At 42.4% G+C, this 72089-nt stretch overlaps 1 protein-coding gene across 1 annotated transcript; it reads right to left on the minus strand.

Moving 5' to 3' along the window:
* Positions 1 to 16304: 16304 nt before the first annotated feature.
* LOC147447976 (DNA-directed RNA polymerases II, IV and V subunit 8B-like) lies at positions 16305 to 47115 on the minus strand. The gene is made up of 4 exons (XM_086524465.1): positions 46917 to 47115; positions 46657 to 46814; positions 16762 to 16856; positions 16305 to 16663 (listed from the first exon to the last, which is right to left on the minus strand). The coding sequence occupies exons 1-4, from the start codon at positions 46987 to 46989 to the stop codon at positions 16549 to 16551; spliced, it is 441 nt and encodes a 146-aa protein (XP_086380591.1). The 5' UTR covers positions 46990 to 47115; the 3' UTR covers positions 16305 to 16548.
* Positions 47116 to 72089: the final 24974 nt, after the last annotated feature.

Here is a 72089-nt window from a genome sequence, read left to right on the forward strand (position 1 = left end):
TAATCGCTCAATTTATTACATCAAAGAATGTTTCCTTCTTGAGGCCGTTGTAAAGTCTTCACCTTGTTTTTGCTTACATCCTATTTTCTTTTCCTATTCTTCTATATAATTTACGCAACTTCTCTTACATTCTTTTATTTTATTCTACTTGCACAGTACCCTTGTCCTAACTATGCATATATTTCCACTTACACTAGATACTTTCTTTTCTTTCCCTAAAGACTCTCAAGCCTAAAAAAACAATAGGTGTGAATACACACTTACACACACAAATCCTTTGTCTATGCTCACCATATTGAATGAGATGCATACACACTCACATGGCTTTATGTACAAAAATATATATACATATTTCATATGCACCAAAGAAAAAAAAACCAAAATATATGCCAAGTTTTTATTTCCCTCTCAAAGATAATGCATACTCTTGACTCTTTCACCTTAATCCTAGGCTGAATTTTTTATTTTGCCTAACTCTACCCTGGATTTGTTGTATAAACAATCTTCTTCTTCTTCTTCTTCTTCTTCTTCTTCTACTTCTTCAGAAAGGAACTTATCTTCACTCACCAAGCTCTTGAATCTAAAAGTAAGTATTAGATTCTCTGACATTGGTATCAAAGCTGAGGTTTCTCTTTTCTTACGTAAGAAGAGAGGTCCTTGAGTAAGGTTGGAGTTTTTCATTGCAATAGGATAAGTAGAACTAGGATTTATTAACTTGGTATGCATGTTTACAGGGTACACAGGACATCGTCGAGATCTATGGTCTTAATTATGGAGTCTTTCAAGACTTGCCTACGGCTTTAACCATTATTGACCTATTAGTTTCCGATGCCAACCTCACACTATTAAACCCACTCCACTACTCTTTGCAATTAACAATATTCCAAACCACAGATATAGTTACTCGAGTGCTTATTTTCAAGGGATAAGAGGACTGGTAGCCAAAATTTTGACAGTGCCAAGGAAAGAGTTAGCATACACATATAAGGAAATTTAATCATGGCTCAATGTAATCAAGAGAATGTAATTAATATTGAAAACTTAGATTTAGCTCATGGTATAGTGTTTGATGATGGTTGCAGATTTGTCAACTACCTTGTTGACAAGTTACAAGAAGCAATGGGAAACACTATTTTGCAAGCGGAGGTTCAAAGCCAAATTCAATCCCCTTAAGCTCAAATTTCCTCAAGTGCCCAAGAAGAGAGAATTCTTGTGAGACCTTCTAGTGAGACCCCCAAAACAAGAATCTCTTTAAGTAATGAAGTGGAGATACTGGAAGGACCTCCAATACAAACTGTTCTAGAAGCAGAAGTGTGCCTTGAAATTCAAGGGAGAGGTATGAAAGTGAAACTCAACCTACCTCTAAAAGTGATGTTGTCCTAAGAAGATGGTGGGCATGGCGGTCACCTACTCCTCTTAAAAAGAAGAGGAAGTCATCAAGTACTCCCTCCCATGCTATTCCAAAGAAGGGAGAAAGAAATCCAAGCAAGAGGAAACAAAGAAAGCAGTCACCATTCTTCTTCTTCTTCCTTCTCTTCCTCTTCAACATCATCACCATCTTCTGACACGGAAGACGGTGACTTTCTAGCCAAGAGAGCGAGGAGAAGGGGTAAATTAAGGAGTTATGTGGCATGGAAGAGGTCACATAAGTTGAAAATTTTCAAAGAGGGAGGAAAGAACATCATCTTTTCTACCTATGATGGAACCTTTGGAGCAACTGATAAATTATTGGCCTTTATCCAAATATTTGATGTGGCTTTTGGAGATGAAGATTTTTGGGATCTTCAAAGCTTTGAAATGTTTCTATGTATCTTTACAAGTCAGCCCATCAATGGTGGACAAGGCTACGTAGTCAAGGTGAAGCCCCAAAGACCTGGAAAGCTTTGAGGATTGCTATTACAAAGCAATTCCTTGCAAGTGATGCCAAAGACAAAGTCCCCATGAAATGGAAAAGCTTGAAGATGGCACTATACGAGTCTATCCAAAAGTATGTGGATAAGTTTTGGGAGTTACAGCTCAAAGCCACTCTCTACAAAAAGATAGACTTTGCCAAACAAAACCAACAATTTTGTGATGGCCTATCTGACGAGATGAGTGAGGATGTCAACTCACAAAGACCTAAAACTATTATGGAGGTCATACATAACACTATGGTCACTTCAAGGATTCATTTCCAATAAGGGACCAAGAAGGCTCAAAGACAACGGAAGCCAAGGAATGAATTGAGCCAAAGGAGAAAAACAATCCAACTCAAAATTCTCCCAAGTCTAGCAAAAACAACAACAAAGGGAAGGCAAAAGAAAAGGTCTACAAAGGTAAAAATAAACTCTCTTGAAGATATTGGACATTATCATAATGATAACAAGTGTTTCAAGTGTAGGGAGCAAGGTCATGTTTCTTGTGCATGTCAAAACAAATATAAACATAATGACCCTCCTAGAGCCACCATGGTGGAAGCTCTAAAAGAGGAAGTCCATTGCAAAGAAGTACTACTCTCTTATGCTTGGGAAAAATCAAGAGAGAATGATACTTTCATATTGTTTGACCCTCACTCTACCCACAATTTTATTTCCATTGAGCTAGCTATCAAGCTAGGAATTCATGACTTTGAGATGGGAGATGTGGTACAAGCAGATGGAGATTTTAAAGGGCACAAGGTCTCGGTCACTCCTCAGCTGATTGCAAATCTAAGGCTCCATGTGCAAAGCTATGTTGATAAAGAAGATTTCTTCATCTCTCCACTCAAGCATGAAGACGTTATCCTAGGGACACCATGGTTTGATCGCATGGCTACCACTATGAAGTTTTCTAAGAGAAAAGTCATCTTTCCCTATCGAGGCAAGGACATTGTACTTGATTTTAATAATGCGGACAACACCATGCCTCTTGTACAAACTCAAACTTTAGACAAAGTAATGAGAGACTCTCTTTCTTGCTACATAGTTTTTGTCAAGGAGTCTAAGAAAAATGCATGTATCCCTAATGAAATTAAACACAAACTAAAGAGGAGTTAGAATTGTTTAGTTTCCTTAATGAGTTTCAAGATGTGCTTATGGATGACATTCTCATGGAGCTGTAAAGTGTGAGCTTTGTCCTAAGGTGTGAGTCAAGGAGAGGAGAGTGGATTTATCCCACATACTGTGGAGCAAGGCTGTAGAGCTACTTAAAGCTCATTTCATGAATGAATAAACAACAACTTCATTTTGCACTACATGCTTGTCCATGGTGAGCTTGTGCTAAGCTAAGTCAATACTCAAGATTGTGTTTATGAGTCCAAGCTAATTCTATCTTGGAACCTAATTCACTTGAGTGATAACCTTGCTTACACACACACTCACACATTGAAGCTATGTTTCTCTTTCATCCACCATAGCTAGCACGATCCAATTCCTAACATTTGGTATCAGAGCCATGGTGTGCTAGCTAGGATTTTCATCATGCATTAGTGTGTGTTAATCATTAGCATCTCCATTAAATCCATTAGCATTTCATTGTTGCGGCCCATTGACATTTTCATAACTAGTTGCATCTCACGAATTAAGCACTAATCTAGTTATGTGTGGGCATGTCCTTGGCACACCCAAGAGGCCACTACCCTCCATGGCTAGATAGGCTTGATAAGGGAGAAGATTAGTATCCAATTTTTGCATGTTTTAGTCCTTTTTTGTGTCCTAGTTTGCACCTCCAATTAATCTCTCCACCTTTGCAATCGCCTAACAACATTGACCTCATCTCGAAGTGCTCGACGGAATCTCTCTGTAGAGCCTTCAAGCTCTGCAATCCGAGCTCAAAAACATCTCAAACTCCATCCTCAAAATTGCCTATATTTAGGTGTGCGTGTGTGTGTGTGTGTGTGGAAAGCCTGCTGAGCTTTGCTTAAGAATCTAATTTTCGGAGGATCCTACACAAGGAAGCCCGTGGGCTTGTTGGCTAGCCCAAATTAGATAGCCTATTATTGGCTTGAGGTTTCGATGTCAATTCCTTGCCTACTGTGGGGGGAGAGTGGGCGGACCCGAAATGGCATTGCAAAACAGTTTTTTCAACCTAGCGCGTCCGCTGGGCTAGATTCCCACAGGCGCCGCGCGCCTTGCCCGAAGGATTTTTTGGCGCTGTCCGCTGCCCAGAGTTTGCCGTCTGCCCGCGCTCCTGCTCGCCTGCACGCCTTGACCTTTTCTGCCCGGATTGCCCGAAAAATTGCTCGGCTTACCCGGGCCCCCCTTCCCGCGCTGACTCAAGAGCCCCACTCATCGCCCTTCTTGGGCCCCGCTTCCCGCGCTGCTCTCGGCCTCAAAGCTCCAAGCAGGTAAATTTTCAAGGCCTTTTAAGCCCCTGTTTCCACGAAGTAGCACCTCCAAGAGGCCCAAAGCCCAAAGATCATTACAAGGTATTGTTCCCACTGAGTGGCCAGCTGCCTCAAACCTCCGAAGACCCCTTTAAAGGTTTGCTCCCACCAAAGTGCAGGAAGGCACCTAAAAGCTTTCAAAGCCTCAAAGGCATCAAAGAACTCCGAGAGGAAGAGATAAAGCAACCAAAGGCTTTGATATCAACAATTCTTGTCCGAAGAACTTCAAAAGGCTTCATCAAGATTCTCCAAAGCACTCAAAGAAAATCTTCAAAGCATCACCAAGAATCCAAAGGAGCATTTCTTCATTGTGAAGAGGGGCTTCACCGCCGACAGTGAAGAGGAGCTTCACATTGAAGGGAAAATCCAAATTACAAATTGAAATCTTGCAGCCAAGCACAACAACTTCTCGCAATGTATGTAATTGTATTTGTCTACATGGATGACATTATGTGCTTTTGTAATGGGATGGAAATTGGCATTGGAGAGTCTCCAAATTGCTAAAACCTCTATATGTGTGAATATTTTGTGACAAAGTGTATGAGAAACACCGCATGCTTGGGCTCTTGGAGTATGATCAAGATGGAAGAGAGCATTAATTCTTGCATAAACCTTTTCATAGGATATTTTAGCATATTGTTGCATGTCATTATGATGCATGGAATAAAGCCTGATTGCACAACAAAAAGGGGGACAGAAGCACTCGTTCTAGGGGAGGATACGAGGTCAAACCATGAATCAGTTGAAAGCAATAATAGAAGCAAGGAAGACAAGAGACCTGACAGAGGATCAGCTCACATAGTAGAAGACAGAAAGGATGAAGACAAGAGCAACATTGTCTTTTATGAAGACCCATTTTGAAGATGCAGACTCTCTACTTGTAGGGGAGGACTTTTTCCTGTGTGGATCTTATCATCCTGTGTGGACATCACCATCCTTTGTGGATTTTTCTTGTGTGGATTTTACCATCCTGTGTGGATATCACCATCCTATGTGGATTTTGTTAGCCTATGTGGATCCTACATCTTCAGTATCTTGTCTTAGTCCAAACCTCAAGGGGAGGATTGTAAAGTGTGAGCTTTGTCCTAAGGTGTGAGTCAAGGAGAGGAGAGTGGATTTATCCCACATACTGTGGACCAAGGCTGTTGAGCTACTTAAAGCTCATTTCATGAATGAATAAACAACAACTTCATTTTGCACTACATGATTGTCCATGGTGAGCTTGTGCTAAGCTAAGTCAATACTCAAGATTGTGTTTATGAGTTCAAGCTAATTCTATCTTGGAACCTAATTCACTTGAGTGATAACCTTGCTTACACACACACTCACACATTGAAGCTATGTTTCTCTTTCATCCACCATAGCTAGCACGATCCAATTCTTAACAGGAGCTACCTCCCAAAAGGGGACAAGATGATCATTCCATACAAATTCTACGTGGTAGCTCACCTCCTGATAAGCCTCCTTATTGAGTCTCACCGGCTCAGCAAGAGGACATTAACGAGCTTCTGGAAAAAGGGATGGTCGGGCCTAGTTCATGTCCATTTTGTTCACCCATTCTACTAGTATAAAAGAAATATGGTACCTATATAATGTGTGTGGACTATTGGATGCTTAATCGGATAACCATAAAGAATAGATTTTTTGTTTCTAAGATACAACATCTATTCAATAAGCTACAAGGGTCTACCTACTTTAGTGGCTATCACCAAATAAGGGTAGTGCTTGAAGACATTCATAAGATAAAATTTTGGACCCCTTTGGTCTATATGAAATCTTGGTACTCCCTTTTGGACTTTCCAATGTGCCGGATACCTTTAATTGAATGATGGACATTCGAAAGGCTCTTCATCAAAGCTTCACAAGAATGTTCTTTGACGACATTATCATGTACTTGAAGACTATTGAGGAACATAAGCAACATCTTCATGTAATATTTCAAGTTTTTCTCAAGAGATAATAGGCTTTAAATTAATCAAAAGAAAAAATAGTTTTTCTTAAAAGAGATTCAGTATTTAGGTCATATTATCTCTCAAGTAGGGATCCGAATGGATCCTACAAAGTTGGAGGCAATAAAATAATGGCCTATACCAACGGAAGTACACAAATTGAGAAGCTTTATGGGAATGTGTGCATATTATAGACGCTTCATAGAGAAACTCTCATTTATAACATGCCCATTATATGATTTATTTAAGAAGAATGTTAAATGTGTATGATATGCAAAAGAGAATTAAGCTTTTGAAATTTTAAAGGCAAATCTTATCTCTCAACCTGTTCTAATATTACCATACCTTTCAAAGCCTTTTGAGGTGTAATGTGATGCTTGTGGACAATGCCTTGGAGTTGTTTTGGTTCAAGAAGGGCATGCCATAGCATATGAAAGTAGGAGATTAGATGACCAAGGAAAGAATCTAGGAATATTAAAAAAAGAGCTTTAGCTATCTTACATGCCCTAGATACTTGCAAGCATTATCTCCTAGAACTCCCTTTATTTTGCGCAAACTAAACTAAGTGATAAGAAAATGAGGTGGACAAATACTCACACTTTTTATTTTTCATATTTCTTACATAGCTGGTAAGCACTCCAGCACTCGGTAAGCATAATTCAGTGGTCAATTCACTTTCATGAAGGTTAAAAGTGAATGTTGTATCAATAGCTACTCACAATTATCTATCTTCTATGATAGATGAATATGCGACGGATCCAAACTTCAAAGATGTAATGTTAGCTTTTGTACTAAGGAAGAAAGAGAACCATACAATGTGCAAGATGGTTATCTTCTCTATGGTAATAGGCTATGCATTATACATAATTTATGTGAAAAGGTTATGTATGAATCTCTTGTTCCACCCTATGCAGGACATAGAGGGATTTAAGCTACTCTCAAGGGAGTAGAGATGTACTTTTATTGGGCAATGAAGGCAAACTTACCGGACTATATTTCTAAATGCATTGTATGATAAATGACAAAGTATGATAGAGGGAAGCAACCTGGCTTGCTTCATCCATTGCCTATACTTGATTCCCCATGGAAAAGTATATCCATGGATTTTATCTTTGGATTACCGAAGTCTATACATGGGAATACAGAAATATGGACAATAGTGGACTGGTGTAGCAAGCAAGAATATTTCATACTGGTCAAAAATACTATTAAAGCACACCATATCAACGCTCTTTATCTCATAGGTCCTTAAGTATCATGGATTACCAACATCTATAGTATCCAATAGAGATCCAAGAATGACCAGCAACTTTTGGAAGGGTCTCTTTGAGAATTTGGGTACTAAGTTGAATTTCTCTCGTGCGTGTCACTAAAGTTGATCTGAGCGAGCCAGTGGGTGTAGGTTGAGAGAGTCTCTCACCTGTTTTCTTGTACATGCTAGTAGTTTAGCTAGTAGCACCCACTTATTGGCACATTCGTCTTAAAGTGGAGGTTGTTAGGGTAAAGGCATTGTGCCTTTGCTTGGGGTTGGACATCCGGTGTCTAGCCGGCCACCGCCCACTGACCATACCTTTTACCTATTCATGTATATACATAATGAATAAGGGGCTCCTCATTCTTAAGGCCTTCTCCACCCACACAATAGTGCATTCTTCTCTTCTCTCTCCTACACCGCATCCTGCACACACACATCCGTGCCCTGCACTCTTTCACCCAGGGCTCTTCTTACCACAAACATCATGCTTGGAGGTGAAGGGTAAATTTAGATCATGTAGAACTAATCTATAGTGGCTAATTTTTCTTTTAGATAGGTTTATGTCAAAATCCTCTTGTTATACTCTCTCTCTCTCTCTCTCTCTCTCTCTCTCTCTCTCTCTCTCTATCTATATATATATATATATATATATATATATATATATATATATATATATATACACACACACACACACACACACACACACACCTTTTATTTCCTAATCAAGAAACTCAAAAATAATTATGCTATCAAATTTTGAAGTTATCAATCCCCTTGAATCTGAAATGTTATGGCAAGTTTTAGTGCTATGAAACCTTTTCTCTACTAAGTTCCCTAGTCTAACCTAATCCATGAAGTCATTGTCAATACACACACACACACACACACACACACACACACACACACCTATTATTGCCTAATCAAGAAACCCAAAAATAATTATGTTTTCAAATTTTGAAGTTATCAATCTCGTTGAATCTAAAATGTTATGGCAAGGTTTAGTTCTATGAAACCTTTTCTGTACTAAGTTCCCTAGTCTAACCTAATCCATGAGGTCATTGTCAAACTGCACATCACATTATCTTTATAACCCTTCTCATTTACATCCTGTAGGTTTTTTCCTCGGGGGGTTCACTGTTCAGTACCCCCTATATAACGTGCGTTTGTGGGGTATTTAAAAAACCCCCTCTTTTAACAATTTTGAATGAATAAAATGACCCCTTATTTTAGGAAGTTTTCCAAAAATGAATATCAAAACCCTTTATTTTAATGTATCTCTATTAAATTGCCTAAATTTTTTGCATTTTAAAACCCCTCCTTTTGAACTCACATTATACATTAACATGATTGCATAGTGTACCCCCCAAGGTTTGGTCATTCATTTATTGCAGTTGATCTAGTCTTTTACACTTGTGTAGTCTCTTCTCTTCTCTCTCTCTCTCTCTCTCTCTCTCTCTCTCTCTCTCATCAACATGGTATCAAAGCAGGATCCCTAGAGATCCTTACCCTGAGATTTTTATTTTAAATTTACTTATGCTTCCATAAGCCTATTGGGATTTGAGGGTACTTTACTTATCATTTGAACCAAATTTAGTGGGTTTCTTTCGGGTAGGATGGATTATGGATAGATTAAGCAATGAGGTCACTCATAAGTCAAAGATGCCATTTTTTTAATCTACTGCGGGGGGGGGGGGGGGGGGGGGGGGGGGGGGGGGGGGGGTTCCTCCTCATCATAAACCACAATGTCCTCTTCTCTTTTGCACCACCAAACCAGCAGGTTGTTGTTGTCTATCATGTGCCACTATTAGTTGCTCTCAGGCACCTCATAACATAACATAAAGGGTGTTATTTGCTTGTGCCATCACTCGGCATACATCAAGGAAGCTCTTGGACCCACTCCCTATGCCACAAGCTAATCTATACACACCATAGGTGTCCCATGTGTACCTTAATCTTTGGCTTTTTTAAGAGACCTCAAATTTCCAAATAACTTTCTTAAAAGTTGTTTTCTACAAGAGCTGGTCACATAGTCATTGAAGAAGTTCATTTCATCATCTCTATTGGTTCAAACGATATTCTCTACTATATTGACAACTCAATTCAAAACAAAATGTCAAAACTATAAGGATCATCATGCTAAGAAGCTCAAGCCCTTAGAACATACACAAGAATGCATGAAGTTATGGACGAGAAAAAATGACAAGGGATCAAGAGTGAGCATACCATGGCATTTAAAGCCATGGTACTATGATTCTACTATTTCCACCTAGCTAGAAAAACTTCTAGCCAACAACATGGAGTTTTTAGCATCGAGGTCAAAGATATGGAGCACACACTTTCATTAAGAGAAAATGCTTCTTGTTTTCTCAAGGCTTTGGAAGCCATTAAGAAAGATCATCCTCATATTCAACTAGAGTGCAATGGTCTTGACTGAGAGCCACTCTGCTTCTCCAAATATTTGAATAAAATCATATGAGAAATTTCATTTATGTTTTCCCTATGCATTTATGACTTAGAGGTTTTTTCTTATGGGTTTTACTTTGACCTTGTAAAAATCATGTAGTTGGGTTCAGATACTATTTGTGTTGATTTTTAGTACTGGCACAAAATAAGACCACCCATGTGTTGTTCTCCCCAAGCATTTACAATGAACTTAATCTATGAGGACACTTTCCCTCTAGCTCGCTTCCCTACAAGACTTCTATCTTGGTGGATGATTACTAGCCTCTAAGTGTGCCAATGTTATGTGTCGCCCAACCATTGAACACCAAAACACATGCCTCTAAGCCATGAATGGTTAGTTTATCTAGTATTATGTTGTTCCCTCATCCCCTCTGAGCCTTAGGAGTCCATGGTAGCTTTCTCACCTTTTTTCCCCAATACAATCACCTTTTTAGAGCTTGTGTTATCTCATAGGTTAGTTCACCTATGCGTTGAAGGGAGAATGTTCTCTCTATGGAAACCTCTATTATACTATCTTCCGTAGTCTTACCTAATCCATGAGGTCATTGTTAGCTATAGTCTTTGACTCTTTGATACTCTCTCTCTCTCTCTCTCTCTCTCTCTCTCTCTCTCTCTCTCTCTCTCTCTCTCTCTCTCTCTCTCACACACACACACACACACACACACACACACACACACACACAAATGTGTATTGGTTTAAAGTCTCTCTTGGAGAGAGGATATCTCAATACCAAATTCCTTTTTGAAGGTGGGTCAAACTCATAAAGTTGGCCCTCACTTGGTATCAATCTCTCCCTCTCTTTCTTTTCATAGAAGTACATGTGTGTATGAAAGCTTGATCTAGCAACTATTATGTAAAGTTTCCAAAGTCTCACATAAACTAATCTCTTCAATCAATCATAGTTATGTTGTCTAAATTAAATTCTCTAACACTCTTTATATTAGGGAAAAGCGTGATACTGAGAGAGGCGAGATGTGGAGCAAGGTGGGGCTAATTGAGATGAAGGTGGAGACTTGAAGGTTTTGGAGGGTGGGAAGATTACACAAGTCAAGTGTGTTTGGAATAATGGAAAGATTGGGTCTCACAAGAATCAAAACCATGGGGTAGGACAGAGAACAACACCATTAGTTGAACATTGTTTTTGGCAAGAAATTGGCAGTATCATGCACCCGAACACTCCATACCTTTTCCTCATTTGTCACAACCGCTTCCACTTATAGAATCTTAATAAGAATTGGAGAATGTAGCTAGATCTTCTATCTAAACCATAAGCATCATGGATCAACAATTTGCCTTCGGACAGCGGGGGGGGGGGGAGTTTGACCTTGGGTCATTTTCTTGGCTTTTCTTCAACATTCTCTTGCCCTCTCATCAAAATTTGGTTTTGAAGTTATGGATTGGGACTTTGACTAGTTGACACTTGGCCCAATTCTATTTTATTGCTTTTATACTCCTCGTTGGAAACATTGGGTCCTTTCCAACTTGATTTCAACATGTCCTTTAAACTTTGAGCCTGCTCTTTTAAGGTAGCAATCTTATGGCTAACAATCCCCCTTCTCCTAGCCATTAAGATGAGACAAAATTTTGGAAGGAATCCATCAAGTGATACTTGTGGAGTTCTGTTATGCTATGATGGACCCACCTAAAATGTGAGACGTGGGTACTTGATTTAAATTTATAGTTTTACCATAAAACTTCAATTAACAAGAAGGGCTAATAAAATCTTCAAAAATCTGCTAATAAGCAAATCAATTCATGATTGTGAGCATGCATATAATGATTGCAGTGTAATGATGGAAAACTTCTAATCTTCACTTTGATCTCATTTTTGTTTATCCTTAACATTTTGCTTGAACATGTATGTTTAATTCCATTGCAAAACAAGATTTAGCTCCTCAAAAAAACAAAAAAACAAAATCTTGCCAAAATTCATTGCAAACACCCAATAATACCTTACATATGCTTAGATATCTTACATATAAGTCTTAGAAGAATTGGTCATCAATGATTCATCTTTGCTTATAGGATTCTCAACAACTTTGGAACATCTCCCTCACACTTAAATACCTTTGAGCTACTTTCCATCAAATATATTAAATACTTATGGAACAACGTTATTGTCAGAGCTTGCTAGCCTTTCCCTTGGCTATTAGATAAATTGGACCAATGCAATTAGTATTTATACAAGGTATGCAATGTTCTCCCAAAAAAGAATGACAAGTAGGCTTAGAGTCAAGAGCACATTGTACCTTGGGAAATTATTGTAGATTCTAGCATGGTTTTATGGGACAAACACAACAAACCAAGGGGTCTCGGTGGATGCCCCCGAGAGTGTGCTAAAAGGTCAATTCACATATCAATCCAAGAGGAGACGCCTTGTCTGAGTGTAGGGCATGCAACCTCTATTCTCTCTCTTCAACACCCTTACACCCATAAAGTAAGGCTCTTCTCACTAGGAACATCATGCTCATAACTAAGGGGACAATTTGGATCATGCATAATAGATCTCTAATGGCCAAATTTTTCTACAGGTAGGCTTTTGTCAGAGTCCTCTTCTCATACTCTCTCTTCTAACAAGACTCCATAATCACGACAATGTATTATGCTAAACTTTGTATGAAGCACCTTAATATATACTACCCGGTATACAATACTTCTTCTTTTGGTTCCTAATGAAGGTCTTCAACAACAAGTATGCTATTGATATTGGAGTGATCAATCTCATTGATTTGAAATGTTATGGCAAGCAAGCAAGATGTGTATTGGTTCCTCAAAGTCTCTCCTATAGAGAGGATGTCTTCACATGGGTGTATGTGAGATTGATCTAGCAACAATTATGTGAAGATTGCAAAGTCTAACACATAGAAAATACTCTTTTTAATTAATCACAATTATGTTGTCTAACTCCAGTTCTCTACCACCATTTATACTAGGGCAAGTCGTGGTATTGGAGGGGGAGAGGAGGTGTAGGGCTAGGGGCGGCTAATGGAGATGAAGGTGGGGACAAAGGATTTGAAGAGTGGGAAGATTAGGCAAGTCAAGTGTTTTGGCACAATGTGGAGATTAGTTGGGAGCACCAATGATATCAAAGGTAAGAGTGGTTGAATGATTTCAACGAGGGACCATTAAATACATTGGTCTCTAGAGTACTAAATCTCACAATAGCTCCAAGAATCAAAACCATGGTGTAGGAGAGTCCATTAGTCAATAATGTTGTGAAGGTTTTTGAACATTGTTTTTGGCAAGAAATTTGAAGTAGCATGCACCCTAACACTCCATATCTTGTCCTCTTTCTACACAATCTCTTCCACTTAGCCAAGAGCACCATGTACCTTGGGAATTCATTCTAGATTTCCACATGTATTTAGGGGACAAACACAACAAACCAATGGGTCTCGACAGATGCCCCTAAGAGTAAGCTATAAGGTTTACTCGAATAGGGAAATCGGACATCAAGGCTAAACTTGGTGGTCAAGGCAACAATGGGTGGCCAAGAGGTGTGAGAGGGGTCCAAGAAGGGGCGCCCTAGATGAATGTGGCGCAAGCAACTTCTATCCTCTCTCTTCAACACCCTTACACAATAAAGCAAGGCTCTTCTCACCAATAACACCGTGCTCAGAGGTAAGGGGTCATTTGGATCATGCAGAACTTATCTAGAGTGGCCAATTTTTTTGCAACTAGGCTTATGTCAAAGTCTTCTTCTCATACACTTTCTCCTCACAAGACTCCATAGCCATGACTCTATTATGCTGAATAATGTATGAAGCAACTTAGTATGTACTACCCACTATACAATACTTCTTCACTTGCTTCCTAATTAAGAGTCAACAACAATTATTCGATCAAATTTTTGAGTTATTAATCTCATTGAATATGAAATCTTATGGCAAGCAATCAATATGTGTATTGGTTCAAAGTCTCTCTTGTACCAAGTATATTGTTATACAAATTCCGTTCTGAGGGTGGGCCCAATTCATAAATCTGGCTCTCAATCAGTGTCAACTAACTCTCTCTCTCTCTCTCTCTCTCTCTCTCTCTCTCTCTCTCTCTCTCTCTCTCTCTCTCTTCATGAGTGCATGTGTGTATGCGAGGTTGATATTGCAACTAGTATATGAAGTTTGCAAAGTCTTACACACGTAAAATAATCTCTTTAATTTATCACAATTATGCCATCTAAATCCAATTCCCTAACACCATCTATGCTAGGGCAAGCGGTGGTGTTGGGGGAGAGGTGTAGGGCTAATGGAGAGATTTGAAGGATTTGAAGTGTGGGAAGATTAGGTGGCTAGGTTTCACAATAACTCAAGACTTAGAACCATGGGGTAGGAGAGGCCATACACAATAATGTTGTGAAGATTTGTGTGGCATAATGGGGAGATTAGGTGGCTAGGTTTCACAATAGTTTCAAGACTTATTATAACCATGGGGTACAACACGCCATACGCAATAATGTTGTGAAGATTTGTGAACTTTTTTTGGCAAGAAATTGACAATAGTATGCACCCTAACACTCCAAACCTTGTCCTTTTTCAACATAACCTCTTCTGCTTATAGAAGCTTCCTTGGAATATAAAAATTTTGCTAGAGCTTCCTTAGAATAGAAAAACTCTACTAGAGCTTCTATGTAAGCCATTAGCATCCCGGAGCATCAATTTGCTAGGGATAAAAAGTTTGACCTTGGGTCAATTTCTTGGGTTTTCTTCAACGTTGTCTCTTAATCTCTCTCTCCCTATTGGATTTTGGCAATTTCTGACGAGGTTTTAAGTTACGGATTGGAACATTGGCTAGCTTATACTTGGCCCAATACTATTTGATTGCCTTTATACACCTCTTTGTAAACATTTGATCCTTTCCAGCTTGGTTCACTTTGGCTTACAATCTCCCTTCTCCTGGCCATTAAGATGAGACAAAATTTTGGGATGAATCCATCGAGTGATACTTGTGGAGTTTTGCTATTCTATGTTGGCCCACCCAAAAATGTGAGGACGTGGGTACTTGATCTAAATTCGAAGTTTTACCGTAAAACTTCATCTAACAAGAAGCCCCTTCAAATTCTGTTAATGAGCAAATCATTTAACTATTGTGAGCATGCGTGTATCTTCCAATGTGCATCTTTGATCTCATTCACTTTTTTTCTTCCAACATTTTGACTGAATCTACATGTATGTTCCTCCACTTGCACAACAAGATTGAGCCTCCATATCTTATAAACGTTCAAAAACTCTCAAGCAAAAGCTTCTCCCTTCTTTAAATAAAATATGCGCTAGATCACATTTCAAACATTCCTTTCAGAAAAAAAAAACCTTATATTTGTAGCTCTGTAGAAAACTCTGATAGAAGAATCTCATTTTATGATAAAGAGATACAAATGTTGATACGAAGGTAGATTCAATCTTGTGACTAATAGCAGATTTGATAACTATTCCTGATGTCTGCAAAGAGGAATGTTGAAACTTCCTCTAAGAGGTTTCATAAGCTTACTACACAATCCGCCATGATTGGATATGTAGACCATAGCAGACAAATGCAAGATATTATACGTTTCAAAGCAAGGACGCAAGTTCTGTGACGTAGAGATGAAATGTCAAAGCAGCAACAATAATACCCACTTGAAGCTTGCCTTGTGACCCTAGAATCTGCAAAAAAGAAAGGGATAACTGCTTCATCTTTAACAAAATTTCTTATCTGGGGTCCATGAAAATGTAGAAAGTCTCCCCAAAGGCATTCTTGTGAAGAGAGCGATGCAGTAATTGTTGTCTGTTTTGTCAATAGATCCAACATCATCTCAATAGAAGACATTCTAACTGTTGAATGAGGTCCTTGCTTGGCCTTCAGGGGAAAGTGTGGTAGAACAATAAGTATTGAAGAGTCCCACCTCAATTGTTCAGGAGTATACTCTTCAAAAGGTGATAATTTATATTGCTCATTGAAAAAGTTCCCTGTCCTTCCAATGTTAAGACAGTTGTAAAACTTTTTTTCACTGTAGTAGGCTAGCTGCAAGGGCAATGAATAGACATGTTTGGACAATATACACATTCATGGGATCTCTACCTTTTGGAACTAATGGCATTCCCATACACAAGCTCAGTAAGATGTGCAACAAAAGAAAATTTGATGGAAGAGAAATCAAGAAAAGAACGAAAAAAGCAACCGCAGGCATGGCTTCTGTATATTTCGAGTCCTTTGTCTCATCCAAGCGTACGTCAGCTCATAACAAATTAACGGACATGCTGCATAGTAAAGGAAAACCAAGCATTTGACAGGCATGTATGTAGAAATGAGCTGAACTGACAATGCAAATCAAAACAGAGTGGGCTTGATTCAAACTAAAAGGGAATGATTTGTTCCACTATAATGTACCATTCGCTTTGTTTGGGTAGAGGTGGCCCACAGTTAAAGAGAAGGGTACTTCGATAGTACGTTCATTTGTACTACTACTCTAAAAGTACAACTCTGCCTAACAATGTTTCCCTGTAGATGATGATTTATAGTGATCGTTTGTCGTCGTTCGTGAATATCCTTAAGTACGTACCATAGCTTAGCCAACCTTTCTCATGAGAAGATACAGCCTTTGATCCATCATCAGGTTTCCAAGATTACTGGGGTCTCCTTTCAGCAACATCAGAAGGCCACCAAAGGATACGTAAACTTCTCTGCATATGCAATTCATACTTGTAAGTACATCTAGTTATATTTCAACATTGTTCAGGTCTAATAGCAAAAACCAAAATTGTTAAAATAGCCTTCATACATCTTCACACTGCCGCCACTCTCTTGATCTGAGAACTTGTAGAGCTTTCCATACATGACATATTCATACTTGTCAGCAAGAGACTTTCTCCCACTCTGCAAAAACCCACACTTTACATTGAGGTATACCAAGACAACTTGTAAAAACAGCCCCTTGTAGCAAGTAATAGAAGTAGAACTTGAGCGTTATACGCACACATGCACACACACACTTCGTTTTTACTATTTTCAACTCCAGCAGAGGTAGAGACCTACAAAGAATGCAGTGTACAAGAAAACTAACCCTACATTCTTCTTTTGAATGTGCTTTTTGGGCCAGTTTTTGGCTACTTTGGTCATCTTTTGCCAGTGGGCCCCTAATGTCTCCTTTCTTACACCTGGTATAATATGCTTGGGTTGTGTGGGCCTTTTGATGGAGCACTCATCTAGCGGATGTGTTGGTGGCCAATCAAGCACAATTGGCTTTTCCGAAAGGAGGGTCTGCACAGTTGTTGTCAGCCATCCCCATGCATCTGCAGCTGCCAATCCTGACAGCATCCCCTCTTGCTTGAAGTGCCAGTAGACCAAACTGCTACCCCTCTTCACTTGCGGGCACTATGTCGTCTTGTTCCATAAACTTGGGATTTAACCGTCGTACTTCCACAACAATGCTTCTAAGGTCCTTTGTCTTCGTGGTTGTCTACAAATCTTGTTGGATCTTCCTTCGTCCTTGACTCCTTTGAGCCTCTCCTCCTAGCTTTCAAACCAGTGAATTTGGGATCATGGTCACTGACAATTTCCTCGGGCAAACCATAGAGCTTATATAAGTGCTCCCACAAAGGGCTGAGCTAACTCATGGCTCTTTACGGTGGTGCGAGTAGGAATGAAACACGTCATCTTTGTGAGTCAATCAAACACCACCCAAATGACATCATGACCACGGTTGCTCCGTATTCAGCCTAGGTACCCTATTTATGGGATTCCTTAACCACCCTAACCATAGGCCCGTGTTCACACATGGCCAGACACAGCTCAAGCGCCCATCTCGATGTAGGGGGCGTAACACTGCAGCCAAAAAAGGGGGGGGGGGGGGGTGAAACCGGCCCGTAGGGCGGTAGACGTTAGCTTTCACCTGATTCTTTAACACTTGACTATACGACACAAAGCAATGACTTAAAAGGAACCTGTAACTGAGACTGGAATTACACTTCAAAACAAAAGCACGGCCAGGAAGCTAGAATGCTCCCAAGCAGACAGCGACACCTGTAGGTTCCAGAGGTTGGCGCCCCTTTCGGTATTTCTTTATTCTTTAACAGAGGGAATAAAACCTGTGATTTCCTACAAGCTGCCCCGCACAATCTGAGCTGAATTTTATCTGTTCTGGCCTGATTTCATCAGCATAATTGTACTAGGTCACTTCACAATCAGTATCCCCACACAATAGATGACTTTCCCGATGCATACGATCACTCTGCAAAACCTGGCGAGAATCTACAGCACGATGAATTCTCTGTTTTCTGCCCCGAAAATGCGCCAGATCACCTCTACAGCGGTCCCTTCGCGTCCCCTAACCTCCTAGGGATTTTAGAGACCGTTTAGGGCCGAAACCCTAAACCTGCAAAAATACACAGCAGGCTGTAATTCCCTGTTTTGGGCTCTGTTTCACGTGCCGGTCGCATCCGTAGCAAGTCCTCGAGCTCTCGCATCTGTAGGGCTACTTGCCCTTTGAATCGGATGAGATTTCGCACGTGAAACCTCTCCGAATTCACCTGTACCTACGGGGATTAGCCACTAGCTAATCCAGTACCTGTGCAAGAGGCTCTTGCCTCGGCAATCGCGCATGAACCCACACAACTGTACATTGGTTAAATGAGAAGCCCACTTGAGGGGCATAACATAACTGCTTGTAGGGGAGAGAGAGAGAGAGAGCAATGCGTAGCGTGCAGGGCATCACTCCTGGCACCGCACTGTACATAAGAGGGAAAAGAAGCACTCCATAGCTCTTGCACCTGTTGCAATCTGCCTGCAGCTGAAAATGGCGCCCCCTTTCTCTTGTAGACTCGCCCAGAGTGGTAGAAGTGCTCACAGAGTGACACCTCGCCCAGTTTCCGACTTTGGCCAACTTGGCTAAAAATATCTCAATTGGTGCGTCAATTGACTCGGCAGCAGAGTAATAAAATGTTCCCCTTGCCATTCCAGAGCTAATGATGTGAACATATTTTCAGGTCCAAAATAGCAGTTTCCTAAATTTTAGGAGATGCTTCCACGGCACTCACACTAGTTATAACCGGCCTGTACAACGTAGAGGGCGGTACAATTTTAATTACCTGTTAACTTTACACAGAGCACTGAGAAGGGAAGAGAACACAGTTGCGTCCAGCGACTAGAATGTCACTGTGCACACGAGACCGACACCCTGTAGGCCCCAAAGACTGGCGCCCCTTTCGGTATTTCTTTATTCAAATTAAGGTAGACGATCCGACCACTTAGCACAAGCTTTCACAAAGCTGTCCAAACCTGGCGAGGGCTGAAAACGCAGGTTTTCGACCTGATTTTGGCAACATAACGACGCAAAAACCCCTGTAGGTCAAAAGCACCTGTCTAGGACGGATTCCCTTGCTATCTGGAAGCTTTCTGGTGAGCTGTCACAGAAATTCAGCGGGCTGTAATTCCCTGTTTTTCACTGCCGGGTGCCCAAAAGCCTGTACACGCATCCCAAGGCTCTCACGAGGCTCCCCCGGGGTTCCCTTGCAGTTTAGGTGCGAAACCCTAAACCTGCAGAAAAACACAGCAGGCTGTAATTCGCTGTTTCGGATCGTTTTTAGCGGAGCAAACACGCCTACGCGTGTCCCAAGGGCTCCCGCACGCAATGGGACAGTTCCCCTGTGAATTGGACGAGTTTTCACGCGAGAAAACTCTCTAAACTCGCAATCTTTCGCGATGGAACTGTGCATACCTGTGGGGGATTAGCAATTAGCTAATCCGGTTCCTGTTCAGAAGGCTCTTGCCTTGGCAAACGCGCATAAACCCCCAGAACTGTACATGTTCATCTGAGTAGCCCAACTAGTGGGGCATTACCATATGTGCCAAAGGGGAGAGAGAGATGCACGAGAGCAAGTCATCGCACTACATGAGACACAGGAGAAGGCAAGCTTTCCATTAAAGCTGTAGACCTGCACCCACTACTCACACACACACACACACACACACTGTAGGTCACTTGTGTTCAAAAATCAGCCTCCTCTCTCAAATTGGGCGCCCCCTCTTCATGCTGGAAGTGGCAAAACTGCCTAGAGCCGCCATGTGTCCAGTTTGCCCCTTTTGAGTAAATTCTCTAGTTCCCAATGACTTATAAAGTTATAAGTGACTTTTCGAGTGGCCCAGACTTCATTTGGCGCACACAGGCTTCCATACTCATCAGAATTCAGTGCTAACTGGCCCGACCAGTCCCAGATTGACCGACCCAGACTCCCGCTGTGAGAAACCTATTCGGCCGCCGCAGCCGTTTCACACTGGCCATGCAATGTCCACTTGCACCTTTTCAAGGGTTCCGGGGAAAACAAGTAAAAATAAAAGTAAATAAAAATATCTAGTACTTATTTACGAAAGGCAACAGGAAAAATACACCTCCTGGTGACACACCCGACCCTTGAAATACTGCAAGCGACCTCGCTTGCATGCCAATAATACATGTGGTATCTGTTGATATCACACATATTCTATGATGGAAATCCAAGATATACATGCTTCCGGAAATGTAGCGTTGGACAATTAAACAATCCCACCAACCTGGCTACGACACATATATCAAGCATAGAAGCCTTCTAGTGTACTCTGAAGCACAAACTTCTCTAGCTAAATTCTGTATGGAAAGAGTAGATACAATTGCTTAACTACTCTCTTGAGCATCATGAACCATGCTCTTGCCTTGCTCCAAAAAGGCTACATCAAGTCATTGTGGGTTCCATCTGAAAGGCTTCAAGATACAATTGCAATAGCTGAGGTGAATCAACCAATTCAGACTCTTCCATCCATTTGGCATCCAACGATGGATAGTTCTTGAACTTCACCAAATAGCGTCTTGCAACTTTTCCTCTAACCTTCTTTCCTTATGTGCCAATATCTGTTCAGGAACAAGGATCTCATCCAATTCTTCCACTTCGGGTTGTTCCTCATCAAGCATATTCTTTGGCACATTACCAACAAAGGGTCTTAGAAGGCTGACATGAAAAGCATTATGTACTTTCCAGCCTTTTGGTAGCTTTAACCTGTAAGCTACATCGCTAATCTTTTCTGAAATCTGAAAAGGACCATAATATCGCATACTGAGCTTAGGAAACAAGCGTTCCTTGCCTTTCCTTTTCCTTAACCTGGCCTTTTCAAAGCGCAAAAGCACCCAATCACCAAGTGAAAATACAAGTTCACGACGGTGACGATAAGCAGCTTTCTTTTGCTTAGCCTGAGTCTTCTCAAGAGCAATCTTTATCTTCCTGTATGTTTCATCCATATCTTGCACATACTAGTCTGCCTCAAAAATCTTGTCCTTAGTCTGCAAAATGGGCAGGACTTTCTTCCCTCCTTCCACTATCTCAAATGGTGCCTTACCTGTTGACGTATGCACAATGTTATTGTAAGCATATTCAACCAATGGGAGATGGTGTTCCCAAGTTGCCTTGTGCTCTGACACATAACATTTGAGCAGGTCCAAGACAGTAGAATTTGCCTCTTCTGACTGTCCATCAGTTTGCGGATGAAACAAAGAAGAGAACTTTAGCGTAGTACCCATGTTCTCAAACAATGCCTTCCAGAAAAGACTCGTCATACGGGGATCCCTGTCACTGACAATTGACTGAGGCATCCCGTGATATTTAAAGATATTGCTCATGAATATCTTACCATGTGTTCTGGCTTTATCTTCTTCCTCACAGGAATGAAATGGACCTGCTTACTGAACCTACAAATGATAGTCCAAATCCCATCATTGCCTGTTTGCGTTCTTGGAAGATCAAAGATAAAGTCCATTGCTATGCTTTCCCATGGCCTATCAGGGATCGGCAATGGCTACAACAATCCCGGTTGCTTTTGCCTATCAAATTTGACTTTTTGGCAAACTAAGCATGATCTTACAAATGTGTCAACATCTTGACGCAAAGCTGGCCAATAGAAGAATGTCTCAACCCCTTTCACTGTCGCATCAATTCCACGATGTCCAGCATAGGGTGGAGCGTGACTTTCCATCAAAATCTTTGGCCGTAACTGTTTAGTAACGCATAACTTTCCATGCATCATGAGAAAGTCATTCTTAAGCATATAGTGCTCATGATGTTGCCCATCAACAAGCTGGTCATAGATCCTTGCAAAATCTGAATCTTCAGCATATTGTGTCTTCATTTCGTCCAGTTCACAATGGTACGGAATTGACACTGCTGAAATTTTGGGCTTTCGTGACAACGCATCAGCCACCACGTTCTTTTTCCCTTGCACATGCACAATCTGAAAATGGAACATTAACAAGATGTTTGTCCATCGCATGTGCTTCTCAGACAACTTCGTTTCTGTGATGAGAGAAAATATCGAAAGGTTTGATGATCCGTTTGGACAACAAAATCAGCCCCTAGCAGATAGTGTTTCCAACTAGTGAGAGCATGAATTACTGCCACAATTCTTTCTCATAGACTTGCAAGTTCCTTTCAGTCTTCAAAAGAATTCTGCTCTCATATGCGACTACTCAACCATTCTGCATTAGAACTTCACCAAGACTATGGCCACACGCATCACATTGAACCACAAAAGGTTTCGAAAGATCTGGCAAAATGATTACCGGATCTGAAGTCAGCTTCTCTTTCAAGTGTTTGAACGCTAAAATTTCCTTGGCTGTCCACTTGAAAGTAACTCCTTTTCCTTGTAGTGCATGGAGTGGAGAAGCAATCTCAGCAAAATTTCGGATGAACCTCCTGTAGTAGGAACATAAGCCTAGAAAGCTTCGAATGTCATGTACGGACTTCAAGTCTGGCCATGACCTAATTGCTTCCACTTTGGCAGGATCCATGCGTACCCCATCCTTTGAAACAATGTGTCCAAGGAAGTGAATCTCTTGCAAAAAGAACTCACTCTTCTTCGCATTAATGAGTAGCCTATTCTAACTTCTTATGTAACTCATTGAAAACTGCAGTCAAGTGATCCCTATGATCCTCTTCGGATTTTGAGTAGACAATCATGTCATCAAAGAAGGTACCCACGAAGTTTCTATGTGGTCTAAAAATTATGTCCATCATTCTATTAAACATGGCAGGAGCATTTGTGAGACCAAATGGCATAACAAGAAACTCATAGAGACCAAATGTTGTCCTGAACGCAGTCTTATGGACATCTTCTGGCCTAATGCGTATCTGATGATACCCACTCTTTAGGTCTATTCTTGTAAACAATGACGCCCCCTCAAGCCGATCAAGAATGTCATCTATCCTCGCTATGGGGAACCTGTTCTTGATGGTATTCTTATTCAAGGCGCGATAGTCAATGCACATGCGCCATGAACCATCCTTCTTCTGCACTAAGAGTACAGGTAAACAAAAAGGGGATGAACTGGTCTGAATCAGCCCCTTCTCTAAAAGCTCGTTGACTTGACTCATAATCTCTTTCTGTTGGGCTGCACTAACCCTGTATGGTGGTCTATTCGGTGGACTAGAACCTGGCACAAGATCTATAGTATGATCCTCAGGTCTCTTAGGAGGTAACTCCCCTGGCAAAGAGTCCGAAAAACAATCACTGAAACCACTCAAAAAAGTTGACCTGTCTTTATCTAAGGTAGACAAATTAGATACAACTTGAGGTACTTCTTTTGCAAAGATCAAGTACGCAGAAAGATGATTCTTTATTACAGATGAAATAGCAGAAGCAAAAACAACTGGAACAGACTCGCCTTTAAGCTTTACATCGAGGACATGAGTCTTTCCTCTATGTACAAGGGTAATCTTTTTGTTGTAAGTATCCACCATAGCATGCAACCTGTAACACCATGGATACCCACTAACACATCACAGCCCTCAAGTGGCATAATATGAAATTCTTCCGCATCCACATAGCTCTGAATGTGCAGACGAAGCTTTCCCAAAATGGGAGTAACAAGTTGAATGACCTGGGCATGCCAAACCTGCTTCCCCTATCATACCCATCTCCTCTGCACGAATGCCCAACTTTGATGCCAATTCTGGTGATATGAAATTTGCACGGGCTCCTGGATCAAAGATACCAGCATTGTCTGTCACCAACGTGTGACTACTATCTATCCTTTTTGTTGATTTCTTTCTTCTTATTTATTTACTTTCACTTTTTGGAAACACCCCTCGGGAAATCTAACTGCCCTGCATTGCATAGCTAGTGTGGAATTGTCCAGAGGGAGTCCAAGCCTGAGGGCAAGAGAGCACTAAGGTTGGACAAGGACTATGGTTAGCCAAAGTGGGGTCATTGACTAGCCAAAGTGGAATCCTTTGCTACAGAGCTGGGTGTGGCTGCAGTGTACAAAGGGGGTCAGATGACCTAGAAAGATACAATGGCAGCATCTCCTAAAATTTAGGGAACTGCTATTTTGGGACCTGAAAATGTGTTTGTGTCATTATCTTCGGAATGACAAGGGGAACATTTTCTTACTCTGCCGTGAAGTCAACTGGGCAACCGGTTGGGAGATTTTTAGGCGGCAACCCCGATACGGGAAATGACTTGTAAATGTGCCAAGTGGCACATTTCTGTGCACTTTCCTCATGCAAGAGAAGGTGGCGCTGAATTTGAAGGGAAAAGAGGCTCATTTGCAGATTTTGTCACAAGTTAAGAGCTATGGAGTGCTTCCTTTCCCTCCTATGTACAGTGCGGTGCCAGGAGTGATGCCCTGCACGCTACGCACTGCCCTCTCTCTCCCCTATGGCAGTATGTTATGCCCCTCTAGTGGGCTTTTCAATTGACCAATGTACAGTTGTGTGGGTTCATGCGCGATTGCCGAGGAAAGAGCCTCTTGAACAGGTATTGGATTAGCTAGCGGCTAATCCCCTGCAGATACAGGTGAATTCGGAGAGGTTTCACACCAAAAATCTCGTCCGATTCAAAGGGCAAGTAGCCCTACAGGTGCGGGAGCTCGAGGACTTGCTACGGATGCAACCAGCACGCGAAACGGAGCCCGAAACAGTAAATTACAGCCTGCTGTGTATTTTTGCAGGTTTAGGGTTTTGGCCCTAAACGGTCCCTAATACCCCCAGGACGTTCGGGGACGCGAGGGGACCGTAGTACAGGTGATCTGACACATTTTCGGGGCTGAAAACAGAGAATTCAGCGTGCTGCAGATTCTCGCCAGGTTTTGCAAAGTGCCCGTATGCGTCGGGAAAGTCATTCAATGCGTGGGAATACTAGTTGTGAAGGGTCCTAGTACAGTTATGCTGCCGAAATCGGGCCTGAACAGTTGAAATTCAGCCAAGCTTGTGCGGGGCAGCTTGTAGGGAGCCACAGCGTTTATTCCCTCTTTTAAACAATAAAGAAATACCGAAAGGGGCGCCTAAGTTAGGGGCCAATCTGGTGTCGGTCTACTCATACAGGTGCAATCTAGCAGCCTGTATCCCTCTCCCCTTTGTTGTGTCTTGAAAGTACAGGTAAAGTGGGCGACAAATTAAATGGGTGAAAGCAAATAAGGTTTAAGTCTAAGGTCTACCGCCCTTTTTGAAAGTACAGGCCGGTTTAACCGTCTGGTCTCTAACTTTGCCCCAGGCTATGCACAGCTCCGTGGCATCTGTGTTTGGCTGGTCTCCAACCAAACCTGGAACAAGTCCTGCACTTGGCTTTGGCTTCTTCCCTTTATGGTCCGACTTGTCATCCTTATCTTGTGACTTCTTCTGTGGGCATTCATTTGCAAAATGTCCTTCCTGTTCACAAATATAGCATTTCTTGGCCTCCCTAAGAGCTTTCCTTTCTTCAAAAGTTTTGCCAGAAAAATGCCTATTTTGCCCTTGTCCTCGTCTCGAAGAAGATTTAGACTGCTTCTTGAACGTATCACCTTCTTCAATGGAGGGCTTCTTTGCGGGAGGCTCAGAAGGCTTTGCTGCAACATTGCCCTTGGCTGAAAACTGTTTGCCCTGGGACCCTTTCTTGTGGCTATTAAATCCATCGGAATCTCCCTTCGACAGATTGCTGGAGCCTGGCCACTCTTGCATTCTCTATCACTGAAACATATTCATGACAGTAGTCTTTGTGCAATAGTCCCTTATTTTCTTGGGCAATCCGCAACAGTACTTCTCAACCTGTTCTGACAATGGCACAAACCTGTAAGAGGTGACTGGCAATAGTGCGGCCCAAAACTGTTTATTGTACTCTTCCACATTCGCACACTGTTTAGCATTCAACTCATGCCATTCTGTCATCACATCCACTTCAAAAGTGTTTGTCAACCATGCAAGCGCAAAAAGCTGTTTGAATTGGACCCGCGTTGTTGGAGCTCGACCCTAGTTCAACAATGCTGTCCACCATTGAAGCGCATTCCCTTTCAAGAAAGTGGCAGCCTTGCATATCTTTGAAGATTCCGTGAAGTTTCCTCCAGCATAAGCTGCATCGAACTGTTGAATGAAGGTTAAAGCCTTCAATTGGTCCTCAATTCCTCTGAAAGTTTCAAACTTCACTCCTTGCCCACCTTCCTTGTAATCCTTGGGCTGACTCAAAGGAGCCACATTATCATAAACAGGTGTCTGTAACAGTGGTGCTCCATGATTGTTCATTCCAACACTCGCATCAATTGTTTTACCTGTCGTATTTGCATTTTGTACGTATGGCTGCGAAAAACCAGCCATACAAATTGTGTTCCAGGCACTCGAAACTGGCCGTAGGCACCCTGAAAACCTGGTTGGACACCCATGTTCGCGTACATAGGGTTTACCATGCCTGTTTGCATTGTCCCGAACACATTCCCTGGCATATAACCTGTGGAAGGTCCAGCCATAGCTTGAAACACTGAACCACCTCCAAAATAACCAGGATAAGTATTAGGTAATGGAAGGGTCTGACGCATAGCGTGTTCATTACTCCCTTGACCATTCACAAACGGTTCCTGTCCAGCTAAAGCAAGTTGCTTTGGATCATTGGACACCGCTAGTTGCTCAATCACATGGGCTTTCCCTCGAGCATCATGAGTCCTCTGCGCATTGGAAATCTCCTTTTCCTGCAACGGCTTAGTCATGCCCTGTGTAGGAGGCTGAAAACCCTGTGTCGGAGCCTGTAAGAACTCCTGCATCCTTGGGTTGTTAGCCAACTGCTGAAACATGTCCATGCAGCAACGCAATTGAGTTCTAAACAACCTGTCCTCTTCTTGAAGAGTTGAACGAACTTTCTCCGTGCCATGTGAGGAAGATCCCTCTTCAAGTACTTGGTCTCTCTTCTCTGCCATAACGACAAGCTCTGTGTTGCTTTCACCCACAACAATCCACGCTGCACTTTTTGAAGAAAAAGTGATTATCCCGTCGATGGAACCATATAACCGGCCTATACAACGTAGAGGGCGGTACTATTTTAATTACCTGTTAACTTTACACAGAGCACTGAGAAGGGAAGAGAACACAGTTGCGTCCAGTGACTAGAATGTCACTGCGCACACGAGACTGACACCCTGTAAAAACCCCTGTAGGTCAAAAGCACCTGTCTAGGACGGATTCCCTCACTATCTGGAAGCTTTCTGGTGAGCTGTCACAAAAACTCAACAGGCTGTAATTCCCTGTTTTTCACTGCCGGGTGCCCAAAAGCCTGTACACGCATCCCAAGGCTCTCACGAGGCTCCCCCGAGGTTCCCTTGCAGTTTAGGTGCGAAACCCTAAACCTGCAGAAAAACACAGCAGGCTGTAATTCGCTGTTTCGGATCGTTTTTAGCGGAGCAAACACGCCTACGCGTGTCCCAAGGGCTCCCGCACGCAATGGGACAGTTCCCCTGTGAATTGGACGAGTTTTCACGCGAGAAAACTCTCTAAACTCGCAATCTTTCGCGATGGAACTGTGCATACCTGTGGGGGATTAGCAATTAGCTAATCCGGTTCCTGTTCAGAAGGCTCTTGCCTTGGCAAACGCGCATAAACCCCCAGAACTGTACATGTTCATCTGAGTAGCCCAACTAGTGGGGCATTACCATATGTGCCAAAGGGGAGAGAGAGATGCACGAGAGCAAGTCATCGCACTACATGAGACACAGGAGAAGGCAAGCTTTCCATTAAAGCTGTAGACCTGCACCCACTACTCACACACACACACACACACACTGTAGGTCACTTGTGTTCAAAAATCAGCCTCCTCTCTCAAATTGGGCGCCCCCTCTTCATGCTGGAAGTGGCAAAACTGCCTAGAGCCGCCATGTGTCCAGTTTGCCCCTTTTGAGTAAATTCTCTAGTTCCCAATGACTTATAAAGTTATAAGTGACTTTTCGAGTGGCCCAGACTTCATTTGGCGCACACAGGCTTCCATACTCATCAGAATTCAGTGCTAACTGGCCCGACCAGTCCCAGATTGACCGACCCAGACTCCCGCTGTGAGAAACCTATTTGGCCGCCGCAGCCGTTTCACACTGGCCATGCAATGTCCACTTGCACCTTTTCAAGGGTTCCGGGGAAAACAAGTAAAAATAAAAGTAAATAAAAATATCTAGTACTTATTTAGTATTTACAGAAGGGAACAGGAAAAATACACCTCCTAGTGACACTAGTCGTCTGACCATCAATCACCTCTGGAACCACATCGGAAAATACAATGTCGACCGCTATCAGGTGATTTACACTCGTAGCCCCACCGTGGCAGTGCTCACTGGTCGTCCGGCCTAGACTCTCATTGTCCGCCTCACACCATGTAACTCGGGCATTGGCATTTCCAGAGGGGTGCTTTAAAACAAGTCAAATAAAATTTCCCCAAAAAGAAATCAACAAGTAAAGACTCGTGACATACCCCCCTCTTGAAATCGCGAACGTCCTCATTTGCATGAATATCAATCCATTAGTATGTACAACACTTCGTGGGCACCGTATCACGGTTGTCAACCTTTTCATGTGTACACACCTGGTCGACATGGTACGAGACATACATGCTCGTAGTTAACACTCTTGTGTAATCAACAGTTGTTAACTCATGTATGGTCTACCTGTGGGACTGTTCCATTGACACAGTGGATGGCTTCACACTGTGCCACTGGCTTTAATAGAGTCCATAACTTTAAGTACACTTCGAATTCTTTCAAGCATAATAAACCAACAGTTTAAAAATGCGTCAACATGTACTCATTAGAAGCAATTACTGTACTCTTGACGACTGACAAGACATACTTACTTCTAAAGCACTGTACAGACTTTGGACAAAACTTTCATTCCTCAAGGGCAATTGCCAAGCAGGGTACACTTCTATTGCACTAAATCCATAGATACATGAGAAGTGCTAGCGCCTGGATCACCCCCCTCCACCGCAGGTTTCTTTCCTTTTGACCTTTGCTCTTCTTGAGTTGGAGAATATGTAGGTGGTAAACCAAAGGCTTCAAGGTAGAGCTGCAATTCATTTGGTGACTCTAACGGTTCACTCTCTTCCATCCACTTTGCATCCATAGGTGGATAGTTCTTGAACTTCACCAAATATCGCCTTGTAACCTTGCCTTTGACTTTTCTTTCCTTGTGTGCCATGATCTGTTCTGGGACCAAAATTTCATCAAGCTCTTCCACTTCTGGCTGCTCTTCAACTGGCATATCCTCTGGCACATCACCAATAAATGGTCTGAGAAGACTCACGTGAAAAGCATTGTGAATCTTCCAGTTCTCAAGCAATTTCAGCCTATAACTGACGTCGTTGATCTTCTCTATTACTTGAAAAGGCCTATAATAGTGCATACTAAGCTTTGTAAAGAGACTTTCTTTACCTTTTCGCTTCTTTAAGCGTGCCTTTTCAAACCGCAACAGTACCCAATCACCAAGTGAAAACAGCAGTTCACGATGGTGGAGATCAGCAGCTTTCTTTTGCTTTGCCTGTGTCCTTTCAAGGGCATGCTTTATCTTCTTGTACATTTCCATCCATATTCTGTACATATTGATATGCCTAAAAGATCTTTTCCTTGATATGCAAAATGGGAGAAACTTTCACATGACCTTCGACAATTTCAGAAGGTGCTTTGCCTGTTGAAGAATACACTGTGTTATTGTACGCATACTCAACCAACGGCAAATACTGCTCCCACTTACTCTTGTGCTCTGACACATAGCACTTAAGCAGATCCAAGACACTAGAATTTGCATCTTCTGACTGCCCATCTGTCTGTGGATGAAACGACGATGAGAACTTAAGCGTAGTGCCCATATTCTCGAATATGCCTTTCCAAAATAGACTTGTCATCCGTGGGTCACGGTCACTGACAATTGATTGTGGCATACCATGGTACTTAAAGATATTGTACATAAAGAGACGTGCCATCTGATCTGGTTTTATCTTCTTCCTAAGAAGAATGAAATGAGCTTGCTTGTTGAATCTGCAAATAATGGTCAAGATTCCATCATTTCCTGTCTGTGTTCTGGGAAGATCAAAGATAAAATCCATAGTTATGCTTTCCCATGGTTTATCTGGGATCGGCAATGGCTGTAACAGCCCTGGTGCCTTCTGCCTGTCAAACTTGACCTTTTGGCAAATCACACATGCTCGCACAAAGGCATCCACATCTCTCCTCAACGTAGGCCAATAAAAGAATGTCTCAACCGCTTTCACTGTAGCATCTATGCCACGATGCCCTGCATACGGTGGGACATGACTCTCTACCATGACCTTATGTCGCAATGGCCTAGTGACACAGAGTCTGCCATCATCATCATAAAACCATCTCTGAGGAGGTAGTGCTCATGACGTTGTCCTTCCTGTAACTATTCGAAGATACTTGCAAAATCTTCGTCATTCGCATATTTTTCCTTCATGTCATCAAGCTCATGATGATAAGGAATTGACACAGCTGAAATTTGTGGCTTTCTTGATAACGCATCAGCCACAACATTCTTCTTGCCTTCCACATGCACAATTTGGAAGTGAAACATGGAGAGAATGTTTGCCCATCGCATATGCTTTTCCGATAGCTTTGACTGTGTCAAAAAGTATCGCAAGGTCTGATGATCCGTTTGGACAACAAAATCAGCTCCTGACAGGTAGTGTTTCCAACTTAAGAGGGCATGAATTACAGCCAGTAACTCTTTTTCATAGACCTGCATGGTCATCTCTGGCCCTTGCAAGATTCTGCTCTCATAGGCTACTACCCTGCCATCTTGCATTAGCACTGCACCAATGCTACTGCCACAAGCGTCACACTGAACCACAAATGACTTCCTGAGATCTGGCAAAACAATGACGGGATCTGAAGTCATCTTTTCCTTTAAGAGATTAAAGGCTGAAATCTCTTTCTGGGTCCATCTGAAAGTGACCTCTTTCTTTAGCAAAGCATGTAAAGGTGAAGCAATCTCTGCAAAGTTGCAAATGAATCTTCTGTAGTAAGAACATAGCCCTAAGAAGCTACGGACAAGTGCACAGTCCTTAAAGCTGGCCATGTCTTGATTGCTTCCACCTTCGCAGGATCCATTCGGGCACCATCCTTTGACACAACGTGTCTGAGGAAGTGGATCTCTTCCAAAAAGAACTCGCTTTTCTTGCCATTGATGAGCAATTTGTTCCTGCGTAACTCTTCGAACACAATGGTCAGGTGATGCCTATACTCCTCTTCATTCTTCGAGTAGACTATCATGTCATCAAAGAATGTGCCAACAAAGTTCTGATATGGATAGAAGATCCTATCCATCATCCTATTGAACGTAGCAGGAGCATTCGTAAGACCAAATGGCATCACTAAGAACTCATAGAGACCAAATGTCGTTCTAAACGCAGTCTTATGCACATCCTCAAGCCTAATTCGAATCTGATGGTACCCGCTTTTAAGGTCGATCCTGCTGAAAATCGCCGCACCCTCTAGGAGGTCAAGAATATCATCAATCCTTGGAATAGGAAACCTATTCTTGATGGTATTCTTATTTAATACACTGTAGTCAATACACATACGCCACAAGCCATCCTTTTTCTGTACTAAGAGCACTGGAGAGCAATAGGGTGACGAGCTAGGTTGAATCAACCCTTTCTCTAAGAGCTCCTACACTTGGCTCATAATCTCTTTCCGCTGCGCCTCACTAACCCTATACAGTGGCCTATTTGGTGGGCTACAACCTGGCACCAAATCAATCGCATGATCCTCGGGCCTCTCCGGCGGTAGTTGAGGCAGTAATGAATCAGAAAAACAGCCATTAAACTTTTGCAAAAATGCTAACCTGTCTTTATCTAGCACAGATAAATTTGACTGGCAACTATCTGAAACATCACGTGCAAAAACCAAGTACGCAGAAAGATGATTCTTTATTACAAAAATGATAGCAGAAGTAGATACAATAGGGACTGACTCTCCTCTTAGCTTTACATCCAAGATGTGAGTTTTGCCCCTGTGTTGTACAGTGATCCTTTTGTTGTAGGCATCCAAGACTACATGCACTCGGAACATCCACGGGGTCCCCAACAAGACATCACATCCTTCTAGCGGCATGATGTAGAACTCTTCTGTGTCCACATACGACTGAATATGCAGACGCAGCTTTCCAATGATGGGAGTAACGCACTCTGAGTGGCCAGGACATGCCAATCCTGCCTCTGCGGCCCGTCTCTTCAGCTCTGATGCCCAGCTTCATAGCTAATTCTAGCATGATAAAGTTCGCTTTGGCACCTAGATCAAAGAAGATAAGTGCCATTTGGTCTCTAACTTTACCCAACGCTCTACATAACTCACTGGCATCTGTACTAGGCCAGTCGCCCAACATGTCTGACACTAAACCTGCCAAGGGCATAGGCTTCTTTCCTTTCCTGTCCTCTTTGTCATCTAAGTCAGCTGGCCTTTTCTTTTGTAAGGTGCAGCGGAATAAATGTTTGAACTTTGCTCAAGATGAGTGCTCCGAACTGTGCTCAAGGTTCCTTTTGTTCTTATGGAAGGAAGAGCCTTCCGTTCTTAGTGAGAGAGTGCAATGATCATAACAAAGTGAATGTGTCACAAAGTAATGACATGGCGGACAACAAAAACCCTAATTTCTGCCAAAAACCCTAAAATTCCTGCAAACCCTAATTTCCGGAAATCGCGGAGGCTTTAAAAAATTAAAAATTTAAAAAAAAAAAAGGAAAATGATGAGCGACGCGAATTTTGCTTTTGCTTTTTTTTTTATAAAAAAAAAAGAGAAAAGACTCTCTAAGAGAGAGAGAGAACTGATGCTTTTGATTTTAAAAGCTTTTGGGGCTCTGCTTTTGGGCATCCCTTGTAATCTTTAAATTAGTGGTGAGGGCCTCATTTCTCAGAGCATCTGGACGCAGAGTCTGAGAGTGAAACCCTAACCGCTCTCTTGTACTTTGATGATTGATTAATATAAAAAGAAATACCGAAAGGGACGCCAGGCTTTGGGGCCAATATCTCTAGGCACGGAACTCCGCCGGGCCAGTGAAAATCTATTGTGATCTGTGAATTGTTTTGAAGTGGTTATTTGGTGTTGTCGCGGTTGATTCTTGACTTGGAGTGTCCAAGTCTTACAGTGGTATCAGAGCACGGCCGATTTCTCTTCTACGGGAAATCCGATCTCCGAATTTTTTTTCCGCGGCACCTATGGCTTCAGGCAATGATCAATTGACTCCTTCTGCATCTGGAGATGCGGGCTGGGATCACAACGAAGATTCAGGCAGAGAGTATGGCCCGCCTTGGCCTACTTAGGCGGAGCGGCGAGAGATAGAGCGTCGCCAGTTGATCGGCGATGCAACAAAAATGATGCTCAATTTTGCCAAGGATCCGAAGATGGCAAAATATATGAACCAGACCTCTTTGGAAGAGGTACAGATGGAGTGGCAGAGAACCACAACACCACTCCCGAAACCCGCTCTCAAGAAACCTTCTGCCTCCAAGAAATATACGGAGAAGGAACTGGAGAACGTGGTTGATGCACGGATTGCTCAGCTTTTTGACGTGCAAAAGAAAGCCAAAAAGCACCGCAAAAAAAAAAAGCAGAAGAAAAGCGCTAACTTCCCGAGATATTTGGGTCGTCAATCGACTTTTGACAAGGCAAAGAAACAGAAGAAGCGTGTTCGATTTGAAGGAGTACCCAGTTCTTCTTCTTCTTCTTCTTCTTCTTCTTCTTCTTCTTCTTCTTCTGACAGTTCTTCTAGCTCTTCAGATTCGAGCGAAGAAGACAGAAAGGGTAAAAAGCGAAGCAAGAAACAAAGCTTCGGAAAGGGCAAGAAAAAGGCAAAGAAGGCTACATCTCGCCCAGAGACTGACAGTTCTACTGAGGACTTGTCTACAGACAGCTCAGATTCCGATGATGGAAACTTTTATGCGAGCAAGAAGATTTTTTTTCCAAAGCCAACCAGTATGACTTTCTCGAAGATGAAAGCAAGAAAGTCCGAGAGTTTAAGGAAGGTGGCCACTTGATCAAGTGTGATACTTGTCAGGATACTCAGATGCTTCGAAGGCTTTGTCTTTTATATAGCAGTTTGACATCGCTTTCGCGGGAGGACACTATTCAGAGCACTCCAAGATTCGAAGAGCTACCTCTTACCTTAAGGGGAATGCTCGTACTTGGTGGTCCACGCTTCTTTTAAACAAGAGTGCGCCAGTTAAATGGCTGAAATTTAAGAAGCTTTTTATTTCTTCTTGGTTGACGCAAGAATATGAACTAGATGTACGAGCTGCTTGGAACCATCTTCGAATGACCAAGAAAGATACAATCAATTCTTATTGTGAAAGATTCTGGAGCTCTTTTCTACCCGCCTCTTCATTCAAGAAGATCTCGTTCAGAGAACAGATTGAGCGGTTTACCTTGGGTCTACCTACAGAGATCCGAAATCACTGCTTGGAACAGATGTCAGCTTCTGTTCAGGAGTTGATGAGTCATGCGAAGCGGGGCTTTGCCATTCACTCTGGCAGTCTGACCTACCCCACAGATGAGGCCATGACACAACGAGCCGAACAGACTTCTGGGAATGAAAGTAGAATGAAAAAGAGCAACCCAGAGAAAAAAAAGGATGCACGACCCAAGCTTACTCCTGAGGAGAGAGCTCGCTTCATCAGAGAGGGGAAGTGCTTTGGATGCGGGGAACATGGATATATTTCCGCAAAGTGCCCTGATAAGGCACAGAAAGAACAGAATGATAAAGACGACGACAGGTCTGAGAGTTCGAGAGCAGCTGAGGAATGTGGCAGAAAAGGCAGATAGAAAAGCAGAACTGGTACCACATGGCGTGGGACCTGCACCGAATCTAATGAATGAAAGTACAAACTTTGCCGCTTTCGGGGCAAAGTGAAGGATCAGGAAGCTCTTTTGAAGGAGCCAAGGCCAACTTCTTTTCACTTGGAATTGGCGGCTCGATTTGGAACTACGCCCGACAGACTGACGCCACGAGCCAAGGCCAACTTCTTTTCACTTGGAATTGGCGGCTCGATTTGGAACTACGCCCGACAGACTGACGCCACAGGCGGAGGTAGTTCAACTGGCACCCGGATGGGATGTTGCCATTACACCGAGCATTGGCAAACTTCGTTTGCAATGATAGGGGTGTTCAGGGCACGCGAGTGACGTTCTACTCGGGATCCCTTGGTACCACAAGAACTACGCCGTGGTTGACTACCGGGCCGAGAAAGCCACTTTGATAAATGAAGGGCTTAGAGATTGTACTTGATGAACTTCAATTTTCTTACTCATTCTTTTGGGAGAACTGAACGCTGGATAAAGGTTGCATATCTTTTGACCTGATCAAAAGAACGCCAAGATTTTTTTCTCCACGCTCATGCCGATTGCTTTTGAGAGGGCCTGAAGATCATACCATTGATCTGATATCTGGAAGCACGCCACCGAATCGGCCACCTTATCGTGTGAGCCGAGTACAGAATGAAAAGATTATGAACTCAGTGAAAGACCTCTTGGAAAAGGGTCTTATCCAGCCTAGTACTTCACCGTATTGCTCTCCAGTGTTGTTGGTTTTGAAGAAAGACAGATCTTGGAGAATGTGCATCGATTATAGCACTCTCAACGAAATCACCATCAAGAACAGATTTCCGATTCCTAGGATCGATGATATACTCGACAGGTTACAGGGATCCTCGTGCTTTAGCAGGATTGACTTGAAGAGTGGATATCATCAGATCAGGATAGCGCCAGGAGATGTCTACAAGACAGCTTTTCGAACGACTTTTGGGTTATTTGAGCTTTTGGTGATGCCTTTTGACTTAACCAATGCTCCTGCGACATTTAACCGGATAATGGACAGGATTTTTCGAGAGTACAGGCTATTTGTTAGCACTTTCTTTGACGACATCATTGTTTTCTCCAAGAATGAGGCAGAACACAGAGATCATCTGCTTCAAGTCTTTCAGGCATTACGAGATCACACGCTAGTGATTAATGCAAAGAAAAGTGAATTTTTCCTACCAGAGATACACTTTTTGGGACACATTGTGTCAGCAGCAGGAGTGCAAATAGACCCGGCCAAGATAGAGACTATCCGTGATTGGCCCGATTTGAGGAATGTCCATGAAGTTAGAAGCTTCTTGGGACTGTGTTCGTACTACAGGGGGTTCATACGAAAGTTTGCAGAGGTTGCTTCCCCTTTGCATACCTTGACACAGAAAGGAGTACCTTTTTCGTGGGGACCCACAGAGGTGACTGCCTTTCGGACATTGAAAGAGAAATTGACTACGGGACCTATTTTGACTTTGCCGGACTTGCAGAAGTCATTTGAAGTATATTGTGATGCTTGTGGTCGTAGTCTGGGTGGGGTCTTGATGCAAGAAGGCCATGTCATAGCTTACGAGAGCCGTTTGTTCTCTAGGCCGGAGATGACAGCACAGATCTATGAGAAAGAGCTTTTGGCGGTTATCCATGCTTTTACTCAGTGGTGGCATTACCTACTCGGAGCGGATTTTACTGTCTTTACAGACCATTAGAGTTTGCGCTACTTCTTGTCACAAAAGCAGCTTTCGGAAAAGCAGATGCGGTGGGTGAACATCTTGTCACAGTTCCACTTCGAGATTGTCCATGTGCAGGGACAGAAGAATGTGGTGGCAGCTGCTTTGTCTCGGAAACCGTTGGTTCTGGCTATTTCCGCGATACATCATAGGAGCTTCGAGGATATGGTCGATCAGTGTGCCACAGATACAAATTTGCACATATTTTCACACGGATACGGAATGGGGAGACAGTAGCTGAATACTCCCTTCGAGAAGGCTACTTGATGAAAAAGACTATGTTGTGCATTACACAGCCGTTGAGGGAAAAGGTTATGAGTGAATGCCACTGTCCACCTTTTACGGGTCACCGCGGCATTGCTACCACCATGAAAGGGGTAGAGAGATATTTCTTTTGGCGGAGACTCAAGAAGGATGTGGAAGAGTTTGTGCGCAGTTGCTTGGTATGCCAGAAGGTCAAGTTTGACAGGCATAAGGCACAGGGATTGTTACAGCCTTTACCCATACCCACCCGCCCCTGGGAAAATATTGAAATGGATTTCATTTTTTTGATCTCCCGAGAATACAGAAAAATCACGATGATTTTCCAATTACATGGCACGCCTGAGACGATTGTCTCCAACAGAGACCCCAGATTTATGAGTTTGTTTTGAAAGGCAATTTGGGAGAACATTGGCACGCAGTTGCAGTTCTCGTCATCGTTCCACTTGCAGACTGACGGGCAATTTGAGATTGCCAATTCAGTGATTTTAGATTTATTGAAGTCTTGTATCTCGGATCAGAAGACTCAATGGGAAAAGAACTTACCTTTGGTGGAATTTGCCTACAATAACACGATACACTCTTCGACGGGGAAGACGCCATGTGAGATTGTTGAAAGTGCTGCGAAGGTTCCATCCTTCCTGAGCACGAAAGATTAGAAATTTGAAGCGGATGAATATTCGCGAGATTTGGATACGGCTTTTGCCAAGGTTCGCGAGACTTTGCAGGAGTCTCAAGAACGACAGAAAAAGGCAGCGGATCGCCATCGTCGCGACTTGAAACTGAAGGAGGATGATTGGGTGCTCTTACTTTTGAGAAGGCACGCCTAAGAAAGAAAAAGGGAAAGGAGAGGCTTTTTCCAAAGCTTAGTATCCGATACTACGGACCTTTCCAGATCACTGACAAGATAAATGATGTCTCCTTCCGATTGAAACTGCCAGATACTTAGAGGATTCACAATGCATTGCATGTGAGTCTCTTGAAACCTGTTAAGGGTGATGTGCCTGATGATGGGGAGCCTGATGAGCAACCCAAAGTGGAAGAAAACGAGGAGATCCTTGTTCCTGAACAGATTTTGGCACATAATGATACGAAGAAAGGTAAAGTCCGATGGCGGTTCTTGGTTTAGTTCAAGAACTTTCCTGCATTTGATGCGAAGTGGATGGAGGAGGAGGACCTAGCAGATACTCCTCGGATTGTGAAACTTTACCTCGATGCTTTGGTTTAGCATAGTCTACTCCAAACGGAACCCAGAATTCAGCTTGGCCGAAGATCTGGTACAATGGGATGCACAAGAGGGGAGTTACTCCACTCCTTTGTCAACAGATGCCTCGATTTTGATACTAAAGTCACTGATGTCTCTTTGAGCTTCAGGGATACTGAGAGCTGACAGTATTCTGCTGGATGACTTTATGAAATGGAATTCCTGATAATGATACTGATTTGTTCTTGACTTCTTGTGAGTGCAGGAACTGATAGACGAAATGACTGCAGCGTTTTGGTCTGATTGATCTCGAATAGACATGGTTGCAATAGGGGTTAGTCAATCGGACATCGTTGAGGTCCCGATTGGACCTAGATGTGATTGCTAGCTACATTGCCGATAAATCATGGTCTAAGATCCGAATGAATGTTGAATGTCATGTGATGTCCTGTGATGTCTGGTGATGTCCTGTGATGTGACTGTCGATTTTGTACATGTGCTAGATGTGTGTTCCTAGTACGTAGGTACTAACAGTCAGTGTCTGCTAAGACGGTTTATGGCTTTTGTCGGTTTTGCAGGCGTAATCGTGGTCGATTACAATGCTTTCAAGAAGGGGGTATGTCACAAAGTGATGACGTGGCGAACAGCAAAAACCCTTATTTCTGCCAGAAACCCTAAAATTCCTGCAAACCCTAATTTTTGCCAAAAACCCTAATTTTTGAAAATCGCGAAGGCTAAAAAAATAATAATTTTATTATTTATTATTTTTTTTGGAAAATGATGAGCGACGCGAATTTTGCTTTTGCTTTTTTTTTATAAAAAAAAAGAGAAAAGACTCTCTAAGAGAGAGAGAGAACTGATGCTTTTGATTTTAAAAGCTTTTGGGGCTCTGCTTTTGGGCATCCCTTGTAATCTTTAAATTAGTGGTGAGGGCCTCATTTCTCAGAGCATCTGGACGCAGAGTCTGAGAGTGAAACCCTAACCGCTCTCTTGTACTTTGATGATTGATTAATATAAAAAGAAATACCGAAAGGGACGCCAGTCTTTGGGGCCAATATCTCTAGGCACGGAACTCCGCCGGGCCATTGAAAATCTATTGTGATCTGTGAATTGTTTTGAAGTGGTTATTTGGTGCTGTCGCGGTTGATTCTTGACTTGGAGTGTCCAAGTCTGTTACAGAATGGACACTGTGCGTGCAAGTGTATGAGACTGAGAGATAGAGAGAGAAGAGAATACGACAACAGAGACGTTGAAAACCCCTCCTCCGAAGGCCCCACTCTCTATGGCGAGAGCGGTCTACTTATGATTGCACAAATCTCTACAATGCTTGGACTTGCCGACGACGTCAACGACGATGAGGACGACGACGAGACGCGCTGAAATCTGGAACTGCTAATGGCTGAAATCTGCAAATCTTTATCTGCTGAATTTTGACTCTATGTCGATGATGATGTCGACGGCGACAATGCGACAACAACGCGCTGAAAACGTAGATGCTGAAATCTGCGTTTTCCGGGCTGAAATTGTAAACCTTGCGGAAACTGACCGTGCAGCGAGAAACTGCTGAGGAAAGGTGAGGTCTGCAAGGTTCGGGACTTGATCTGCGGTGTCTAAGGGCTGAAAACTGAAAACGCTGATGGTTCTTGATGTTCCGTCGCGGTGAATCTGCAAAACGCTGGGGCTGATCTGCAAATCAAAAACGCTAGGGCTGAAAATCTGCTCTGCTGCAAAAACGCTAGGCTTCTGCTGTGTCTTGCTGTCGCGGGGTTGGTCTGCAATGCAAAACGCTGGGGCTGATCTGCAATGGAGAAAAACGCTGGCTGTCCTTAGCTGAAAATGCTAAGTCTCTTGCCAAGGAGGGAGTCTTACTGAGAAGTTGCCTGTTGAGCAAGGTGCTCCTGCTGCCTCTTCTGCCAATTAGTGCTAGTCTAGGTTTGCTTATATATAAACTTACTCAATTTGCCCTACCTACTTTCCAGCAAAAGTCACTTAAAATTAATAGGTGAAAAATGTCAAAAATAGGAAAAATAGGCTAAATGCACTGGAAAATTTCCCATATGCATCTACACTAAGTGACTGGGCATGCACGGTCTGCGAACAGACTCACAAAAGTGCCAGATCACTTCTAAATCTAGACTGACTGAACCTTTGTCGTGTTGTAGCTTGTCCACGGACACATAGGGTTGGATGTGTCACGTGACATCCCCTCCTTTTCAAAGTGAGGTACTGGTACCGAACTATATGGCGTCGAGGCAGATCGCCAATAGCATCTAGAATCCTGGAGGGGACTCTTCGCCGGCCCACTCTGATGTGTGGGTTGTGCGGTACTTGAACTTCATAAAAGTCTGCAACGCTTGCTTCTTTGGGCCGCGCCGAAAGCGACACAAAGTCATCTTCAATGCTTTAACTTCGTCGAGAGTCATGCTTCTTTCTTCTTCAAGAATCTCCATGGCTGAAAATTCTTGAAACCATTTCCAACACAAAACCATGAATATACCTATTCCATGTAAAGTGAGTGGAAAAAATCTTGTCTTCCTCAAAGACTGTGCATGCAATGTAGATGAACAAAGAGACGGAGTGCCAAACCATTCACCACACACACGCAAACAATGAGATCGAATCTTTCTCTTATGATCTAGAGCAATCAACTTTGGCAATTCACAACGGAAATGCCCATGCTTGGTGCTCATACTTTCATGTGCTCTTTCCACAACTGTGTCATGTCAAGGAAGAGACATGGAATGTGACTTCCTTGAATGCATACTTTTCAGCTTTTCATGAACAATCCGCATACATTCGTGCTCATTCATAAGTGAAACGTGCTCAACGTACAATATGTCATGCCTAGTAAAAGAGATCACATAAGACGCTGACTAAAATAAAGGAAACGATCACGAATGAAACACTCGAACAATGCGTGCGTACTAATCACGTGAACACATAATACTTCCTGTGAAGGTTCTTTGGACCTAGGCTCGAGAGCCAAGATCGATCCTTCGTGATTGATTGAATTTGCAACGAGGTTAGCTTCGCTAGAGAAAGCATCAACTAACTCACCATCCTTGTGAACAATCACGTCTTCTTCATGCAAATCATCATGCTTGTGAGAAATCGCATCTTGATCATACAAATCATCATGCTTGTCTGTGTCATCCAAATCATCATGCTTATCATCATCATTCAAATCATCATGTAAATCATTGTCATTCAAATCATCATGCAAATCATGTGTGTCTTGCTTTGGAGAAGAAGAGACTGAGAGAGTCTCCTTTTCCCGAATTTCTTGCATCTGTGCCTGAACTTGAGAAAAGAGTTGCAAGAATTCTTTCATGTGATAATCGCTCTTCTCTTGTCGTGCTTTGGTCTCGCAGTCATATTCTGCTTGTCCTCGCGATCCAATTTGGCTTGTCTTTCTTTGTTCTCGCGATGTATGGCTACCACTCTTTCAGTGTATTGACGCTCTATGGCTGCTATCTGTTCTTCGTGTTCACGCTCTATTTCTGCTTTTCGGTCTAACTTCTTGTCCATAAACAATTGCGACAACTCCTTCGTAGGAGTTAGTGCAATCCTTGACGTAGATGGGGAAGGGGGAGGGTCGGAAAAACCTCCTGGTGGGGAAAATTCTTCTTCGCCTCTCTCATGCTCATCACCTCTAAGCGAAGTATCCATTCCGCTTCAAGTGATGACCATTCTGAAGTCGTGGCCCGTGGGTTCTTGTGTTCTTGGGTTCTTAAGTTCACGAGGAACTTGGGTTCTTGTGGGTACTTGAGGTTCTTGAGGTTCTTCTTTCGCTTGCAATCTGTGTTTGAGAAGGATCTTCTCTTCACCCCGGTTCTCCTCTTTTCCGCAGGCGCACCCCTTGGCAGCCTTGCGCTCACACCAAGGTTGCTTTTTCCCACCTCACATCGATTGGCCGACCACTAAGTGCACGATTCGCTCTCAATGAGTGAAAAGAGGCACAATGGGAGGCTGGACAAGCCCTTCTTTCCTGGGATTCCTGTCACTCTTCAAAAACACGATTAGGAATCGACACGCCCAAGCGAACTTGGGTTCGTACGACCTCAACAAGCAAAAAAATTTCTTGTGATTCTTGTGGTTCTTTCCTTGAGTGATACAAAACACTGCCAAAGCTCTAATACCAATGTTAGGTGCAACGGAATGAATGTTTGAACTTTGCTAAGGTTGAGTGCTCCGAACTGTGCTCAAGGTTCCTTTTGTTCTTATGGAAGGAAGAGCCTTCCGTTCTTAGTGAGAGAGTGCAATGATCATAACAAAGTGAATGGACACTGTGTGTGCAAGTGTATGAGACTGAGAGATAGAGAGAGAAGAGAATACGACACTAGAGACGTTGAAAAACCCTCCTCCGAAGGCCCCACCCACTCTCTATGGCGAGAGCGGTTTACTTATGATTGCACAAATCTCTACAATGCTTGGACTTGCCAACAATGTCGACGACGATGAGGACGACGATGAGACGGGCTGAAATCTGGAACTGCTAATGGTTGAAATCTGCAAATCTTTATCTGCTGAATTTTGACTCTATGTCGATGACGATGTCGACGGTGACAATGCGACGACGACGCGCTGAAAACGCAGATGCTGAAATCTGCGTTTTCCGGGCTGAAACTGTAAACCTTGCGGAAACTGACCGTGCGGCGAGAAACTGCGGCGGGAAGGTGAGGTCTGCGAGGTTCGAGACTTGATCTGCGGTGTCTAAGGGGCTGAAAACTGAAAGCGCTGATGGTTCTTGATGTTCCGTCGCGGTGAATCTGCAAAACGCTGGGGCTGATCTGCAAATCAAAAACACGAGGGCTGAAAATCTGCTCTACTGCAAAAACGCTAGGCTTCTGCTGTGTCTTGTTGTTGCCGGGTTGGTCTGCAATGCAAAACGCTGGGACTGATCTACAATGGAGAAAAACGTTGGCTGTCCTTGGCTGAAAACGCTAAGTCTCCTACCGGCGGGGGGTCTTGCTGAGAAGTTGCCTGTTGAGCAAGGTGCTCCTGCTGCCTCTTCTGCCAATTAGTGCTAGTCTAGGTTTGCTTATATATAAACTTACTCAATTTGCCCTACCTACTTTCCAGCAAAAGTCACTTAAAAATAATAAGTGAAAAATGTCAAAAATAGGGAAAATAGGCTAAATGCACTGGAAAATTTCCCTGAAGGATTCTGATGGGAATGCTTATGATCATGCTGTGTACAACCAGAGGATATGCATCTACACTAAGTGACTGGGCATGCACGATCTGCGAACAGACTCACAAAAGTGCCAGATCACTTCCAAATCTAGACTGACTGGACTGACTGAACCTTTGTCGTGTTGTAGCTTGTCACATGACACATAGGGTTGGATGTGTCACGTGACATCTTTTGTGGATAGTTGGTTGCAAAATGACCAATCTGCTCACATATAAAGCACTTGTTTTCAGCCATCAAGACCTTCTTTTCCTCGGGCGACTTATGCATGAAAGGCTTCCTTTTCTGCTTCCTTGCCTGCGCTCTAGAAGTCTCAGCTGAACCTTTGCCTTTATTGAACCTAGCTGGCCCCTGGGACGCTTCAGGAGCCGCTCTTAGAAAGGGCTGCTTTGCTGAATTTTTCTTTTGCTGGCCTCCTTTCTCGTTGCTCGGAAACCCACTGTCTTCTCCTTTCAACAAGGCAAGATCAGTGTTAGCAACTTCCATAAGCTGAGTGAGGGTAGCCACTCTTTTCTTTGGTACAGTTATCACGAAGCCCTTTAGGCAACCCACAACAGTACTTCTCTATCTGCTCTATCAATGGCACAAATCTGTAGGAGGTCACTGAGAGTAACGCTTTACAGAACCTCCTATTGTACTCCAACAAGCTCTTGCATGTAGCCGAAGTAAGTTGGTGCCAATCTGTCATGACATCGGCTTCATATTCATCTGACAGCCAAGCAGATGCAAACATTTGCTTGAAGTAAACTCAAGTGGCGGGTGCCTGTCCTTGCATTAACAATGTCGTCCACCATGTGAGCGCATTGTCTTTTAAGAAAGTGGCAGCTTTTCTGACTTTAGAGGCTTTTTTAAAATTCCCTCTTGCATAAGCTGTATCAAACTGCTGGAGGAAAGTAAGAGCCTTTGCTTTATCCTCGAAGCCACTAAAGGTGCTGAACTTCATAGCTGCACCTCCTTCTTTGTATGGTTTTGGCTTCTCTATTGACCCCAAATTGTCATAGGGAAGCGTTTGCAGCATGGACACTGTAGTAGGGACCATCTGTGCCCCTTGGTCATTGAGATTTTGCATCAAAGGTGCCATATCTGGCTGCTGTCCAGAAAAACCAGCCATGCCAAAATTGACCTGTGGCACCCCAAATTGGCCCTGATTGCTCTGAAAGCCTTGCTGCATCCCAATGTTACCATACATGGGGTTTGGCGTCATGCCATGCATACCCCCAAACACTGTTCCAGGCATGTACTACTGGTTTCAGGCGCATAACCAGCCATACTTTGGAACACGGATCCACCCCCGAAACACCCAAGATGTACCGTGGGTGGTGGGAAAACCTGACGCATTGCCTGGAGACTGGTTCCAGATCCATTCAATGCAACATTTTGACCCTGAAAAGTGGCGGGCTGAACTGGCAAAACCTGTGGAGTAGGGATCCTCGCCACTTGTTCATGGACAGGAGGGACCTGTCTAGGAGTCTGACGTGACTCCGCAACATGTGAATGCTCCCTATCCTGCTCAGTCGCATAGGGGACCTGGGCTTGAGCCTCAACGGGCTCTGTACGCTGGGGGCATTCCCTTGCCTGCTGTGACTTTAATGGTGCTTACAGATAATCCATAAACTTGGGATTCTGCACCAACTGAGTGAAGACATTCACAGCAGCAACTAATTGTGTCCTGAACGCATCCTCTTCAAAGTGCCCAGTCATGAACCCTTGAACCTGCTCTCGCTGTGCATTCACACGAACAAAAGACGTAGACAATGGCGGTCGTGAACTCTCGCCAACTTCATGCTGTAAAGGAATAGCCTGTCTACCCTGAGAAGAGGAACCCTCTTCTCTAGCATCATCTGTCTGTCAGCCATAGTGTAACTCCAAGTTCCTATGCTTTGTGTCTTGTCGCAAACCAACCAAGGCTCACTTCTTGAGGAAAAAGAGATTTGGTCCCGGCAACGGAACCATGAAACCGGCCCGTAGAGCGGTAGACGTTAGCTTTCACCCGATTCTTAACACTTGACTATACGACACAAAGCAAATGACTTAAAAGGAACCTGTAACTGAGACTGGAATTACACTTCAAAACAAAAGCACGGCTAGGAAGCTAGAATGCTCCCAAGCAGACAACGACACCTGTAGGCCCCAAAGGTTGGCGCCCCTTTCAGTATTTCTTTATTCTTTAACAGAGGGAATAAAACCTGTGATTTCCTACAAGCTGCCCCGCACAATCTGGGCTGAATTTCATCTGTTCTGGCCCGATTTTGGCAACATAATTGTACTAGTCACTTCACAGTCGGTATCCCCACGCAATAGATGACTTTCCCGACGCATACAGTCACTCTGCAAAACCTGGCGAGAATCTCAATGCACCAAAGCGCAAATTGCGTTGCAATTCACGGGTGATGTCGTGGCAATCTCTAGGGACAAGAATAACATGGCATGTGGATGCACGTCCTGCCTTTTGGGCACCAGCTACGAGAGTGTTAACTTTTTGTACTAGAGAGCATCACTTTTTATGAGTAGTTGACTTTTGGGGCTTCTACACTCATAAAAATTAGGGAGAATTACCAAATATCCATAAAATTTGTGGAAATTCTCAAAATACCCCTCAATATTTAAAAATACCCAATATACCCCTCATATTTTGTCAAAAAACCCTCATTAACTTCCAAATGCCAAGAGTAAGCACGGGTCAATCATCAATTCCTTTAAGCACAAGGGCAAGTTGATAAAAGGATCAAAGGAGGGCAGTGCCCTCCACTATGGTGCTCAAGTTCGAACATACCTTGGGTGTGTGTGTGTGTGTGTGTGTGTGTGTTTTTGTGGAATCTATCACAGCTTTTAAGCTTCTCTACGGCAGTCTTATGGTTTTTGAGCAAAGTGTTACATCTTGGAGTACACTTCAACTGTTTCTAGCCGTTTGAATCTCCTCTCATCTCCCTGGTGAGAGAAGAGAGTTGCTCCTCTTAATTTCTACTCTTTGTGGGTTACCCTCACTCTAAGGTTTCCCACTCGCAATATAAGAAATGGCTTACAAATGTGTGTGTGTGTGTGTGTGTGTGTGTGTGTGTGTGTGTGTGTGTTGTTGTGAACGTGCACAGATGAGTGCAAAAGCCGACATGCATGCAAGTGTATGAACGAGTGTGCTGCTTCTGTGCTAAAACAATTGTCCTAATGCTGCACACAATGAACCAAAAAAAGCCTGACAGTGGCTTACTTGGTCGAATGTAGCATCATCAGGAGTGCCATCAAGGCTCAGAGTACTGGACAACGCCATGGTGAACTTGTCATCAACTTGCAGAGGATAGATTTCTGTATTCACGTCTAGAAGCATGTGCATGTCAAACTGTTCACTCCGAGCCTCAATTCGGGAGACTGCAAGAACCCAAAGACGGGCGTAGCCTTGGTTAAGAACAACCAACAGACAACACCATCAAGCATTGATATGTAGCTCGTAATAAAAGTGACTGCTCATACCTTTGTCGAACTTCTTGCCATCTGGGTCCATCGCAACAATGGTGAAAATATCCTCGAAAAGCAGCTCTACCATGATTCCTGGTATGCTAGAGCAGGTTGAGCTTGTGTGTGTGTGTGTGTGTGTGTGTGTGTGTGTGTGTGTGTGTGAGAGAGAGAGAGAGAGAGAGAGAGAGTGAGAGAGAGGGTTATTCAAAGCTGACGCCCAAATAGGCGCCACAAGCAGGATCCTCACCGTCCGATAGTGGACATCGGATCCCCACAACAATGTGACTACTATCTCACACGGCCCGGCGCATTCGTAAAGTCGGGGCAAAAAGGATTTATGTAAAGTCGGGGCAAATTTGTGAAGTTGGGCAATGGGATGCCTTCGTGCCGTCAGATCTGATGGCCCACGATTGACGCGCCCTCGGTTTTCCACGACACTAAGTAACACATGACATTAAAGAGAGGGGGGTGATGGGATCGACGGCCCGGAAATGGACGAAGGAAGCCCGAGGCAGATTAAACCCGGACGCGCGGGAAGCCCGAGGCAGATTAAACTCGGACGCGCGACAAGTCAACGCGAAAATGGGGACGGGCGTCGACTCGATCTGAACCCAAGGCCTCGTCGCCCAGATTGAGACACATGGGGTAACCATCCCACCCGCGCGCACATGCTGTTACCATGGCTTGTTTTTTTGGGTTTTATTATTAAAACATAGGCGCTGCCGGGGTTTAGTCTGTGGTCGGGTTTAGTTTTTAAGTGTCCATCTACGGCTGCAATCTCCCCGATTTTTGTGCGCGCACTTCTCTATCCTCGATCCCCTTACCCCCCCCTCTTTAATGCTATGTGTTATTTAGTCCTGAGGCCCTGTTTTTCTCTCGATCCCATTTGAAGCTGCCTGTATGATAGTGTAATAGTACGCTTTCAAGATTCCTATTGGTCCAGGCAATGGTTCACGCCCACATTTTGTGTGTCCTCCTACTCCCACTAACCCACTACAAGCACGCAATTTTGTTGAACGTGATTTCAAAAATGGTAGTCGCGAGCATGAATCTGAAGTGGATTCACTTATTTTGTAGATAATAGACGATCTCAGCTCCAATATGCGCCACTCTAGGCTTTCACCATCATACCATAGCCTGAGATCAAGTCCCAACTATTTGGATGTCCTTAATATGGTACCTTTACCCTACGCCCTACATTTACAGATGCTAGCGAGAAAGACTACGGCATTTCCCACTACCTTCTCGCCAAGGAATGCTTCAACCGCCCCCCCCCCCCCCGCCCCCCCACATCGCCTAAATCCCAAGCTTATCATAATCTCCACACATCACTTAATCTAATTCTACAGAATAGATCGACCCACTGCATCCAAGAGCTCGTTGGTTTGCTTCTTCAACATTAGGAAGGGAATGGGGTCTAAGGGGGCCTCTTTATTTGCCATGGGATTAAAAAGGAGATTATGAAAGGGGCAAATGGGTGGATGCCATGTGGGCTGAAAAATGGTGGGTATACACGGCTTAAAAGTAAGTGGTCAAACTTGTACTCTTTTATAAAATATAAAGAGAAAATCTCTTATATAAATTCAAAAAACTGAACTTTTCTTTAAAATAGTTGAGTAAAACCAATCCTTTCTCTCTCTAATGTTGTCAGTTTCTCCCCCCCTCTCTCCTAAAAGGGAGTCCCTCCAAAAACGTGTAGTCATTCCCTCCCTCTCTCTCTACCATACCATCTCTCACTTCTCTTCACTTCACCTTGCAAGAGTTGTTTCTCTTTCCTTCCTTTCAATTTTCCCTCCCAAAAGCTCTGCAATAGAAGTTTGAACCTCCTTTCCCTCCTCAAGCTTACTGCATTCTCCTCAAGCTTGTTGGATTCTCCTCAACCTGAAGTTCTCCATGAGCCTCACTAAACATCTCTACCTAAAGCTGAAGATGTCCTTCTGCTAGATCATCCCTCTTTCTTTCCTCAGCAGGTTTCCTGCTCCTTCTCCATTGTGCTCTCCAGAGAGGATCTACTTTCCTCTCAAGCTTTGCAACATTATCTTCTCTATTAAGCCAACAAGCAGGTGGAGCAATATAGCAGTAAGTGGCATCCTTCGTCTTTGTGTACCATCAAGAATCTTGCTCTATACATCTGAGAACATGGATGTGCAATGTCTAATCATAAGTGTTTGTCTGTAGGTTGTGCCACTATTTCCCATGGCATCATCAGGTACTCGACGACCTAGGAGTGTCATTGACTCCATTTCATGCAGCAATGTACAAGACGACAGTGGATGTTGGGTGACAATGGAGTTCAAACGATTGATGTGGGTGAAAATGCAGCCCAGCTCAAGAGGTGCACACAAAGTCTCAAGGAGACGCGTGGATTCTCCAGCACACCATTGGAAGGGAAGGATCATAGAGTTCAAGCAAACCCATGACGGCAAGCCTCTTGCAAAGGCGCAACATGTGTATGTTGCTTCACAACTGAAGCTAGAGACAGCAGTGGCTCCATTGAGGTTTCCTGCAGACTGTAATTTCACTCCTCTGTCAAGTTTTAGATTGTATATTTTGTATTTATGTTGTATATATTTCTTTGATGTCTATAAGTTTTTCATTTCTTGTTCATGTTTGCAGATGTATTCCCATCCGATTTTGTAGAGTTGGAGCCAATAGAGTTCTTCACAGGAACTTTTGAGGCCATCCATGTTGACATTGGCAAGCTGCTGTATGTTGGTTGTCCATCCGCGGAGCTTGTCTCACTGGACTTTCTTTTTTATAACCGTACTTATGTAGCACCTAGGCAAACTAGGTATAATAATCTTTCTCCGGTTCATCCACCAACCTTGCAGAGTATAGAATGGCCTAAGCCACATAGTGCCTTGATCACAGCAACCAAAAGGAGAATCGAGGTGGATGTGAATCCAGCAATGAAGTGCACCTATGGTTCCCACAAAACTTCCCTAACTTGGTTTATATCCCTTCATGTGTTTGTGTTTATCTTGCGACTGCATAGTGTTCACAAGACTAAGGTGGTCAACCACCAAGGAGATACAATCAAGTGTTCTGTAGTTGCTGAGAATGTGGCGTGCAGATACCATATTGCGAAGCAAAGCTTGTCAATTTTCTTTCCCTACAGAAGATGGAAGCTGACGAAGGGAGAATGGGAGGCACTAGACTCTAATGTTGCTGCTAGAGAATCAATTGATCTTCAAATATGCCTCCACGACAATGCAGTGCACGACATCTCAGTGAATAACGAATGGAATCTCAGTCACCTTCGCGAGTATCTTAATCTTAGATATACATTGCCCAATCAATATGTTTTTATAATCAATGAAAAGGTTGTTCGTTCCAGAAAAGAGAAGAGCTTTCTTTGTGAAAACATTGGTTCTCCGCGATGTAATATGTAAAAGCTTGTAACTCAAGCAATTTCGCTCTCATCAATACATATGGCGTTTTGAATCTCTTTTTCATTTTTAATTTGTTCATGATTTCGATTGAAAGTGTGCAAGTTTTTTAATTTGGAGCGTGAATACTTTCAATGTTGGTGTCTTTCAATGGCTTGTCACGTGATTTTGTTTATAATTATAGATTTAAGTTAATTTGATGTTAATTTTAAGTGCTTTTAAAAAGTGACATTGAGTATGAAAGTGGCTTTCTAGGGTTTAAACATCATTTCTCACATTCACAAAACACTAGCTTTCAGCTCTCTTCCCATCTTCTTCGCGAACAGACCTATGGCAACATCTTCTGATGCACTTCTCACACAACTACAGAAGATAGGACTTGCAGATCGTGCACATGAACTAGTCAATGTGTTTGAGGGGACGATCGAAATGCATGCCACTGCTAACCTTCATGTAGAGGGATTCCAAAGCTTTCTTGACTACATGATGGAGCACATGGAAGAATATGCACTAGTCTTCGAGGGATCCGACATGGCGTGGTTGCCAATGGATTTTCTCAAACACCTCTATGCGGCCAACAAAAACTTTCACTATCGATTGTTGAGGTTTATAAAAGGGCTTATTGAGCAGGAATGCAAGACAAAGGATGAGGATGACCTCATAGACTTGGGCATAGGCACCCAATTCATCTGTTGGGACATGGTTCTGGTCTTGCTTGTGCTTGAGGGCATGGAGAAGGGAAAATCAAAGGAAAAGGCCAATCAAAAACCTCATGTAACCATTGTGGAGGAATAAAATGAATTTATTGAAGAGGTTGATGAGCATGCTGAAGCATCTATGGCACTCGTCCTCCTGCAAGATCCCAGGTCCACTAGGGAGGAAGATCGGATGATGGAGGGAGACGAGGTGTTCGAGGAAGTTCCTGACCTCCAAATTCTCACTTTGCATGCAATGGTGGTGGATGGTCGTCACTTTTTGTTCCTCGATGACATTGCAAAGACACTAGGACTCAGAGAAGATGAGTCGTTCTCAGTGCTCGCTATCTATGAGGGCATGAAAGATCCCAGTGGAAAGCAAGAGAAGGTCAACTTTCAAATTGACTTTGAAGACCAAGGTCTCCCACCAAGCCTCTCTTTCCTCCCTATTAAAAACAAAGAGAATTTGGTACAAACCGTGGCAAATACACTTATGGAAATCAAATCATGTGCCTCATTTTATGAAAGTATCCCAAAAAGCGCTTTTCATCCATAAAAACCATTGTTCATTATGGGTGGAGAAGATCACTCTAGCATCCACCTTACAAGGAAAATTATTAAAGAGATGGATGAAGAAACTTAGGTAACCACTTTTTAACCTTATCGATAGTCTATTGTACCCTATAGAAAGTCTTGAAGTTGTTTAAAATGTTTTGCAAACAGCATACCATGTTGATAAGTTTGCAATGCGTACTGGAGGTTCGCGCAACGTTCCTATGTGTAGAGATAGCTCCTTGTGGCACTACCTTGGCCATCTAGGGCCATCCGTTCTTCAAGTTGATCACACAGAGTTCTCCAAGTATGGTTCTATGAAGCTGCTCATGCGCAAAGCATTAAGTGCCATCCTTGCTGAAGATTCCCTTACCCTTAATGCTCACAAGTGTATCTTGGTGGACCGAGAGGCGCGCGGCATTGTATGCCTTTATAGGAAAGCACCCTGGGTCAGTCCTCTCCCATTGTGCCTTAAGCATAGGTCAAGGGGTGACAAACCGAGAGGATATGTAAAAGCCTTTAGTGTCAAGTCTGCCATTCGCCCTATACCTATAGATGTAATTTACAAGAAAACCAACCAGCCATGATGTAATATCCAAAGCAATATACAATAATTTCGTCCTTTGTACATTTTTTGTCACTTCCTGTACTTTTCTTTTCTATTGCACATATTGGCCAATAATTTTTTTCTTTTCAACGCATTCACACCTCCTCGACCATCTAAGCACCCACCGAACGTGGGATGCCTATTGGTGAACATTTTGCAAAACGGAGCCATTTCGGGTGCGTACGGAGGCCGTGGGAACGCCAAAATGCACGATGATGCTTAGCGGTGCCTCACGGGTTAAAAAAAGGCCATGTGCACCACGACGCGCATGGGCCAGTTTGTCGTGGTGCATAGGGCCTTTTTTTGGCCCGTGCGGCGTCGTTGGGCATTGTCGTGCATTTTGGCGGTCCCACGACTTTCGTACACACCCGAAATGGCTCCGTTTTGCAAAATGTTCAGCGATAGGCGTCCCATGTCTGGCGGATGCTTGGATGGTCGAGGAGGTGAAATCTAACAACTTGATTAATTGAAATACTTCAACAACAGAAAGTACACAATTAACTATTACAGTTACATCGAATGGTAGAAAATCGACTCATTCATATTCTATGGAAAGATTACAAATCTCATAAACAGAGGTTACATGGGGAAACTAATTCTTATGGAGGCACCCTTCATTCCTCAGATTGATCGTGTTACCATATACATGTGGTAGTGATGTGTGTGAACACACTAGGACCGTCGGGGCATTTTTTCCCTCTTTAGGAGGTTTTTTCCCCCGTGCATTGTATATACGCCCATCACTGTAGGGCTATCTATCTTTCCATTGCACACTAAGTAACACACTCTCTATTGTGTGCCTTGAGCTTCCTTTGTCTTCTCCAAGCTGTGTGTGTTTCTCCGCAACCCTAATTCCAACAATTGGTATCAGAGCAGGTCACATCCTCCTGAGCTTAGTCGCCAGCTGCTCCAGCACACGCCTGCTCACTTTCTCCGATTTTAGTGAGCTTTGGCAAGCGTTCGCAGGTCGACAAATACTTTGGGTAAGCTCGTAGAGCTTGGTCTGGTCAAAATTTTGATTTGGGCTCATTTCGGCCTCCGTTTCCACTACAGGCAGTACTGCACAGGCTCTTTCGTCATTTTGTGCAAAATTTTTATCAGTGCCGTTTTCTGCATAACAGGTGCCTTATAGTCTTCTACGTTTTGTGCTATATAGCACAGGTTTTTCCCGCTCCATTTCTCCTATTTTCGGGCAGTTTTCACATCAGGTGCAGTATTTACCATGATTGACAACAACAACACAGATGTGTTCAAGATGTTTGCTGCTGAGGACAGGCTGGATGGGGACAACTACCCTATATGGGCTTATATGATGCAACATGTTCTTGTGTCAAAGGGTGTCTGGAACATTGTGCAGGGCATTGATGTCTGTCCTGGTTCTGAGGATGTAGGCGATGTTGAGGATGTTGCAGGTCTTGCTGCAAGGATTGCAGCTGTTAGAGTTGTTTTGCCTATGGCATAACAAGCTCATTGGGATGTTAAGGATGCGGAGGCTCATGAATTGATTGCATTGTCTGTGAAGCGCACCATTGTTCCTCACATCCGTTCAGCAAAATCAGCAAAACAGGCTTGGGATATTCTAGTAGGTCTTTATGCAAGCCGCAATGAGGCTAAAATTGCTTTGCTGCATAAAGAGCTGGAGTCAAAGATTATGCATGAGGAAGATGATATGGACACTTTCCTTGCTAGTGTCAAGGATATCAATGAGCAACTTATTTCTACAGGTGAAGTTATTTCAGACAGTTCCGTTGTGCAGACTGTTCTTGATGCCTTACCAGATTCTTAGCAGACTTTTGCTAGTACTTAGAGACTTATGACCCAAGGAAATCCAGAAGTTGTCAAGTTTGATGCATTATGCACATTGCTGTTGCAAGAGTCACTTTCTAGAAAAAACAGGACTAGACAGTGTGCAGTTGAATAGGCTTTTATTGCTTCTCAAAGAAAGGGTGGTAACAACAATGCAACCACTTCTTATGGTTATGCTGCGAGTGGCAAATATTATGTTCCTAATGCTTCTGCTGGCAGCAATTCGTTTGGAAATTCTGGTGATAAGGGTAAAAAGAAGATGCGTTGCCATTATTGTAAAGCCAATGATCACTTGATCAAGTCGTGTCCTAAGTTGAAGGCCAAAGAGGCTAAGAAGAAAGAGGGTGGTTCCACTGCAAATGCTTGTTCCACTACAAATGCAGCCATTGTTGAGTCTTCTGTGAAAGGAGACTGTGTTGCTGATGTTGATGCAGAATGGGCTTTTAGCGCAGAGTGCACTTACAATCCTGCTGTCCATGATGCATGCTTGTCAGTTGCTACAGATTCACATGTGTGGTATTTCGACAGTGGTGCTACAAAGCACATTACCTCACATCGTGAATTGTTTACCTCTCTTGAGTCTGTCCCTCATGGGAATTCAGTCACTTGTGCCAACGACGCCTCTTATCCAGTTCAGGGAGTTGGAAAGATTGTGCTCACTACTGCTAATGGCAGTTCCTTCACACTTGTTGATGCACTTTATGTACCTGGGATCAAGAAGAATCTCTTGTCTGTATCCACACTTGCTAGACTTGGACTTGTAGTCAAATTTGTCGATGACAGATGTACAGTTCATGATCTCAGTTTTGGTGATGAAATTGTTGCATCTGGGCTTTTGTGCCGTGGGCTGTATAAGCTCACTTTGTATGACAAGTGTGGACAAAATTTTGCAAATGCTGTTGTAGATTCAAGGGCTATTTCAGATGCAAAACTTTGGCATGCACATTTTGGTCATCTGGATTTTGCCAGTTTGCTGCGTTTGCAGAAATCTGATATGGTTGCTTCTTTGCCGCTTCTTGAAGCACCTGTCAAACATGTCTGTGAAGGCTGTATTTTGGGTAAGATGCAGCGTTCTAAATTTCCAAAGGATGGTTTAGTTCGGGCCACATGCAGGTTGCAGCTTGTGCATAGTGATGTTTGTGGGCCGATGCAAACTCCGTCCTTGGGCAATTACCTGTACTTCGTGACTTTTATTGATGATTACTCCAGGCATGCATGGGTATTTCCGCTTAAAGTGAAGTCTGAAGTTTTTATGTGCTTCAAACAATTTCTGGCTATGGCTGAAAATTTCTCGAAATGTACTATGGGCACCCTCCGTTCCGATCGAGGGGGGGAGTATATGTCTCATGAATTTAATGCATTTCTAGCTAGTGGTGGGATAAAACACCAATGTACAGTGCCTTATACACCTCAGCAAAATGGTGTTGCTGAGAGAAAAAACAGGTCATTGACGGAAATGGCACGATGTATGGTCAAAAGTCAAGCTTTGCCGCATTCTTTTTGGCTTGAGGCCATCATGTGTGCCACTTATGTACTTAGCAGGTGTCCTATGAAAGCTTTGCAGTCTATTACTCCATATGAAGCATGGCATGATAGAAAGCCTTCTATTGAGCACATGCGTGTTTTTGGCTGTTTGGCATATGCTTTGGTGCCACAAGTGCAACCCAGAAAATTGGATGATAAGGTTGTCAAATGTATTTTTGTTGGTTATAGTGCTGAAAGCAAAGGTTACAGGTTGTATCATCCGCAAACAAAACATATTCTGGTTTCTCGGGATGTAGTGTTTGTGGAAGATTCTGTTCAGCCCTTGCTGTCATGTACTAGAGACAGTAATGTAAGCTCACAGGACATTTATGACACTTTGTTGCCTCTTTTCAGTGGTGGAAATACGAATGTAAGTTCCAATGAGGCAAATGTACAGCCTATGGGGGTTTCTGAAAATGTTTTAGATCAGCCTATTACTGATGCAGATGTACATGATGTACTTGATGAGGACAGGGCTGAAAATGAGCAGGCTAGAGGTATGCCAAAATGGTTGGTGCACACTTTGCGTGACAGTAAATTGGATGCACCTTTGTCTAGTCGTACTCGTTCAGGCTCTCGCCATGCATCTTATGCATCACATTGTTATGCTTTGGCTGTGTCTATCTTACATGATGTTGAGGAGCTTCTGTCTTTTGATGAAGCACAGAATTCAGAAAATTGGATGGATGCCATGCAATCAGAATATGATGCACTTATAGAAAATGACACATGGACTTTATGTGATTTGCCTCCTGGCAAAAAGGCCATTGGTACAAAGTGGGTTTACAAGTTGAAACGCAAGCCGGATGGTGAGATCGATCGCCATAAGGCTCGACTTGTTGCAAAAGGTTATGCACAGCAAAAAGGCATAGATTATGAAGAGACTTTTGCTCCCACTTGTTGTATGACTACTGTACGTTTTCTATGTGCATTGGCAGCTCATTTTGGTTGGGATGTACATCAATCAGACATTGTTACTGCTTTCTTGAATGGTGACATATTTGAGGAAGTTTATGTAATGCAGCCTCGCGGTTTTGTCATAAAAGGACAAGAGGACAAAGTGTGCAGATGTAAGAAGGCTTTGTATGGGTTGAAGCAATCTGCTCGTGCTTGGTATGAGAAAGCTGACACTCATTTGGTTAAACGAGGCTTTTGTAACAGTCCAACAGAAAGCACATTGTATGTAAAGCGTGAGGATGATGTACTTCACATTGTATGTAAAGCGTGAGGATGATGTACTTCTCATTGTGGTTCTTTATGTTGATGATTTGCTGATCACTGGACCAAATGAGAGACATATTGCTGAATTTAAGGCTGATTTGAATGCTACTTTCCAGATGAAATATTTGGGGCTGTTGCATCATTACTTGGGTATACAGTTTAAGCAGTGTGATGGTGGTATTGCCTTGTGTCAGAAAAGTTACATAGAGACATTTCTATGTAAGTTTGGACTTGAGGATTGCAAACCTATTGCCACTCCCATGGAAACAGGTTTGAAGTTGAGTCTACATGATGCTGGCGATCCTGCTGATGTCACTCTTTACCAAACTGCTGTTGGCTTCCTCATTTATGTATGCAACACGAGGCCAGATATTCAGTTTGCAGTCTCACAGGTCAGCAGATTTATGCATAGCCCAGGGTCTAAGCATTGGTAGGCTGTTAAGAGGATTTTCCGCTACCTTAGTGGCACTTTACATCTTGGCTTGTTTTATCCCAAGGGGGGATCATTGCCGTCAGACTTACATGCTTTTTCGGACTCGGATTGGGCTGGTTGTTTTGACACGCGAGTGTCCACAAGTGGTTTTTGTTTCATGCTTGGCAGTTCATGTATATCATGGTTGAGCAAGAAGCAACCTACTGTGGCCACTTCGAGTTGTGAGGCTGAGTACAGGGCAGTCTTCACAGCTACGGTTGAGTGTGTATGGCTCAGACGCCTTATGGCTGATTTGGGTGTTGGACAGGACACTACCAACACTATCTACACTGACAATCAGAGCGCATTGGCAGTTGTGAGGAACCCAGTTTTTCATGCTCGCACAAAGCACATTGAGGTGCATTACCACTATGTCAGGGAGAGGCTCTCAACAGGAGAGATCAACTTGGCTTATGTGCCAACACAGGACAACCTTGCAGATCTTTTCACAAAGGCATTGTCTCGTGAGAAGCTTGAAGCTTTCCGCAAAGCTTTGGGCTTACTCCCCTTTGTGGACTGATCCCGTCCTCAGGGCATGGCACTTCCCTTTACTCATGTGCCAGCTCTCGTTCACCGCATCACTCCAGGGGGGATTTGTTACCATATACATGTGGTAGTGATGTGTGTGAACACACTAGGACCGCCAGGGCATTTTTTCCCTCTTTAGGAGGTTTTTTCCCCCGTGCATTGAATATACGCCCATCACTCTAGGGCTATCTATCTTTCCATTGCACACTAAGTAACACACTCTCTATTGTGTGCCTTGAGCTTCCTTCGTCTTCTCCAAGCTGTGTGTGTTTCTCTACAACCCTAATTCCAACAGATCGCTAGAGTTAGATTTATATTTTTTAGAGTAAATCGCTTAGCATGCACCATACAAGATATGCCATCTTGGAACAATTGCACCAAAATATCCTTGGCGGCATCCTGTAGTAAGGCCAATAGAGCTACACACTGAATACGTGTAGCAGAATTTGAATATTTGTCTATTATTTCTCTTACCACCTGAGAGAAAGCTGCCTTTGGTATTATTGGCTTGGTGCTCTTTTGATATTTTTGGATCTCACATAGAGCAACCGTTCCTAGCTTCCATCGTCGTTTCTTTTGCACTGTTGGCAGTGGTGGAGGAGCCGCTTGTCTGGCCCATTGAGGAGGGTCATTTTCATACTTTTTTCTCCTCTCCTCTTGGGCTTGTTGCTCTTCAGGTGTGAGCTTGTCCTTTTTCTTTTTCGCACATTGTTTTGCTCTCTGAGAAAATTTTGAAGGTATGGAGCTCCTAGCCTTTGCTTGTTGGGCGGCCTGAGCTCTATCCTCTTCTGCTCTCCTCTCTGCCTCTGCTCGTGCTTATAAATTAGCCAAGTGGGCTCTCTCAGCCTCGGCCCTCTGCCATTCTTGCTTTCTTTGCCTTCTTTGTTCTTCATGCAATCTTTGTGCTTCTCTATCAGCTGTCTCTTTCTTTTCTATCTCTCTCATTCTCTTCCTCCTCTTGGCATCTCGTGCTATTGAAATAAGATCACATGGTATTACTTTGATCACCTTTTGTTTGACCCGCGGGGAAATTTTTTGCGACGTAGTAGCGGTTACTTGAGCTTCAGGCGCAGCCGTTGCTTGAGCTTCAGGCACTACCGTTGCTTGAGCTCCAGGTCCCATTTCTTGTGTGGGTCTATTTAGAGCTGCGAATGCTCCGAGATTTGGCAGACGTGTGTGATTCGCATGATGTAGTGGCTGCAGATCGCCAAAATATGCCGCATGATGTTCTAATCCTCTAGAGTCGAAGGTTGGGGGAGCGGTTGGGTGTTTGGAGCTGGTTGTTGTGTTGGGTTAACCACTTGTGGTTGAGGATGTGGATTTGAAGCCGTGGATTCTGTATGAGGTGTTGGTTGCGGATTTTCAGTGTTGTCAGTGGCGGTGGTGTCATTGTTGTGCATGGTGGTGTGCTCTTGTATATCATCCATGTTGTGCAAGATATGAGTGCGTGTACGTTTGGGCTCGAGAGGATCTTCTATAATATACAAGAAATGAACTACAAATTGCGAGGTTTGACTTATATAGTACTTAAAGTTTTTAAAAACATTTAAAAACTCAATAAAATCACTCGAAATTATAAGAAAACTCCAAAATAGACTAAACTTGACCCATGGGACTAATAATTGTCGCCTTAACAAATCACTTTGCATGACAATACATGTTACAATAGAAATGGTTAGTGTCAAAAAAAAATTAAATTTCCACCCAACGTCTCCCATCACTCGCCTTGTCTCCAACCAATGTTGGAATCAATCTTTTGCACTCGAAGCATGATATGATTGTGATTGCCTCAAGCTAACCACTTTTCCTATTCTATATTTTAAACTTCTTTGTTCTCTAGTCTTCTTTCTCTCTCTCCTTGCTAAAACTCTGTAGAAACAATTGAACATCTCGTGAAGGGCATTGCTCTTTATTCTTCCACCTCTATGTCATGTATTTTTAAAATACACTGCTTTTGCTTGATAGTGTGAGCGCTCCATTCCTTGGCTGCTCCAAAGGCTTAATGAACCATAAGTGTTGAAAAAAATGCACTATGTGCAAAAAAAATATGCTGAAAAAAAACAAACTTTAGTTTCGCATAGATATGTATTTCGATTCAAAAAATCAAATGTTCAACACACCATGTAATGTATGTGTGTCTCCCCCCAAACATCCACCATTTGTGATGTAAAACTATTAATTACAAACTTTGAGGTGGATATTTCATCATCGTTTAGCTTTGCCTTTTCGAGAAGACAAAAAATATCTTCAGTAGACTGCCACACAAAAGCATGCTTAATTCCTAGGGCTGCTTCATTACCTTTGTAGGTGGTAATGCCACACACCTTTTTTCACAACTCAAACTCATTGGGACTTTAGGAGTTAGAATAGTTCGAAAGCAATGCCTAGCTTTACTACCACCCATACATACTTTATTAGGGAAATCTTGTGTACTTCCAAACACCTTCTTGTCCTTTGATACCTCAACTGCACCCCCATGTAGACCAACGCTCAATAGAATAGATTCGTGTTCTCGTATACACTCTTCTCTTCTTTCTACAGGCTCCATATTCCAAGCGAAATTAATATGGAGCATAAAGAACTTGTCAAGAATTCATAGACGGGCATGAAGGGTGCACACATGCACATTTATCAGTGGTATTGGAAGAATAGGATCCCAATTTGGATCATCCATGTTTTGATTAGGGGGTACTTGCTCATCACAACTGAGGATACCTTGAAACCATTGTTGTAGTGCTTTACCCACTGCTTGTGTTGTGGGTATACCTTTTGCAGAGTTGACTGTAACTTTGCCACCCTTACCCTTACCACCTTTCAACTTGCTGGCCTTTGCACCCTTGCCCTTAGTTCCCATTGAGGCTTTACTGTGGCAACAATAAATGTATGGAAAGAGGGTCATTGCACCTTGCTTGCACCCTAACATGCGCTTGAGTGTTTTCAAGTCTCCTTCCAAATGCCACTCAACTTGGAACGTTCCAAGACCTGAAACATGCAATCTCTGTTCTTCTTGCTGTTGCCGCGAATGACATCAACGATTGCGGTGTGATTGAAATACCATTTCAGAGTCTCATGTGTCTCATGTGGGAGATAAAAAACTGCCATCCACCAAATAATTTTCTCTAACTGAACACCTAAACACAAGTTTCCCTTCTCATTGACATTTAGCTCGACATCGATACCCACCAAGGCCCTGCTCATCAACCTAACGCTTACCCTTTCAAGCCGTTGACCTTTGACAACTTGGCACTCATCAATCTTCATAACAAATATCACTTTGCCATCACACTCTTCTTGTGTCAACCCATAAAATCTTATCATTGACTCTTGGAGCTTCAACAAGTCAACATACACATTGTTGAACTCGTTGTACCGAAAGAATTTGTTGTCTTCTAATGGCATGTCATCCTCCACATACTGAAATCCATCCAACAAGCTTGCAACATCATTATTGGCGCACTTTTTTGCAACACTAACATTGTAAGGCGTGGCAGAAACCAAAACAAACCTTTTGTCCGATGACCAAGTGTGACACTTCTATACAAAGCTTCATAGGCTTTGAAACTTATTCCTGCGTTGTCACACATCTTCATCATCTCTTGAGGCGACACAATACTTTTTAGCTCACTGAAATACTTCTGCCGCAAAACATGAGCAATGCGAACGTTGGATGGATCATCTAGTAGCTCAACCAACTCCTTTGGCTTGATGATATGCTGCAGCAGAGCACGTCCAACTGTTTGAGCATCGGGATTGTTTCCCATCATCATTCGATCAAGTTTTTGCATATAGAATTAGCATTACACCAACCTGCAGAACATGTAGGAAATCAAAATCTTGCATCCGTATTCTTACCGAGTTTGACGGACATGTTTCTTTCAAGCTCCACCACTTGGAGATAGCAAGAACATCGCTTGTCTCTTGTACTTACAAATGTGGTAGAGCCGAGGGGAATGTGTGTGAGATGATCGATTCATCGATGCACATTCCGTGAGGTGTGTTGTAGTTGAACAAATTGTCTAGTCAACGCTCTTGCTCTTCTTTTTTTTTTTTAACTTTTTCATTGAGATTCGCCATCTCATCGTTCAGTTGCATTGACTTCTTGTTGGCTTCCTCTCTAACTTGCTGTAGATCTTTTGTGGACTTCTCTTGCAATGATGAATAGGTAGCCAAGAGATGTTTACTTGCTTCCCTTTCATCGACAAAAGCTGAATACAATCGCCAGCAGTAGCCAAACAGTTCGTCTCTTCCATCTCCAATAAAATGCAGAAGCTTAGTGACATTACGAAAGGGTAGTGGTGCATTGGTCGTTGGATCACCATGGTAAATGTGGCCATCAACCCATAAGTTGATTGCCTTGCAACCAATGCTTTGTAGCTGATCTCGAACATTGGGATTTGATGTGCCAAGTCACACAGTAGCATACTCCTGCTCCAAATCAGCATTCAATTGATATCGTTTTGGCCTATTAGTAATGTCTTGCAATGGAGAGTGATTAATCAAGCAAAGTAGAGAGAGAATGTGTAATGGTGACTGCTGCAAGCAGGGAAAGCTGGCTATGGAGGAAAAAAGTGGAGAGTACTCAGACATAGTAGAAAAGGATTATGTTGTGGAGGGAAGAAAGAGAGGGAATGTAGCTCAATCTCCTTTGAATTCAAAATGTTGATCATGAGAGATTTAGAGAGAGAAATGATGTTGCACACATAGGTAATGCGGTGTTCCATTGCTCTCACCTGGAGCTGGAGTGGGAGAAGCATGAGAGAGAGAGAGAGAGAGAGAGAGAGAGAGAGAGAGAGAGAGAGAGAGAGAGAGAGAGATACATTAAAGGAAGAGAGTGGGAGAGAGAGTAGATCTGCAACCTTGGAGGATCTGCACTTTCTGTCAGATGTAGGCAGCATAGAATGTCCTCTTGATGATTGGGAGGTGGAAGTGACAAGAGAGAAAAGGGGGGAAAGAGAAAGAGTTGGCTCACATTTTAGAGAGAGAATAAAGTGAGAAAATATGCAAAATTTTTTTGGCAGGGGGAGCTGAAAAGTGCTTCTTTTAATGAGAACTAAGTGAGAGAGAGTGTTTTATATGTTAGAGAGAGAGGAGATAGATGGAAAAAAGACATTTTAAAATTCAGTTACCCACCTCTCTTTTGGGTTAAAATAGCCTATTTTCAAAATACAAAATATACAAATGGCATTTTTTAAAATCTCAGCATAGGCCTTTTTGTCCTCTCTTTTAGGCTTGGTCAAACCTGGCTTAAGCTTTAAGCATTTCCTTAAACTGCCAAATAAAGAGGCCCTCCTATACCCAAGGCCCTTCCTAATGGAAGACCAAACCCGTAAAAATATTGATAAGCTTGAATCCCAAGATTTCATGGGTTGTTACAACAGCAAAGGGAAAAGATAGCCAATAGCATACATCATCTACTTTCAAGCTCGCACTCGGTTCAAATTTTGGCATCCACCTCTTCATATAGACAATAGGCGTCTCCACAATCTCAACCATTTGGGGAGGAAAAAGATGTCTTTTGCAAACATTGCAAACAACACACGCATCATGTCAATGAATGTTGAGAACCACTAGCCTACAAGAAGAAAGAGTCAGGTATGATAGCATTTGAAGATGCTTCACCTCCACCAAGTGAAGAAGCCAACATGTAAATGATTCTTATGCATTTCTTGTATGTAATTATGAAATTATGAAAAGGTCAATGTATGCCCATCCCATGTAGGATATTTTGATAGTGGAGCTTTCAAGCACATTGCCTTTGTAAAATCCCTATTCAAAAAGTGGTATCCTCCCAATGAAAACAAAGTGCAACCATTATTCCTACTTGTAGAAGGTATAAAAAATATTGTGAATTTAGTGAAGGCAAAATCAACCTCCAAAATGTATTGCATGTAGTTGCTAGCTATGAATTAAGCTTCAAAGACTATAATGGTATTGTTAAACCTCTAGAAAGGGAAACATCATTGTCACATAAAGTACTGTTATCCAAAGACTCTAGTAGCTGGAGGACTATAGCTTCGGTAAAGCTACAGTTGCAGCCGTTCGCTCACCAACTCAAGGAGAAATAGCCCAACTTTGGCATGCTAGATATGGACACAACAATCTCAACAAATTGCAATGTCTTCACCAACAAAATATGGTACGACACTTACTAGAAGTCAAAAAGGCCAACTGTTGTCAATACTTGTGCAAGGGATGCATTCTAGGAAAGATACATCCCCACCATTGTTGGAGTTAGGGTGGTAGGAATGTAACATAGCTTGGAGATGAATAAGAAGCTCAAGGCACATAATAGAGAATGTATTACTTGGTGTGTGCATATACAAGATAAAATAGCCCTAGAATGATGGGTGTATAAACAAAGCACGAGGGAAAAAACCTCCTAGTTAAAGAATGTACAGTGCGTGCAAAGTGAGAGGGAGAAGAAGAGCAGACACAAAGTGTTGGTGAAGATCTCAATGAGGATTGGAATAATACATCACTACTCCTTATTGCTCTATATGATCAAAAGAATAGATAAGGTTAGTACATGCAATGTGATGGATGTCCGGCCAGTTGGCTTGAACCCTAACAATCTCCCACTTGAAGGGGCAATGTGGTCCAAGTGGTTATATGTGTAAGCATGTACATCTGTACAACCGTGAATCAATCATGTGGCTTCACCCTTCACCCATCATTACGAGCAATGTGCAAAGCACTTTGAGGGTAGTCTCTTTGTGAGAGCATCTAGAGGGTTGTCATCCGTATGAACCTTGACTAGCTCAATGCATTTGATGGCCAATATGTCACATATCACATGATAACGAACTTCTATGTGTTTTGACTTGGAGTCAAACATAGGGTTCTTCAATAATCTGACCGCACTTCTGACTATCATAATGCAACACTAGAGTTTGAGTAATGCCAAGATCTCCCCCTAGGCAAGCTAACCACACAAATTCCTTGCTTGATTATCATCATCGTTCATCTTCATAATATACAAGTAGTGATCTTCTTGGCTCCTTTTATACCCTTTTACCTGCATGTACTTGCTGAACTTCATGTACCATTTCCTTGAGCCTTGTTTTAGGTCATATGATGCCTTACACAATCTACACACCAATTCTACCCTCATGGGCTTCGCAAGTTTGACTTCAAACCCTCTTGTTGTTTCATGTAGACATCCTCATTAAGATCCCCATGAAGGAAAGTCATCTTCACGTCCATCTCGACAAGTTCCATGTATTCAATGGCTACTAATCTAAGCAGAAGATGCAATGTAGCCAATTTGACTACTGGAGAGAATCTCTTGCTTTGTAGATTTGGCATTTGCTTTTAGAATTTGATTCTGACTTTTTTGGGTGTGTTTATTAATTTTTTATCCTTATTAGGTTAAAAAGGAAAGAAGATTATTATTATTTGATCAAAATTTAGCCAAAATTATTTCTTACACTCATATGTACATGATCTCACTCTAGGCATCATGTTCATCAAAATTTGTCATTATGGCTCATTATTATGCCCGATAAGTGTTAAATTCTACTAAAAAGCAATAAAACATCAAAAATTTAAGCGACAAAACACACTTTGTACACTATACACATAATCTTTCAGCATCTTGCAGCTTTATGTCTTACAATAAGCTGCTCAAGCTACTTTTACTCCCCACGTTCCATTCTGAGTTGTCCTGGATGAAGGTTTGTGCAATGTGCTTGGGCACGAACAATGTGTCTATGAAAGGCCGTGGAATGTGGCCCTATTATGCTCATGGAAGAGGTGCATTGGGTAACAACATATTGTGCAAGATGTGGGTACTTAACAGATTGTTCAATGGTCGTTGTTAGTGTGGTTTCATCTAAACTGCATTTTCCAAACAAAAGACTTTGAAGATGGTACGTCCGTTCCTTGATGGTTGGTTTTGCAAGTACTATTGGCGGTTTGTTGATTTGGCTTGGCCTAGCTTTAAGTACCCACTTTTGGTTTGATTGTGGAGATTGCAAAGGTTGTGGTCGCTGTTTGTGCTTGGGTCTGCATTGCCAATTGAGTTGTTTGGCAGTTAGTTGCTTCTCAAAGTTCGTCTTTTGAATCCATTTATAATGGGGTTGATTGGATGGAAAGTTGGTTCGCTGTGTGGATTTCTTCTTCCAAGTATAGCCACTCTGAGTGGTTGTTTTTCCTTTTGATTTTGGTTGGATTGAGTGGAAAGTATGATTTGAAGTAGGCGCTTTGGGTAACCATATCTGCTTCGATTTTGTTGCCAGTATAGATTTCTTCACCCAAACTTGTTTGATTGGTCCCCCATGGATGTTTGTAGATGGTTTAGCCTTGATTGTAAGTTATGGCCGGTATACTCCAAGAAATTGAAGAAGCAAGATAATGGCCTATTTGTGATCAATGAAATATGACATAGTGGAGCCATAAAACTTGCAACACTAGAGGGAGAGGAGATGCCTAATTGGATCAATGGTTGCAGATTGAAGAAATACCATTTACCTCTCACTTCTATCATGCTAGACAACATTCATAAGGCGAAGGAACATAAGCAGAAAGCTCAAACCATCCAAGACCACGCAAAGAAAGAAGCAAAGTTGTGGATTCTAAAGTGCAAAGAATGACAAAACATAGCTTCAAGCATGTCAAGATTTGGCACACTTCAAAATTTGGACCAACTTACGGACCATAATTACAAAATCAAGGGCAATAATCAACTGGGCATCCAAATGATGAGTCGTCTGGGCCGCACATGGTATGCCATGGAAAATGTGAGCAAACAAGGCAAGTATACACTCAGCACTCGAGGTAGTTCGGGCACATAAAGACAAGATTGGGCAAGTTAGATCTCGTTTGCATTCATTCAGAGTCACACACACACACACACACACACACACACACACACACACACACACACACACACACACACACACACACACACACACACACACACACACACACACACACACACAGGGAGAGAGAGGGCATGTGTGACCTATAGCTGTGTGCCACATTTTTTCCTGCTACGAACACTCAGGACCCCCTTACCCCATTAGATTTCACAGGTATGAACCTCATCTATGCAAGGTCAATTGTGTATGGTCAAATCTGCACAAACATCATCACATCAAGTGCACTAATCAATTCAAATATGAGAAGTCATCAAATTGTCAGAGGTCCATTGGGGCACCAAATGGAGTCAAAACTCAAATATTTTTCATATGTGGACTCCTCATACAGGGCAAAATCCATCCATATGATCATAGTTACAAAAGGTGGTGGAACACGGATCGCAATCCATGTCCCTCCACCTTCATACCCATATATTTTTAGTGCCCTTAAAATTGCTACAACACTGCCCTAATCACAGTCTAAAAATTTTGTTGAACATGGTTTGCAATCCATGTACCCTAACTTGCCAGACAATGGTAAAAAGTGTAAACACAGTTGGACATGACCTTGGGGAATGGGCCTTGCAATTTTAGGATAAATTGGACCCATGACCACCCCAAAACCATAGCAAAATGAAAAATCAGTCTGCAAATGGTCATTTTGACCCATGAAGTGTAAAGTTGATCCAAATTCAGAAATATGTTGACCAATAGCTTAGGGAACATGCTGAGATCCATCCCCATAAAAATTGGTCAAATTAGATCACCAAACATGGATCGTGATCCATTTTCCCTCAAGGCAAAATTGTCAGGAACTAGTTGAAAATTGGTTGTACACGTCAATTATAAAAGAACATGTCAGTTTTTCAGTGTTTGGATGCATAAAGTGAGTCATGTGGCAAAGATAAGCAGTTGCACTGTGAGGGCCATCGACTGCACCATCTCCAAATGGATACACCATGATTTATGAAATCCCTCCCGCTTGAGACCGACATCAAGCCAGGACTCCTCCCGCTCTTTGATGCCAGCTCAAGGGGGTGATAACATTCACTTTTCTCGTACAAATACCTTAACCCCAAAATATCTTTCCTTATCTCTTTGAAATTTCCAGTCGAAGTCATCAGACTAAATGTGAACTCAACCTTCCAGGGTCAACTAGTGGGTGTTCTCCAGTTCACCCTTGGTTCAAAGTCACTGACGCTTTTTTCTTGGTTATGGCCGAGCACAGCCACGAGAGCATTCCCCTAAGATGAATGTATTTAGTAGATACACAAAACTCTCGTTCCCAGATTTGATTCTCGCTCCGTAGATCAGAATCCCTTATCCCGTTTTTCATTGGACAACATAAAAATTTGGGTTCAACTTTTCGGCCAACAAATTAACCCTCCAGAATTCACCCTCCCACCGAACTGTTTGGTAAATGTACCTTCCCAAGCTAGTTCTATGATACTAGAAAACAATATTCCAATCATGTCAAACCAAGAATACATTTCAAGCATTTGAAAGCAACATGCAATCTATTGGATACCCTTGTAAGTGTACATTTATAAAGTTGTTCTCACCTTTTTCCTTTATAGAATATTTTACTTCCTTTTCCTTTAGTATTAGTAAAGTTATCTAATTATCTTTCAAGCATATACTCCTCCAGGCATATCCCTATCCTTGTCCTAGGACTCAGGTATCCTATCTCCTCCGTCACGTGTGAAGGCAGCACCTTGACACAATTTTCAATTCTTATTTTTTCTTATTTTGTGTAGGAAAGGCTTTAAAGATAATCTACTTTAGGTTCTTTTTAAATCAATAACCCGAGAAGGAGAGCAAAGGTCCCCGATTGATGGGGACAATTGCGGAATAGCCCATTTAGGTTCCTAGCCTTTCCAAGGTTCCGTTTTACCAAACAATTAGAAGAGTTCCTTAATTAAATCACATATTTCTCGATTATGTTTATCTTTTTATAGATCCATTTTCATTCCTCCTTTTCTCGTCGGCATCAGGCCTACCCGGACTAGGCCGATTTCCAGACACATCCGCGGGTCCCTATCACCAGACCTGGACTCCCTCTCATTCAATCCCATTTCTAGGACAGTGAATGAACCTTGGAAGCTCATTGTTGTCCACTATTCTTCCCCATTCATCCTCAACTAGTTCTTTTTCATTAACACTTCCCATAATAGCTTCAATTTGTTCATAAATGATATGCACTCCTGTGTCCTGGTTGGGTCATTTTTAGGCCCATACAATATTTGGTGCTTCCTCTTCATGAGATCAATAATATTGTTGTAACATTTAATGGCCTAGTAACTTGTGTGTAGCGGAAAATAACATGAACATAGTGAGCATTTCATTAGAATAGGTTCCTAATGAGCATAACAAGAGTGCTTGGGTGGAGAGAGCAACAAAAAACATAACACATAGTTATATATCATGAAAATACTTCAAAAGAGAGAGAAATTAAGCTCTTGACGAACTCGAGCTCAAAACATGATCAAACGATTATCAGTCCTAGCCAAAAAAGACCATCCCCTGTTGCATCCCACAAGTAAATACTTGCGCCTACCTTTTTCCGAACATGTGAGACAAAGTTCACACTTAAATCTTTTATGTTATGCTAGGGCTATCCACATCAAATCTTCTCAGTAAAGTTTTTAATCCTAGTTGAAATTGAAATTAGGCTCATTTGTTTTATAATCCATTAGTTCCTACTTTCTTTTAATTTTTACTCAAACAAGACCTTAAAAAAACAACAAATCTCTTGGAAGTTAATGTTTCATCTGGACGTAATTTCAAGTTAACTCCGACTTCGACGAATTCCAGTTTGGTCCCTTTGCATCATTTGCCATCCATGGGGCATCTCCATGGAAGTGATGGGAGTTTAATGTTCAAGCAAGATGGGCATCACTTTTGTGAAGCTATCCCCTTACTCCCCCCTTTGAATATGCAAAACAAACTTGAAAGTAAAAAAACTTGAAATGAACAATGCATATGATTTTCACAATGATTTTTGCTTTGGTGTGATCTATGCATGGTAAATACTAAAATTTGGAATGCACCAACTTGCAATCTTGAGACAAATAATCAAGAACCTTCCTTTGAGTGCTTATGCAAGAGTGAAACCCTTCCATGCATGGTAGTGTAAGCGTAAAAAAATTACGAAGTTTGTAAGAGTAGACATTCTAGCGTAGTGAAAAATGCTCATGTAATAGTGTATGAATGATTAACAAATTCTTCTTTAAGAAGGGATTTAGGCATATCTTTGCTACCGTGGAGAGGATTAATTATGTAGCTTTAGGAGAGGTTTAAGGGTTTGGGGTTTTCCAATTGGTGGCAAGAGGGGGATAACCTTACTTGGAATGAGAATCCTCTTACAAAAGAAATTCCCTTGTTTATGATAGAATTATCCTTTAAGATGCAACTTCTTCTTAAGAGAATTAGATATTAGCTTAATTTTGTCAGTAAAAAGCTTATGCACATATTTTATAGAGAGAGAAAAAAACGATTCTTTCTGAAGAAAAAGTGGTGAGCCTTTTTATGAGAGCATTTCTTTTAGAGAAATTATATTGCCTCTTCTGGGAATCTAAAGTTCACTCCAAAAAGAAATTCCAATATTTAATTTCCTTTGATTTATGGCATTTTATCTCTATTAAGTCATTTAAATAAGAGTAACTTTAAAGAACAAGAGTAAGAGAGTAACTTAAAAGTCAATCAACAAAGTGTTTGAGGGGAATTAGGGGTAATTATACATATTAGTCACCATTCATCATGCATACTATTTAGTTAAGTATGATCTCTAGGCACCTATGGATAAAGAGAGTGCTTTCTACTCTCTCTACGCCATATTAGCCTGGTACTCTAAAGAACTTGAATAACGGAACTCGAAATAACATTGTAGTTAGTGGTTAGCAATGTTGTTAGTTAACAAGAGAAAATTAGTAATTTGTCCTTCTAAGAAAGAGGAAAGTTTTCTTATGTAAACGTGAGAGCTTAAGCATAAATTAATGTAGAACAAAGAGTAACCCAATGTTTAAGGTGTGCAATGGCATGAAGTTGATAAGAAAAACATTTACCTTGGTGTGTGTATGTTAAGAGTCTTCTCCTTGCTTTGGGTGATTGCAGAAGCTTGTTGATGTAGCCGACTCTCCCCTACTTTAAGACCACCAATTGTGCTACTTGGAAGGAGAGAATGGAAAGAGGCAAGAGAGATTCAAGCTATGGAAAGCTTGGGGGTTATGAGAGAGTGTAATGAGAAGAAGAAGATAAAGTTATAGGAAGCATGGTTATGGTTTTTGGCCATGGATTCTCTTGGAGAGGAGGTGCGTGCGTGCGCGCGTGTGTGTATTGCAAGAGGCTTGGCTATGGCTTCCTCAAGCTTCTCTACAGCTTACTCTCTAGTTGCATCCTAAAAATGGAGGAGAGAAGTGAAAATTGAGAAGAGAAGCCCTCTTTTTATGCACAATTTTGATAAGTGCTTCCACTTATCTTGATAGCTTATCTTTCTTATCTTGATAACTTATCTTACTTTTAACAAAACTTTCTCAACAAGTTACTTACTCATCTTATCCTTATCTTCTCTTTTCCTTCTTTTTCTTTTTCCTTTTCCCTTATCTTATCTTTTTCTTTATGCTAAATTTTCTCAAAATGAAAGGCAAATTTTCTATGCATTGGTTATGTCCATGTTCCCATGGCATTAGCCGGAAGTGTCTCGTGAGTATACTTTGGTGCTTAAATTGAGTATACGTTTTTTTTTTTCTATTATTTTCTTTTTCTTTTGTATCTTTTTAAGTTGGTGTGGCTTAGATGTGTTGGTTTTGTGTAAGGGCTAGGAGAAGGCCCTTACAAGCTCTCCAACGAGTTGTCCTCAGCTCAGTACAATAAAGAAGGATGGTAAATCTTCAACCGCAAGTTTCTTCTTTAACTTCTAAGTAACGCTAATTCGCTCTTCTATAGCTAGTTCATCTATATAAGGCACAATCTATTCTCGTCTCTTACAGTGTTCTTACCTCGATCTTTCTCCCTACTTTCCATCTTCATGTCAAGAACTTCTTAGGATTGTCTCTTATAACCCTTTTTGTTGTCTCTTTGCTCATTACCTTACTTTATGGACCAGTGGAAAGAGCTGGTTTACTATGTGGCCATTCCTTATCTACAACAAAAAAGTGAATCTATCAGGAGAGATTTTGTGAAACGATATGAGCACGTGCTCTTCCCTCACTTGGGAACTTCAATAGCTCAAACCAAATGGTGGATGTTTCGAGCCATAGCAAGGGTTACACTTTGGGGTCAGCATCACTTTTGCAACAATGTGCACTTGGCTTTGGTAATTGAAGCAATGAGTTTGGGTCCTTGATACTACTACATGATGAGGTCGATGTATCGTGGGTTCTCCAAGAGAGTCTTTTTGCTTGCATAGTTTCTTCCTCATCAAAAGATATATCTTTACCCTCACTTTGGTCTACCTCTTAGAGGGCCCTTTAACTTCTCACCTCATAATCACGAGATCAGTGCAACAATTTCACAACAAATTCTTCTTATGACTAAA

This window comes from Adiantum capillus-veneris, chromosome 11, assembly GCF_014529385.1.
Source record: "Adiantum capillus-veneris isolate H3 chromosome 11, ASM1452938v2, whole genome shotgun sequence".
NCBI lineage: Eukaryota > Viridiplantae > Streptophyta > Polypodiopsida > Polypodiales > Pteridaceae > Adiantum > Adiantum capillus-veneris.

Bases quoted from the DNA above. Each gene is read 5' to 3' on its own strand.
- LOC147447976 (XM_086524465.1), bottom strand. From the start codon at position 46,989: ATGGTAGAGCTGCTTTTCGAGGATATTTTCACCATTGTTGCGATGGAC. The intron at 46,815-46,916 runs GTATGAGCAGTC...GGGTTCTTGCAG, and splicing joins TGGCAAGAAGTTCGACAAAG to TCTCCCGAATTGAGGCTCGG. The intron at 16,664-16,761 runs GTATGAAGGCTA...TTGCATATGCAG, and splicing joins AGTGGCGGCAGTGTGAAGAT to AGAAGTTTACGTATCCTTTG.